General features: G+C 40.8%; 1 long non-coding RNA gene across 2 annotated transcripts; it reads right to left on the reverse strand.

Annotated features, from left to right (window-relative positions):
* Positions 1 to 13,779: 13,779 nt before the first annotated feature.
* On the reverse strand, positions 13,780 to 33,453 carry LOC146585205 (uncharacterized). Of its 2 annotated transcripts, none has more exons than XR_014898049.1 (4): positions 33,433 to 33,453; positions 25,642 to 25,701; positions 21,762 to 21,928; positions 13,780 to 14,184 (listed from the first exon to the last, which is right to left on the reverse strand). It is a non-coding gene; the product is annotated as an uncharacterized LOC146585205 (long non-coding RNA). The 2 variants fall into 2 exon arrangements; XR_014898050.1 differs by having other exon boundaries at positions 25,642 to 25,720; positions 33,433 to 33,452.
* Between the last annotated feature and the right edge of the window lie 38,636 nt (positions 33,454 to 72,089).

Raw genomic sequence — 72,089 nt, forward strand, 5'->3', positions numbered from 1 at the left:
CCCGGCGAGAGGGGAGCGCGCAGGCCGGGGACGGGGCTGGGGAGGAAGGGCAGCGCTCCTCACGTACACACCAGCTTTCCATCGCTAATCTTTGTGGAAAAGTGAACTGCTCTGCCCTGTTTCATGTGGGAATGAGAAGGAATGTTTACATCTGTTAACGTTCAGCGAGACTCACTTCGCAAACGGTGTTTGTTTTAGGGCCCTGTGAGGCCGCTCGTAGCCTGATCCTACTTCCCTAGTAATGTTCCTGGGTCTGAGAGCAGAGCCGTTGGGACAGACGGACTAGGAAGCTGTTGGCTAGGTTAAAACTGGTAGGAGTCTGACTGCAGCAACTGCTAGTTATTTCCAAAAAAAMCCCTACTATTTGCCAGCTTTAAATGACTTAATAGACTCCCTTGATTTTTAAAGCCTCAGCATTGCTGTACTAGGGTCAAGGAATACTTTACAGCATTTCATACCCATGCTTGGATATGAGTAATGTGAACAGTGAAACAGAATAAATAAGGATAAACTCTTAGTGCCTTCCATGAAGCTCAGTCAGTGAGAAGATTGAAAAAGGAAACAAAACCAAGCCTCAAACCCCAAACAACAGCTTGCTATTGTTYTACCTTACTCTGCCATTGTTTTTACTTCTAGGTTGTAGACTGCTTCCCCTAAAATCAATAGCAAAACTCTCTGACTTCAGAGGTGTGGGATCGAGCTCCTCAACACTGAACAACACTGTTATGTTGTTTCTAAAATCTACGTAACAAGATCACTTAGAAGGGATATTTTAAAATCCAGCTGGCAGCTGAGTAATGTTAATTGCTGTCAAGTCTGCCGCACAGATATTGAAGTTTGTAACTTAAACTCTGTGGAGGGGTTAGATTGGAAACTGATTACTAGTCAGGTGAGGCAAACCACTGTGGGATCCTCATACAACAGTCTCCTGGCTGGGCTCTGTGAGCCTCTCTAGTTAAATACTTCAGTAGAGTCCTGTGATTGCGAATGGAGTATTTGTAAGTGCCAGTAATAGATCAACAAACTAGTGACATGCATCCTCTCCAGAAGCTCGTCTCTATGGTTCTTGTTCCAGAGATCATGTCAGCCCTTTTATTTGTATGAAGAAGGGTTGATCTTTTTCTCCATTACAAGGAGACCAGGGCATGTCTGACTTGCACATCACCATCAACTGAGAAACACGACTAGTTTCTTTTATTTCCAGTAAGGGTCTGAATCCAAAGTTAATTAAGCCTAGTTGTCCACTTTTGATAGTCAAGGCAGTGGGAAGTGGGAGGAGAAGGGAATGCTATGAAAAAAGCAACAAAAGCCATTTTATATGTTCAAGATGTTTGAATTTTGTGACATTGATGGTCAGGCAATGGCAAGATGCCAGAGGGCTACTTCTGATTTGAATGTGTGTTACTATAAATAAAAAATGCATGCACTACGATTCCAACAGCATATGTCTTAAAGACAAAGAAATAATTACCTGCTAGTTAGGCTCATAAAAAAAAAAAAAAAAAAAAAAAAGTACCTGATCGGCTTTGTTTTCATCCTGGTGAGTTGCAGTTGGGGCCACACTTTAGATCCCCAGAGGCTGCATTTTGGGAACTCCTACTGTGCAGAAAATGTATGGAAACTCAAATCTATGTATATAATCAGGCTGGATGGCAAAAGAGCTCAGGAAGGATATTTGTGCCTTTCAATGATTAAAAAAAAAGATATGGCAGCATTTCTAAGAGAGGGGACTCAGAGGGATTCCTTGAGGAAATTAGACATTGTTAAGAAATGGCTCCGAGTAAATAGACCGAAACCAAGACAGAGACAGCAAGTCTGAAATGGAAAATTGTGAACTGAGGGCAAGTTATACCACCAATCTCTCTGCATTCTGCTAAGAGAGCTTCTACAGCAGCACAGAGACAAGCTCCATATTACCTGGGAACTGGAGCCCCAGGGACAGACACTCTGCCAGAATTTTTTGCTCATTAGTGTACATGGTGGTACATTTATTCAAGAGATTTATCTAAAATCATGTACAGTAGTCTCCCAGTAACATCTGGGGAGGGAAATACCACACCATCACGTAACCCTTATTTTAGCCTGCTGTACTGCTCAAAAGACTGGTGAACAAAATTGCTTCTTTTATTTAGTTATCTCCCCATACTCATCCCCTTTGTATCTTCAGAACTGTTTCTTCTTATTTTACTGATTAAATGCTATTGTCAGCATTGTTCTGTAACAGAAGAATGTATTGTAATCTTAGGTCTTGCAAGCTTCCCTGCCTGGGTGGGCTCCTGAAACCCACACAGGGCCAGCAAGACTTTGRTGGGGCCAGTCTTTCTTAAAACCCCACCTACTGGAACCAAAAGTGTGTGTAATGATCTCAGTTTTCATTTCTATTTTTCTAGCTCTCATGTTTGGAATAGGGAACTTGAGACTAGCCTAATGGATCATAAAACAAAGTATAAACAAGGAAAACACTCTAGGTTGATTATGCTTATTTTGACCAGTTTGATGTTTTTTTCAGGGGGCTCAATCCTTACYGAGTGTGTAGAATAAGAAAATAACTGTATTATGCCCTGACAGACATCAACACAATTTACCAACTGTGTTCTATCACCAYAGAAACATTTTACCGTTGTACGGGGCAGAAAAAGCCCCAGCTTGAATTTCAGGTTTTGACCCTCTTGCACGTTCCTCACGCAAGCTAACCTTGCAGAGAAAGTTGGCCTTCGTTGTGACTGAAGGGTTCACTGGGTTCAGCATGGGCTGCTGATAGGGGAAAGTGTTGCACATTTTGAAAGGTATATCCAAGAGCAGAATCATTTATTGAGAATAAGCAAGCGCTGAAAGGATATTGCTGTTGGAATTTTCTCCTGAAGGAAGCAAATTTTAAGGCTTGCTAGGGTTGCTGCTTTTAATTTTTGAAATCAAACCAGAAACACTCTTTTCTCCTCAGATCATGGGAATGTCTTGGGAGAGTGCTTTGTCCTCTTTCAGGGTGCAGCCACCTGCTTTTCACCGCAAACTCCAAAGTCAGGAGCTTGTATTTTCCATTCAGTACTTCTGTTCTCACTAATGCAAACTCACTGATGGCCTTAAAAGCAAATGGTTGAGTGAAATGCTAACAATTGGGGTCAAAGTGGGAATATTTATGTATGTCACTGAACATGCTCTTGTATGATGGAATCATACTGATTCCCCCCCCCCCGCCGCCTTTTCCTTCTTTCCTTCCCCTCTTCCAATGAAGACTTGCTGTACAGTTTCACTTTCTCTAAGAATTGTCCAGTTCTACAGAGACTTTGTACAGAACAGAGTTTCTATAGCATGCTAACGCTTTAGGGGAAAGTTCCCATGAAGATTTCTCTTCCCTTCTATAAAAAAACCCCAAACTGAGACTAGAAAAAGCATTTGTTCATATACATTTTATTGGTGATGTTCAATTCACTCATTTCTGGCTTTCTCATCTCTGGCTTTCTTCCACTGCTTGTCTTTACCATCTCACTTCATATGAGTTCCCTTCTACCTTTGTCATTTGTTTCCCTCCTGTGTTCTCAAACCACTTGTGCAGGATAAAATCACTCAGATGTTAGACTCYGCTACTGTGATTTCATAAGGGGACTATCCTAGATATTAAAGCAACATATGTATATAATGTATAATGAGGAGTAGGATCAGACTTGAAAATGCCAAGTGCATTTTTGATCATTACTTGTAACAGACACTGAAGATGCTCAGGATTCACCAGAAACACTTGGTGCCTTGCAGGATTAGGTCTTTGGTCTGTATCACTGCCTGGGAAGTTACTGTGCTGCTAAATGTCACAGCTAACTAATGTGTGACCTCTGGGGCCTGACACCACACTCTTCACCTTGCCTGTGTAAGGTATTTTGTTTCTGTGACTAGAAGTMCATCATAAAAGGCTTAAGTTTGAGTGAAGAATTTTTCTTTTGAAATAATAAATTTAAAATATCCAAGTGATGCATTTTATTAGATTTTTTTTGAAAAATTCCCCAGTCATTTTTGCCATTGTTTTTTCAGTTAACAACAGTAATAAACCCTATCCTAGAGCAGATACACAGATTCTAAATTCCCTTCTTTTTGATTATTCCCAGTGCTACTCACGGGATATAAAATAGAAAAGTCTTTGCAGAATCAGGTCCTAATAAAATAAAATGCACTGCATATGGTCCCAGTAGAATAAAGATATATTATCATTCCCACCTTACAGAAGCAGGAGGTTGTGTTAGTATATTGCATTTTATAATACTGTTTCTCTAACTATTCTCTAACTATTGGCCTCTCTGCTATTTTCTGCTATTGGCCTCTGTCAAAATTGCACACTGGGCTAAGTGGACCTTTGGTTGGAACCTGCACAGTGTATTACGTTTCTTTGGGTAACTGCTCAGTGTTACTTCTTGAGATTTGACCTTAAAAACATTCATATTTGGATGGAAAATGGTGGAAAAATAGAGTTTGACTACCATAAATGTGAAGATAAAGCAGAGAAACTTGACCCCCAGTGCTGAGTGTTTATGTTTCCTACTGTAATATGGGACTGTTGGGGATGTTCAGCACAGTGGAGCATTAAGTCCTAGGTGCAATAAAATTCAAACTAGTTAGAAAGCAAAACTGGGAATACAACCAGAATTACCCAGTTCTGCCAGTAATTCAAAAGGAACATCTAGTTCTCAAATCTGCCAACTGCTTGACATTTTTATCTACTTCTTTAAGAAAATAAAAGAAGAAAGTTGAAAGAGTTTTATTTTGTTGCTCCAATCCCACATTTCCCTTCCAGTTTCATGAAGAGCATACAAGATGTTAAATATTCAGCTCAAAATACCTTTTGGAAGAGTCTCTGCATTTAATATCGTGTTTGTAAGTTCAGGCCCTTTATTTTTGTATGTAAATTTCTATCCTCTGTTTCCCAACCTATAGGATATTCTTAAAACACTTTTTGATGTTTGTCTTTATTGTCTTCAGCTAATGGTTTTAATAAATTCTCATGTTTGAAGTTTTCTGTGTAACACAAAAGATAAAGATTGTTATGAAAGCAAAATAATCTATTTCCACTGGCAGATACAGAAAACTTTCCTTTTGATTCTTTGACTTCTTGTTTTCACTATATCCATTGTAAATGCAATATTTTTTTTATATATACACACACCCATTAGGGCTAAGATAAAAACTGAACACCTGATTCTTCTACCAGTGAATCCAATGGCAAATCATCTCCAAATTCCCRTAAAACTAGGATGGATAGACTCTACAGTTCTGGTAAGAAAAAACAACTTTCTGGCAAATCTCAAAGCCTGGAAAGTAAATCTGAAAAAAAAAATGGCACAACAGGAAGCTTTACAATTTTCCTGAAGGAATGTTTGCAACTCACAATCCATGAGCTCATCACAGTACCTCCCCTACTCACAAAACCCCTTTTCCCACCTGAACCTGGGGACAATAAAGTTCTATCAGACAGTCTTGGGAAGAGGGTTTTTCTCTGGGTTCGATTTATGAATGTGTTCAGCACTTCTTGTAGTTAGCACCTACAAGGAAACTCAACATTTTCTGTGTGATAGGTAACAAACGTCATAGCTCACCTGTTCTCCTCTGTGTAGTCGGATGCAGCTGTCCTAGCACCAAGATTGCAGGAAAGCTTTATCTGAAAAGCATCCGTCGTTTGGCTCCTATCTTCCTCTCCCCTTTTTAACAGCTGGTGTTTCCAAGAACTGAGTTGAAAGGCTGAGACAGATTTTCATTTTTAATAACTGAGCTTCAGGTTCCCCGGAGGAAAATGTCCTCCATTGGAGACAAGAAGGTCCTGTGTCACCCAAATTCTTTATTTATTAAAGAGATAGATGAGATCTTCTTACAAAACCACTGTAAAGACTCTCCTTAAATCTGGAGAGGTGTCCATCGCTGCTTTCTTACAGTCTTTTTCATTTTTATGGCCCTATCATGGAAATCTAGCAGGCCACCCACTGCTAGAAAGGCAGAAAGAATCACCTGAACTGAAGGGTGTGGGGAAATTAAAAATGGTGCTTGTATTCCTGGGTCAGTCAAAGACCTAATAGTACAATGGAAGTCACTTAATTGCTTTCTGGTTCAGTTTCTTCGGGTCTGCAGTGTGAATAATACTTTAGAGAAAAACATACTGAGTTCCTCTGAAAGATGCTAGCAAGTGACAAATATTATTTTTGTCCATTCTGTTAAGGGGAGATTATCTTCTTTCAAGCTCCCATCCCTTCTCACTGCCTAGTGCTGAGAGTGTACAAATACAGAGCAGATTGACATATGTGGAAAATTCATGATAGAACATGAAATTCTCTGGACTGATTTTCAGTATTTGTTTCCAGTTCTTTAAACAATCTATTTTTACGAAGAAAAGAAAAATTTGGGGGTTGCTCCGGAACAAAAAAAATAGGGCAGTCTGGAACAAAAAAATAGCTAAGTTCAAGAATGTTCCTCTTTAGAGGGAGACACAAACATAATAGTTTCAAAAAAATCCATGGAAAAAGCAGTTTGTAATTGAAAAATAGCATGCTTCATTTCAAGAGTTACTTTACTGGAATGTGTTAAACCCCAAAGGGTCATGTTCTCAAATGCCTGTGGCACCTTGGGTGCCAAAGTCACGTCTGAGCATTGCCCTGTGTTTTAAAATCTTGCCCAGAATTTCTGGGTTGAGAAAAACTTAGGGAAAAAAAGTTTTTTCTTTACTGGAGTAAAGACTCTTTGCAAAAAGAAAGTCGGAAGGTTGAAAGCTGACTTTGTACCAATGAACCCGAAGCCATTAAAGCTTTTGCAAAGGTTTCAAATAGGCAGCAGGTTATCTGCTGGTTTCGGAGGAGCAGGAGGAGAAGGCAGAGAAAAGCAAACAGAGCCGTTCAGCTGGTTGRGAGCTTTGGGTCCTACCTCTAGATTGCTAATGTAAGGTGAGCGAGTTGTGATGCCAACAGAAATGCAGCAACCTCTCCTTCGACTTACATGACTCACGTTTTGTTTGTTCCCCTTTGGGGAAGTACCGTGGCTTCCCCACTGGTGCTGCCCAGGCTAACACCTGACCTGACTCATCACTCCCTTTCCCTGGGGACTAACCAGAAGGACTATTTCTGGTTAAATTAACTTTCATATTCTTCTTTTCTTTCTCTCATTACAATTTTCTGCTAGTTTTTCTTTCTCATATCTCTGCCTCTGTTTCCCGCTGCAGTCTCTCTTCTTTTCTTCCTCTCACCTCTTTTGCTGTTCCACCAGTTCCCTTTCTTTCTACCACCTGGTCTCATTTTTTAATCATCTTTCTCTTATTCTCTCCTGCCAAGGAAGGGCACTGGAGATGCTTGCTCGCAGCACCACTGAGTCTTCCTGACTGTAGCTGGTGCTCTCAGTTGTCAAAGCACTTCACAAGAGTATTGGTATGGTAATCGAGGGGGGGAAGGTAAGCAAGTGTCCTATTTTATTGACAGGGAAACTGAGACAGCTACCTCGTCTGTCTGTTTCTGATCATAAGTATCCAGTTTGAGCTGCTAGCTGGCCTTCCACTCACCAGGTTTGACAACTCTGTTATTTCTATCTTTGTTTTCCTTACTATTATTTTAGTATATGATTATTCACACTAACACTAGCTGACATGTCCAAGAATAACCAGAGGCTCGGTGGTAGCGCTGAAAGGAGCAGGCTGTCTCTCTTGCTAGATTCCTTTATCTAGCCTTTGCTTTGTGCATATAGCAAGGGAATTGCCAGCATTTCAATAACAAGAATAGGTATTGCCACTCTTACAGAGCTGTCTTGATAGTCCACAGATCCAAATTGCTGAGTCATATGATTGTGTTTTGGGCTTTCTGTAAAGTATTGTATTATTTTTGAAGGGAAATCACAATGGAGGGATATGGCAAGTCCTGTGTCAGCCCCCCTGGGAACGCCAGGTACCCGCAGAGCGCTGCTTTGCCTTTGTGTTGTGCGTTTCTCTGGGAAGCCGACACAGTAACAGCCCCAAAGAATGAGCAGCTTTATCACAGAATCGCAGAATCACAGAATTCAGTATTTCCTCTCAATTCACTGTAACTAGGGAGCAACTACCGAGGAAAGGCATGTATTACCGTACAGGAGAAAGGGTGCATATCGTACCTTTCTGTGTGCTGGCTCAGAGCTATAGCTGAAATATCCATTTTGGAAAGGGTATTTGCCTCCATATGCACATACTGATCTTCTAATATAGCTGTATAGTAGCCAGTTCTCTCAAAGGGCCTGATCCTGATCCCCAAACGTCTAGTGAAATGAGTTGATTAGCGTATGCAGAGACTATGCAAGCTCCAGTTCTTTACTGTGTGTTACAGTGGATAGCACTTCGGAGGTTTGTTGAAGAGTTAGATGGGAGTTCATGCCTAAGTGAAAGTAAAATTAGATCGAGAATGAGCAGAAGCTAGACAAAAGCAGTGAAAGATGACTCGTAATGAATCTCTGGGGAATCTTAGGCAAATCACGGTGCCTGTCTCAGGACTCAGAGTTTCTATTGCTAAAATAAAGATGTAATTTCACACATCACCTGTATAACTTTGATATCTGAAAACATATTAAAGAAGTGAAAAATATTATTACTGTTTTAAAGGAGCAGTGTTTTTTTCTTTCTTTGAAACTGAACTCTATTATATGCTTGCTTACCCCATTTTTATGCCTATGTTGTTACAGCTATCAGCTTAACTGAAGTTAATTTATGCTTACTGAAGAGCTGAGGTCGTGGACTTAGGTTTTATCAATAAATTCCATGCCATAATAATGTCCAGTGTCTCAATTTGTTCATGTTGCAAAATGGTGTCTCTCCTCAATCAGTAAAATTTTTATGCAAATAGAAATAAGCAGGGTGTAAAAGTTTCTAAGTTCGAATACTCTGTCAGCACTTGTTGCATACCACCTGTATGTTCTTTTAGAAATTTCCTCGTAAAGTCCAGTGTTTCCTTCATGGCATTCCCAAATTTAGGAGCATCCTACAAAAGATTCTGCATGTACTCATTGTATTTAAAATACCAAAACAAATGTAATCCAGCCATGCTGATCTACTAGTCTGAAAGCTTACAGAAGATAAATTTGAAGCCCCTGTGACTGGTTATTCATGAAAGCGAATCACTACTCTTTTTCTGAGTACTTACACAAGAAGTCTAACTAGATGACTTACAGGAATAGAAAAAACATGGTCTTTGGCACCAAGCACACTTAGAGCTTAAATGGAATACCCCTCAGCATGGAAAAGAGGAAATTTGGGGAAAAAAAAGCAGTGGAAAAAATTCAACTAAAAATCAGTTGAGGTTATTGTTAGATGACATTCCATAAAGAGGACAAAGGCTCATTTTCCTTGCTTTAATTTCTTATGAACTTTTCTCAATATTTAGCAACTACAGGTTTCAGAGAGGGCTGTCACTAATCCTGAAGCATAGTGAAAAGGATTTTTGATGTCTGAAGAGCAAGGACCCCAGAGTGGGGAGCAGGGGGCTGGAAGGACCACTGTGGGAAGCTAAAGAAACAGACACACTAGTTCACAGTTTGAAGGTGGGTTGGCCTGTGCCTGGTAGAAATCTTCTAAAACCATGCTTACTCGAGACATAAAGAGGATTTGTAAAAACAAATATAACTACAGGCAGACACATTAAGCCAAATACATTCCTAGTAAAACTCGCCTGGCTTGCACTGCAGGGGTGAATTTGGCTCCATGTGTGACCTTATCTAAGACTACAGCAGTGACATCTAATAAGTATTATATTAACACTTTATATACTTGGAGACTTTTATTTATAAATGGATTTACAGATAAATACTTTCTGGTGTATAGAAGTTAGGATTCTGTGAACTTGTGTACGTGCCATATGGCACAATCTATACTCTTGGTTTGTGCCTATATATAGAAAGTAAATATACACAGCAAAGCAGTGGGGGCAGGGGAGGCGTTGGCCCTGATCCATTACACCTGGCCTTTCTAGAAGACCATTAAAATTTCATGTTGTTTTCCTCCTATGTCTCCTGCGGTCTTTGTTCCACTCAGGCCACTGCTGACCAGCACGCCTCCCGAGCTCGGCACAGAGAAAGAGAAGGTCTGTAGTTTGTATTTTGTTGCTCCTGCAACTTCTAATGAGCTGTCAATCAATGGCCCTGCTTCTTTGAGGCTTATCTGTGACTGCTGAGAAGAGCCTGCCCCAGGGATACATGCAAGCTAGAAGCAAAGACACCAACAGCATATTTAAAGTGTTTTTTTAGCTTTACAACCAAGAATTGTCTCCAAATTATTGTTGCATTCAAGCTCTTACAGTAAAAAACGTCACTCAGGATTATAGCACACAAACAAACTGTTATTTTGTTATGAAGGAAGAGCAGTAATCTCTATACCTTATCAAAGTCATCATGTAAACAGGACAAATTACCTTGCGTCAGACTGGCTTGCGGACCACCATTTTTGGCAGAAAGAAAGGAAGTTAATTTCTAGAGATGAGTCAAAAGTGGAACCATGTTGCGAACCCACAGAAGCTTGGGAGGGTAGAAAACATGATCTCATTCTACTTTGGATACATCTTTATAGTATTTGTAATTCAGCTGCATCACAAAGCCACAGGAAGAAGTGAAGGACGCTGAAGAGGTCCATAGCAAGCTCTGAGCCAGCCTTAAAACGGTGTCACTGTAAGCACTGGGAGCCACGCTCTGTGGCTCTGTTTGGAGMTAGCCCTTTTAGCGAAGGGTTGCGAAGCAGCCTCTCGCTGCCGGGGCCGGGTGCGCCGTTCGGCGAGCGCGCGGAACAGACTGCGTGAAGGGGCCGCTTGGACATTGCTCCTGAACTTTGGAGGCTCTGCCGACATGCAGAGCTATTTAACTTGAAATGCCAAGACCTGGAGGGATTTCCCTGCTAACTAACTTGTGAAGCCAAACTCCTTATTGTGTCCTACTTGGCAACAGGCTTTTAACCCTTTTTGTTAAAGGGTTAAGAGAGCTGAGAACTAAGCAGAAAGCCCACCACTTGATATTAACCAAGCAGCTTGGCTTTATACCCGCATGAGGATGCTCATGAAGCTATAATTTTGGAATGAGAAAAACACTTGTATTTCAGAACGGCTGAAGAAGAAAGGGAAGCTTTCTCTGCAAGCCCTCTTAGCAGAATTTAGTTGTAAGTTTGGGAAAGAGGGAACTTTGCTTAATATTATAGTTTCGTGAAATAAATTTAGCACAATAAATAAGTTCCGTTGCTGAATCCAGGCTAACTGGTTCTCTATTGTTTTCACCTTGTAGAACGTATCCTAGAAACTTTACCGCTCTCACCCAATCTCTCAAAAACCGCAATACCTGATTTCATACTTTTAACATACCTATTTCCCCAACATCTCTCTGAGGTGGGAAGATGCCCCACCTTTTGCAATGGGAGGAAACAGGACAAGAAAAGCCAAGTGGCCTGCCCAAGGTTGCGTGGGAAGTCTGTGGCAGGTGAGGAACCACGGTGGCAGCTAACACTTTAATCACTGGACCACTCATCCTTCACTGCCCGTTACACCTTTGCAAAGTCAACTACCATACCAGTCTAGCAACATTTTGCACCACTCGAGGTTTTTTATACAGCAAGTTTAAATGCCAGGATAGTCTTACAAACAGCTGTACCATACTGTCAGTTTATACAATTACATTGTGAGTCCCAAGATACCTAGTGTATTTTGGCAGGCCAAGCTCCTGGGCCAGCACTTTGTTTCAAATCATGTTGGAGGAGAAAATCTTGAAAGTAAGAGTCTCAATATGGAAATGCAGAAGTCAGATAGAATGAATTGTACACACTTACTGCATTTTAAAAACAGATTTTTAAGGCAGCCTCTTGCCTTTTTATGGATTGACTTATGATTTCTGGATCCTTCGTGTTGCTAATACTGATATTCCCTCAAACAACCACAGTGAAAACGTATCATTAGTGAAACTGGTGCTGTATTTAAACTAGAACATCAGGAGATGGCCAAAAAGGAGATGGAAGGAGACTCTGAGGTTATGTGATCAAGTAGCTGTGTAATACATGAAGTCTCTACTTTTTCTGCACAAGCTAAACAAGGCTTGGCTAGACACACAGACTTTGAAAGATAGGAAATTTAGGGAAAGTTGTCCTAAGAATTCTATTTTTCTTATGCATGCCTTTGTTCAAAGTACAACTTCTCTACAGTAATGTTGGAATGGACTTGAGTAGGGGCTTTTCACAGCCAGGTCAAGTAGCAGACAGAAGGGTTTTCACACACTCTGTGTCCTCTCTGGCTCTACCACACCATGGTGAACATACATATTTTGTGTAGAGCTGTGAAGCAGATGCACATTACCCAGATTTAAGCACATTGCACTCTGATTCTTGTCATCTCCTTGGTGTGGAAGCCAACAACTAGCCACTACGTAGGAGGCACACAGCAGTCTCCTCTTTCAGGTGAATGAAAGTGGTTACGGCTATTGTATTTTGTGCCAAGCACTGAGAGGTTGGTTACAGCATCCAGTATATACCTGAGAAGCCAGCTACTCATGTCCAAAGGAATGGAATAATTTGGGTTCACAAATCCCCATTGTACACAGGTGCCTGACTCAAGGCCTCAGTAAGTGCCTAAGTCCTGGAGAAAGGTAGGGCTCTCTACATGCTCAGCCTTCCTGCTTTCCTTATGTATCCCTGTACTCAGCATCCCAGCTGCTGTGAATATTATTCCTGGGTGCCAGGTGCTGCAGGATGTTGGTCACCTAAGTCGGGCTCATGAACTCAAAGCTAACGGCCCTTGAGACAGCTGTGGAGATGCTTGGCCAAATCAAGCCTTAGTATGTCTGAGTGTATAAAAATGCACCTTTCCTTTGGCTAATGTATATTTCCTGCTCCTAGGCAGTCCAGACAACACCTTGCTGCACTGAAAAAAGCTAGCCATTACTACTAGCTCTGGTATACATGATGCTATTGGACCCTTTGTACCTTACAAAGTTTTGTAGAATTCGAATACAGTTAAGAAATGGAAGTGTTACTAACCCTATCTGACCTACCAGTCCACTGTAGAAACACCTGCATCCTTTCCCACACATGCTAACTATGATTATTAGCGTTTCGGGCAATGCAACCTTTCCAAGTGGTTCTGGCTAAATCCCTTTGCATCCCTCTCCCCTCAGCCAATCTTTCAAGTCACGTGGATGCAACAGTGGCAGGTCCTGTTTAAATAACTGATTATGTACAGGCACCATAGGGGTCATTCAGCTGTTGGACCTTGTGTGCAGTCCTAACAGCTGTTCCCCATTTCCAGCAAGGCAGAGGAATTTTCTGTGGGCAAAGTTTGGCCCTTGGGCTGCCAGTCAGACCACCCCACTTATCAGTGAAATCTGAGATGTTCTGGGGCTACAATGGTAAATTTCTTTCTAAATGTCATCTCTAATTATTCTGTTGCTTAGTTCTTAGTAGTCCAGAAAGACTCTCTGTCTGACCATTTGTACATTTAGAAACTCCAGATGTCAACTGCCAGCTGTGTTGCACAGAGCTGTCTGCTCCTCTTTGGGTTACAGTACAGTGATGCCAATTGTTGATCTTCTCTGAGATGTGTGAGCATAAGAGCAAAGCACTTTGGACAGTTCACAAGCAGTCAACAGCATCCTTAAGAATAGGCTTTGAACAGTTCTGTTTGGATTCTTAGGGTCAAAGAAAGCGAATCCTTCAGCACACCAAAACAGCAGTAAAGACACAAGGTTCTTCTGTTTTTAAAATAGAAAACACAGCATTTGAAGGTCAATGCCTCAAAGCTCAGGTATGGATCCCAAGTTCCCCAAAGCATGGGGCAAAAAGACTTGGAGATTTGCTCTTATTTAATTGCCAGATCACTTGAAATGGTTACCAAAACTGTTTTGAGGGTTGCCCCTCATACCTTACAGGTTCAGGAAATTTCCTTTTCTAAAGAGCAGGATCAAGAACCCCACTCAGAGTAAATACATGTCAGCTCCCGACATTTTTGTCTGTGGCTAGAGGACAACATGTCTTATTTAAAAGAAAAGTGAGTGAAAGAGAGACAGAGACAGAGACTGTCTGAGTGACAGATACCGCACTGCAGTCCCCGTGTGAATAATTGAAGTGGAATCTGGAATGCACACCGCCTCGCCGGGGACTTCTGGAGACCACGTCTCATCGGAAGAACTGACTGTTACCGGAGAGGTAATGGAGAAGTTGCTGGCCCAAGGCTCTGCAGTCTTGGCCTGCTGTGGAACCGAGATGCCTGGGTCAGAAGGGGCACCCCTCATGGCACAAAGTATACGGGATTTGAAAACTGGGCATCAGTCCAAGGCCTAAATAGAAGCTCACAAAGAGATCCTTCAGAGATGCCAAGGGCAGCCAGAAGCTTGCCCCGAGGAAAGGTTGCCAGGATTTTTGAAACAGTGATGCCACAGGAGATGAGAGAGTCTAGAAATCTCCTTTTACTCATTTCAGCATTGAACATCCCTGAGCAAAATTACCTGACGTGCTATTAGAAATAGTTGCATCCTTTTGCACTGCAGCTCTAACCGATGGCCTTTTCTAACTATGGACAAAAAATTACATGGCAAATATTACCACTGAGATAGAGATTTAAATCCCAACACAGTGATACACTTCTGAGCTTATTTAACTCTAATGGCCTTGACTACTTGTGTTCTGTCAAATCTATTCATTGAGACAAAATACGTATCAAATCTTTTCCAAGGTATAGGATTATTTCAAAAAACATTACCAGGTTCAACCTATTAGCAAAAGTACTTTTTTTGCAAACTTCCTAGCTCAGGAAGCTTAGAAGCATCATACTTGCTAATTTTAAAAAGAGATAATGATTTTGCAAATGATTTTTTTAAATTTAGCAACTACAGATTTCCAGTTTGCTACCAACCTCTCTTGACTTTAAACTCAGTTTGCCAGCAGCCACTCCAGGCAGAACAAAACAGCCAGAAATATTATACCTATTGAGATCCAGACTGCTGCCTTTTGGGAATAGAGAAGAGTTTAATAGGATGGGGGAAAGCATTAGTATAGCTACAATTGTTGGGGGACAGAATGGTTTATTTAGTTGCTTCTCAGTGACATATCTTTCTTAGGTGTTTCTAGGATGCCCATCACACAAGTATCTGAGCTCCATCTCAACTGTCTGGAAGGTAGTAACCGAAAACTGCTATTTGATCTCACTCCTTTATCTAATCTCATCTATCAAGAGCATGCTCAGCAGGCTGGTATCTGAGCACCTCAGGGAACTTACACAAAGTCAACAACCTTTTTTGGCATCTCCTTTTTGTATTGGAAAAAAGCAGAACTTAACATCAAGGAAAATACAAATGAGTACTGTGTGATCTAACTGTGCACCCACAGGGAATGTGGGGAGGATAAGTAGGGGGGAGCATAAAGGATGCTCCCCTTTCTACAGAAGTCTTCTAGCAGTCCCATCGTCATCACTCATTACCTATAACACAGTTGATAGAAAAGTCTGCATGTTCGATGTTCTGTGCAAATGTTGTAAGATGTTTAACAGATGGGAAAAGCTAACTACAGGTAAACTGTTGGCCCCAGACTACTCAAGCAGATAGCAGCAGAGCCACAGCTGCAGTCTTTGGGCTTGGATCCAGGATAATAAATTCTCTGCACTGGACTTGAGGTAGCCTACACTTGAGTTTTTAAGCCTCAGTGGACTCCCTCAACCTACAGATTTACCACTGAGAACAACGGCTTGTCATCTCCTTTCACTCCCTTCCTTCCAAGCATATATTAGCAAAACGTCTATAGACTTACCAGGGTGTAGCACATCCCTACACAACATCCCCCTATGCCAGCTCCCAGCAGATGCCAGTTCCCACCACAGGGAAGGTGGACAAACTGCTCCTAGAAATCCCCAGCTGGCCCTTGGGCAAGCTTTGAAGTTGCCTTTGGGCTGAAAAGACCAAAGATTCCAGGGCATCTGACTTCTAGGACCTCATCCGATGCGGAGTACCTTTAGCAGCAGTACTGGCCAAAGCAGCCCTCACACTCCGTTTTGTCCCAACCTTGTGCTATCTCCTTTGAGTTTTGCCAGTGGAGCAGCTTGTGGGATTAGATAGTGATCCAGACTGAGAAGTAACCTGCTATCTTTTAAGGCATGGTGCCAGTAGGAGCTGAAACTGAAACACAATTGAAAGAGCAGCTCAGCAGTAAGAACAATCAGTTGAGGTTTTTTGCCACCAAAAGAAATGGCTGCCAAATTTTGCCCAAATCCAGTACTTAAATTTAATTCCATACGCTGATGAGACTGCTTGTTTCAGCTGCTGTTGCTGAAGCTCCTGCTACGTGGCTTGCTGATGGACAAGAAAGAAGTCATTCACTAAGTAAATTCTCCTAACTTCTACATGTCAAATTCATTTTAAGGTCTGCCCTGATAACTGTTGGCCTCCTGAAGAATAATAAAAGCCTTGATGTAGGCGCTTATGATTAATTCTGTTAAGTAGTTACAGCATTTAGAGAAAGAGTCTATAGAGGCCAAAGGCTTCTGTGCACCTTCAAGTCCATATTTCAAATTCCTCGTAAAGCTTACTTGCTTTCCTGTTCAGTCCTGCTCTCTGCAGTGTAGACCTTACTTCCTAACACGCTGTCAGTGCCAGCTGTGAGGACCTGGAGCCTATGCCACTTTATCTCAAGTCAGGCTGAACTAACGGTGCTTGGAATTAATAAGGGATCATGTGCTCAAGTTCTATAAATAAATGAAAGGGACAGAGTCATCCCTGGGAGCCTTGTCACCTTTTAGGCACTCATGCATACCTTAAGTGCCCTGGGCCAGCACAACAGCTCAGGAACAAAATGAGCAATTAATTAAACAAATGTACAGTAACAGAGGTAACGGAGTAACTATCTACACAGTGGGAAAGCTTCCCAGAGCCATGTCACCTGATCAAAGCCTGTGCTAATAGAGCAAAGTAGAAAGGAAATGAGTAAAGCAATGAGTTTTAAAAAGATCAGAAGTTGTGTCTGAAAACCAAGAATACCTAGTTCTGTTCTCAGGGTACAGACACATTAAATCATCAAAGGATGTGAAACTCCCAGTGCATCAGCTGCTCCAGAGAGCTGCCTGTGCACACACTCCTGCTCGCAGTAAACATGAATAACCTGAGATTGTTTGTCCCTCAGGAGAGATGGCAACCTCACAGTTATCTTAGGTAACTCTTGGTCATGAAAGCACAGAGCAACTGATGACCCTTCAATTCATAGCCGAGTTCCCCAGGTTGTAACTTAGTGTGCCCCTATGCTCACCTACACCAGCAAGCTAGTGAAAATATTGGCTTGAGCTTTATACTGCAGTCATGGTTAATTTTCTGTTAGAAGGCTGATAGTTACATGGAAGAGCTTTACCCCGTGGCACTCAAGTGCCATACCTCCTGTCAAACAAGGCCTACAGCAAAGCGTGATATGCTTTGTCCAACATTTGGACTAGGAGATAGAAGTGTCCTAAAGAAGTACTAGGACATCATCTGTATGATTGTAAAAGCCTCTTTTGCCTCTAAAGCAAAGATCTCCAGATATCATTCACTAAGAATCAGTTCTAATAGTTTCAGAAAAGCCTTGGAGGTCTCATAGCCTAATATGAAATGTGAGAAAACATCTACKGAGTCTTTCACTCTGTGAATAACAGCATTGATTTTGGAAGAAATGCTGCAGTACCAATATCAAAAGCATTTAAGCCCCTCCAACACTCTCAGTTTGGCAGAAAATGCCCTGATCTTTGAAAGAGGCTRAAGATAATATGATTGAAAAATCCAGAACTGCTGAGTGCACATCAAACTTACCTTCATTAAAATTTGTTAATGACTGTTGGCTGAAATATTCTAGAGAACACTAATTTTAAGCATCTGTGTTAAAAACTGGCATTGGCCGGCAAGTGGCCACAGTGGCCTACATCAAGGCTTTTATTATTCTTCAGGAGGCCAACAGTTATCAGGGCAGACCTTAAAACGAATTTGACATGTAGAAGTTAGGAGAATTTACTTAGTGAATGACTTCTTTCTTGTCCATCAGCAATGGCCGGCAATACAAAAATACTATCTGAAATACTAAAATGATCTGTAAATCACTTCCCAGTGTAGATGTGAGCACAGGACACATGTGTATTAGTGCATATGTAACCTCAAGTAGACAGCCAAAACTAAGGAAATATGTGATGAAACACATAGTTCCTAAAAATAACTGGCAAGAGGGAGAGTTAAATAGTCAGTTTGCCTTCTACTCTTCAGCTATTGATGGGTGGATTAATGGTGAATCTGCAGGGAAAATGCTAAGTAGCATCACTGGGAACAGACATGAGAGTCAGAACAGGGCTGAGGGTTTTATTTTCCACTTATATCAGTAGAATTCCAGATTGATGCTCTTAAATGAAATAAATCCTGATTCACAATGCTGTGACGCAGTGGACGATAAGTCCCAAGGCACGATATTAATATAGGATTTATTTCTTTGCTCTATTAATAATGCGATGTTTACTGGAGCTGCTGAAAATGATTGGGCYGTATCTCCCCTGATGGGATGTAACCAGGGATGTAAGCGTTGCGCATTTCCCTCTCCAGTACAGGAGATCAAGACAGTGCGAGGGAGCCAGATTAAAAACACACATACAGATACAGACACCCTTCCTAAATCAAGATGTTCTGTTTTCAGATTTTCATCAATAATACGGTTCCCTTGGAAAAAAAAAATCTGTTATCCACCTCCCCTGTTTTTCTACTGATGCACTAAAATGAACTGTTGATCGTCTTTTTTCATTATGGTAGTAACATGAAGATTTATGCAATTCTCAGACCTTCGTGCCTACACTTCATCAGAGCCCAGTGCGATTAGTTGGCTGAATATGATGCAGCTTGTCGTGGGGGGAGGCCTCTGCCTTGAAGCGCTGGGGTGCACTATCCCACGCTCAGCTGCCCCTTTACTGACAGGTGAAACTCAGCTCAGCCTAGCGGGGTGACATGCAAAGCAGGGCAAGTGTACAGCAATATTCTCCATATTTAAGCTTAACAACATTTTGAATATTCCTGGTGAATTCCCAGCAAATCGTACTACTGCTACCCTTTATCTCAGGCTTCTAAAAGGAAACATGTGGCTCTGATTTACGTCCCCCCTCGCCCAAATTACTGCATGGCGGAGCAGCAAGGGAAATAGGAGGCTAGACAGAAAAATTACAAAGCAGCCTTTGCTATGTCTAAAGAAGCCCTCTAAGGGAAAAATTGTAAGAATGGCAGAAAAATGAAATAATAAAGTTGCAATGTTGGATTAGGTACATGCAAAAGCAGGAAAATGTTAGGGCAGGTTCTTGGCTGCAATAAGCAGCTGTAGCTTCATTAAGTGGATGCGACTAGGTTGATTTTCACTATGGGTGATCTGTTATGGTGTTCAGTACCATTATAATTTCTAATGAGCTATTTTTGCTATTATTAATTTTGGTAGTCTTAATAATTTAGCTTTTGCCCCAGCCAAAATAAGCTATTTTAATCACTAAGAGTAATGGGGCAGGTTTAGCTCAGCTGGTTGGAGCGTGGTGCTGCTAATGCCAAGATTCATTATTGCCATCTGAAGTTGTCTTTTGAGTTCAGAAAGGTACTTCTGAAGCCTGGCCTGGCAACATGCCTCAAGGCAGATCCAAATGTCTTCTTGAAAAGCCTATCTAGACCAGTAAATGAGCAGCACTTACAATATGCTAATGAGCACATATTGCTTAACACATTTTAAAACGCAGGAGAAGAGGTGCCTGCTCAGGGTGTAGTTCCTTGTGTAGTGAAGTTAGGTTAATGTCTTGCCAGTGACAGCAGGGGAAAACATGCTCCCTCTTCCCTTCTTCTGCACTGCTCCCTGTGTTCCCAGGTGTATGGTCCTGCTCCCTGCTTTAACTCGGTTTATGCTTGCTGGGCYCTTTGTATGAACCAATTCACTGAGCCTAGCAAGGAGGAGTCTGGATGATGCTTGTGCGGGTGGATGACCATTCCGGTTTCACATAAGCCATCAAGATGTATATGGACTTCAACTGGCTGCCTCACAAATTGTAAATTGGAAAAGAAGCTACAGTAATAGTCCCAATTTCCCCTTTTGTGGAACAATTTTTAGATACGGAGTCAAAAGGCAGTCTTTACACTTAAAATGTGAGTCTTCACAGTTAGCTAAAGTCACTTCTCCAGTCTATTCCGGAGAGTCCCCAGGTGGGCTGCACACTCCTGACCACTCGTGGGTGATCCCACTGAGGATATTTTGGCCTACTGCAGGTCACTCTGATCCTTCTCGGCCCATCTCTGAACWTCAGACTTCCTCCCACCCCTCTCCCTGCATGCCTATTCCCTGCCTTTTGAGATACCAAGAATCAGGGTCCCCTGCTCTTGCACTTCCCTCTGAGCTTCATGTTTTTCTCCTTTCCCTTCTGGGCTCAAACCTCTCTGCATCAGAACTGACTGTGGGCCCCTCTCATTCACCTATTTCCGATCACTGTTCACCCCCTCCAGGAACGTAGATTCACTCGGCCTCTGGCTCGTAGGCTGTTGACACAGCTGTCTATATTAATATRTTTCTTTCAGATGGATAAAAACTGATCAAGATTTGGCCCTCGGTGAATTCTTGTAAGACAACAGCCTATTTTTCATTATGGTAAGTGTGTTTGTTCTGTTCCTTCTGGGTACGATAGGATCTTGCTTACTCGGATGCACAGGGTGCCCCTGTTCACTTTGGCCTCCCTATCTGTATTCAAACCTTTTGTTGCAATAATCAGAAAAGGAGGGGTATAAACACCTAGCCTGGGGCGCAAGCTGTTAGTTTAATATAAAGAGATTTAAGTAGGAGCAATGGGAGAAGGAAACAGGCTGAATATCAGGAAAAGCTCCTGCCAGTGAGACGTGTTTGGCTGTGAAATCTTCTCCCAGGGGAAAGAGGTCAAAGCCTCATTGTTTGGAAGTGGGGCTGGTCAGAACTGTTTTGGAGCAGCCGAGGGAGTGGTGGAGGTGAAGAGAAGAGCAGCAGCTGTGCGTGGTGGAGCAGCAGATACAGGAGAGGAAGTGGCTGGGTGGAYGGGGAGAAAAAACAGAAGAAGCAGGGGAGGCCGAAGGAGGAGTGGTGCACACATAGGCAAAGGCACAAGGGACACAACAAAAGCAGTAACAGAGGCACCGTGGGGAGCAGTGGACAAAAGGAGCAGGGAAAGCAGAGAGGAACGGGCAGGAGCAGCAGATGTGCAGGACAGGAAGGAACGGTGGAAAATGCAAAGGGCAGCACTGAAAGGAGTARGAGTGTAGGGATGAATGACAATAACATGGTCTCATTTATTTTTTGTGCACTCAGTGGCTAACCAAAGCTAAACGCTATTAAAACACGGGGAAAGGACATCTTTTGGCAACAGTTTTTGAATAGATCTTTTAGCCTAGGGCATTTTTTGCAGTTTTAGCTTTTTTCTCATTCTGCATTTAGAGGAAATCAAGATTCTTCAGTGTTTTTCTTGACAAAGTCAGGGACAGACAAACTAGAAAAGCCTCCAGCGCAGTACCTTAGAGYGTGAAGCGTAGGCACAGGCAACGTTTTGACATTTCCCATCTTCTTGATAATAAATGCTTGATGATATGAGCTGAAGGAGAATGTCMGTGTTGCATCATTTTTACTGGCCATTCATTGCTTTTGTTCTGTTTTTATGGACTATAGAAAATTCCACAAGTTCAGTGACATTTCGTTCCTCTCGCTGGGATGAACTCCCCACCAAGCAAATCCTATTATGATATGTATTAGTTGAAGTTCTTCAAGAATCCCTACTACATCCTCTATTAAAACTCACCATTAGTTACCTGGTGTTCCACAACTTTCAGAAGTTCTTCAGCTATCATCAAGAAGGAAATTGCCTGCTCAGTTGCTTTCCCCATAATAACGTTAATGTTTCTTTTTCTCTAAACCAGGCTACTCATTTAATTTTGCTGAAGTTTGTTTCATAATTTCCATGTGGATCTGCAAAATACAAAGCAATTTATCAGCTTCAGTTTTGGCTAGTCTGACAGAAACTTCATGTGCTTAACTTCTCCCTGAGAGATCAYAACAGTGAAAAAAATACAGGATCTTCCCCAGGACCAAGTGACACAGCCCATGGCTTGAAATGCAGTGGAGTCCTGACAGAATTTACCAGTGGTCCAAATCCAGATCAGCCTGTTGTATTTCCATAGCCYTGCTCAAAATGCTATTTTCAATTCCTGCAAGTCTTTTCAAATGCCCTTCTACAATGAATATCTCACATTAAATACAGGACTCATCAAGTTAATCTGAAGACATTTCTGATAACGACAGCATTAATTGCTATCTTATTATGCTTTTTATCTTCATTGTTAATCCTTTCTCAGAAAAGTAGCTCTGCTTGGATTGCTGAGAACTGCCTCTTTGACCTCCTTGKTTTTTGTTTTAATTGCCTTCAGAGGACTATTTTAAAACAATATTCAAGATAGAAGTACAAGCTGGCAAGAAGGTCGTTAAAAGAAGGCCATTAGAATAATTTTGTATCTGCTGCAGTGACAAGGACCTTCCCAGTGATGTAGCTCTGCTGCCAGTTTCAAGGCTAAGACAGTTCTGTGACAGTTGAGCCCAAGTGGAACCAACCAGATATAAATCTGTTGAAGCTACTGGAGTTTTTTCACTCCATGTTTACWGTAACTGAGATCATGATCTAGTGCCTTAGGTTGCCTGCAACGTTCAGGGAAGGAATTTGAAGTAAGAGGGAAATCAGTTTTGTTAAATGTGATGTTAGGGCTTCTTGAGAACTGAAAGAAGCAAGGCCTGGAAATGAGATAYTACTTGCTGCCTCTGACTTAATTCAGATCAATAAAATCACATTGGGCTTGCCACTCTCTGTATGCAACGTCAGTCATTCTCTCTTAGTTCCCAGGGAACAAATCTCCAAAGCAATTTTACAAATGGTCATAGGAGATAAGCTCTACATAAAGGCCAAATATTAGACAACAGAGTCATTTTTTTCCTCTCTAAGCTCTGAGGGCACTCTTGGTGGAGTAGGGCAGTTTTTCTGGCTGGTGCAGAGCTGTGTACACAGATCCTTTACTCACCAAGCCATCATTTTCCAGGGCTGCTACTTTAACCAAAGCCAACAGTGCCCCTTTGCGATGTGATCGTGGAGTAGCACMGTGCTTAATCTATACTTGGCTTTGCAGAGCCCCAGGGAAACAAAACACCTGATGGTGGGAGACCTTGGTGGCAGGGAGGTTCTGCAGCTGGCAGGAAGGGCTCCTCTCTGCCAGCCAAAGTGAAGTGTCCTACACCAGGGGTAGTAGTGTGATATCCAGAAGATCTCTGAGAATCAAATTAGATGTATCCATGGAAATCATTCTCCCAGTACTAGAAGTGCAAATGTAAAGCCTGRTTTACATCTAGGTGATTACAACTTTAAAATGAAAAAAAATAGGAAAATACAGTAGTTAAACTTACTGTGACCAGCTCCTTTGGCTTTTATCAACTTCTGCAACATCATCTACTTTAATACGAACCCTCATTTTTGAAAGAAGTTCAAGTAGAACTTTYTACATTTCACACTGCCTGACACCTTCCACCGTAAGATTGCATTCAGCTGCCTGTAACTTCATTAAACATGAACTAGGCTCTTATACCATAGTTGATTCAAAAAAAAAAGGGGGGGGGGGAAGGAAAAAACAGCAACAGTCCACTCACGCCAAAGCCTTCAATGAAGCTGTACAAAGGCTGGAAAGAAGAAGTTACTTGCCTGCTCAGAGAGAGTCCCATATCTGTTCTGTTCAGCTGGCATGTTCTAGTAACTCTCCAGCTTGCAGCAGCAACATAGGCAGTAGCTTCTGAGGGGGAGGTCTCACAAAGGCAGACCTGGATCACTCACAAACAGGCTTGGTTTCTGCTGGGAGAATCCAAGTATTTGGGAACAGTAGAGGTTCACTCATAAGGTTGTGGCCAGGCCATGAAGGAGGTATGGGTTTCTCCTTTGGGATGTATTCAGTTTATCTTCTCCTAGCTCAGAAAGCAGATTGAGAGCCTAGGGTATTTCTCCTCCTAGTTTCTTGCCGCATAGCCAGGAAAGGAAGATTTCTAAGCCCTTCTGCCCGCACTTGCTATACCACTGGTTAAGAGCAAAAGCTTGAAATTATTTAAGGAGAGCAGCCTTTGAGTTAAGAATGTGTCTGTTACTTCATCTGTCACAGAGGGAATAAGCAAGGGATGCCAAGAAAAGAAGGTAGCCAAGTGCCACTTTGGAGAAATGGAGTCTGGCCCTGCCAACCCATCTAGTGTTTAACATCACACAGAACCAAATATTCATGTTTTTTCTGGTCCCCAAATCTGGTGATGTGTTCTGCAAAGATATTGAACACTTACTGCTACTTGTCAGTTTAGGCTTTGAACATCAAAAATGTATTATAAGATGGTGAAGTTCCAGAGTTTATATAACTGGTTTCTCATGTGGGTATGAAATTCATCACTGTCACTGGAAAACACTGACTTCACTCTCCACAAAAAAAAAAAAAATAAAATGATCATCTAACCTTCTAGGTATTGTAAGGGAAAATTCAAAGCTCATTAACTGCCCGTGGAAGATGACAGTACCCTGACCACAGCAGAAGAGCCTATGAGGAAATAAATGATAATTTGGTATAGAAAGCAGAGCTTGTATGGTTTGTACAGTAAATAATGCAGAGGTCTATCTGTATATGTGATGAAGTGGAGAAAAGCAGTTAATGAATAGCTACCAAATTATGTGCATGGGCTGTGGTCACTGGGAAAATACAGGGAGATTATCAGTTTAATGACTAGCATCAGGTACATACACAGGGGCCAAATCAAGATGACATACCTGCACACACAACTTGATTCTGGCAATTCCTGAGTTACAAGAATTTGAATTCGTAAGCTTTATTTTAATCTTCTAGTTTAGGTTTTTTTGTCTTTAATGTAGAAGAGCCCTATACTGATAAACAGTAGCTTTTTATTTATTCTCAGAACTGTATGAAATAACCACTTTTAAAGAAGTAATTCAAGGACTAGTATCAAATACTTTCTTGCAAATTCCAACATGAGTCAAATTTGAATAAGATAGGCATCATATACATAATGTTTCACATCTATTTTAATTCCAGACAAATCTTTTAAAGCTTCTTTTCCCTAGCATTTGCTTCATTCTGGTTGCTGAATCTGATCTAAAATCCTCAGAGTATTTTTCTGCGGTTAACAGTCTTGCTGAAATAGCACATATCAGCTTCTTCAAATGCTGTTTCTTAATATTGTAAATCCTGTACCTGAAGCTGCGATCCCAGATTTGTTGCATGTAAATAAACGCAGACACACACACACACACACACACATGCACACACACACAGGTATTTTTACATATATAACTGAGATGACTGGCTAAAACTTCCTACTACTCAAACTGTTCTACATATTTTTTTTTTTTTTTTTTTTTTTTTTTTTTGAGCATTAAAATTTCGCTATTGATATAATGTTCTTTTTGAAGATGTACAATATGGCAGTGAACTGCAGTTTTATACAGAGGCAATTGCTAGTCTGTTAGTGAACACAAACTATTTCCATCTCTATGGCGTTACGGCTCCTTGCGGTAATGCGGCCCGGTAAAATTGCTCTCCKGTGGCTGCCTAACCCAGGGCAAGCGTTTGTGGAAGAAACCTGTACTGCAGTCTCACCTSGTGGCCAAAAAGGAAACTTCGTCATCACAGCAGTTTGAAGGCAATTCATCGTTTTCCCTCGAAGAGAAAGTAAAATCTGTGATTAAAAACTAAATGAATCAACTTAAGTCAAGCATTAGATTCTGAGGGGAAAGGAATTACTTTTTAATTAGAAGAATTAAAATGAAATATTAAATAAGGTTGTATCTATGCTTGTTTTCACACCATAGATCTTTTTCACCCAATACACCTTCCYATATGAGGCTGTAACTATTGCTTTAGTTTTCTGCATTAGACTGAAGATTTTAAAGAAATATTCCCTTAACTACTTCTAAGTGTCTAATCTAGTTTACTCCTCGTGTGTTAACACTGGTTTTTCTTCTTTCCCGAATTGTTCATTTGCATTTTCTCACAAGGTCCCAGTAGACAGTGGAAAACTGAATTTGTTTCGCATTGAAACAACGTGTTTCTGCCATACTGAGGCCATACAGTATTTTCTTAATGGAGCTATAGGTATGATTTGTGACTTGCTAGTTTTATTTATRAAATACCAGTCTTGGTGCAGATTCATAGGAACTTGGCAATACAACTAGAGCTACATTTCTAAAGAAAGTAATAAAGAAGCAGAGATACAACATAAATGCAAATCGTTCCTTAGTCTGATCCTTCAACTACCTTAGTAGCTGGGATTTTCAAAAACACTCAGCACACCCTTTTTCTGTTCTCCTGAAAGTCAAAACTCCCATTCAGGTGATCAGAACATTTATTCCTGCACTAGCTGCTGTTGGTAATATTGAAGATGGTTTAATACTCTCTGGCCATAATAAAGAAGCTATTCTCTTCTCATGTCATTTTTTGCATCCAGGCAATGCCACGGGTTTCACCTGAATTTCTCTTTATTAGAAACATCTAGAAACATAAAGTACATTAAGCTCAGCATATGAAGCTTTGAATTAAACTGAGAACTGATGTTCCCATCAGAAATAAAACGGTCTTAGCCCTTTACATCTCAGTTATCCCTTCTTTTTTCCCCACTCTGAGTCACAGTGTCCAGACAGGTTTTATTTCATGCTCAGCACCTTTGATGCCGTAGTTCCTTCGCCTTGACTTCACCACATAAATCCARTTAGACAAGCCTTGTGCGGGAGAGGCATCACGGCCCTCGTCAGGGCAGCAGGTTTATTTGAGATCCCGTGAGCCCCTGGGGATAGGAAACTTCTGGTTTTTGCTGGTAGCTGGGGTTAGAGACGGCATTTTCCTATCCTTTTCGTTCTGTGTGTGCCTAAAACAGATGCCAAATGGGGGACAGAAGTTATTTTAATTATCTGTGAATACCGTATTATAAGTCAGGCAGCCTGTTGGACGCAAATGGAAGCTGGGGTGTGTGGGGGGGGRTGCAGTAAGAGCTACACATCACAAGCTGAGAGGGGCATCCAATGTTAATCTGCAGAAATGGCTTCTTAAAATAAAACAGAATGGAGGCAACGTTGTGTAAGCCTGGAAACACGTTGTTACTTTTTGTTTAAGGCACTCCTTGTTTGTGTACAAGTTTTAGATGTGTTCTGTGTGCATTTCTGCTCTAAAGTGCTCATGTTTGCTATTTTATCAGCTCAAGCTAATCTCATAAATATCCCTCTTGTAAGACCTCCTGACTGAATGAAAGCCTMTAACTTGCTGAGCAGCAGATGTGGCTGAACACGCACCAGCTGTGTTTACATCTATGCTTCGATCCGTAAGTTGATAAGGAACCAAAATACTCATTAACTTCAGCGAGCACTTCCTTCCTTAGAAGTGCATAGTCAAAGCCATGCAGAGCACAGTTCGGATTTGTCTGAATGTTTTTATACACCTATCTTCCATTCATAGTTTAAATTCATCTGTTTAAATCTTTTTGCTCAGTTTGAGGTGAAGCTATTGTATTTTACTTGAAAAAAAGTGAAAATGGTAATAAAACTACAGAAGGACATTTTTTTCTTTATTAATATTCAGTAATCATGGTCCTCCGGCCGTTGAGACCAGACAGCTCCAAATATCCGCTGACGTTTTTATGAAAACCATGGCGTCCTGACTCGTAAGACAATTTGCGTTGTGATGGTTTTCCTAACTTCAGTCTTTAAACCATCCTGAAATTGTTGCTTCCTCTGTCTAGCCCCGTACGGACAAAGCAGCTCCACAGCTGGTGTGACACGCCGGGGAAGAACTGTGGCGGGGAGGCATTTTCTGGTAGCACTGGAAAAGAACAGAGGCATTAAACTCCTCTCCCCGGCTGTCATGTTGCTGGCAGAGAAGGTAATTGGGAGACAGGAAACACAGACAGGATTTCCCAAACTCCGGTGTTGCTGTTAGACCAAGCTAGTGCCACAGGCAACATCAGAGCATCGGGAGGAAGAAACCAGCCTGAAGAAAGCACATTTTTAAGAGACTGAAAAGGGCCGCAGTTAGACACGTATTCAAACCATCCTATTTCATGAGATACTCAGTTCATCGCCTTAAATACTGGTTAGAAGTTCTACTGTCACTTCTGGATTTAATATTTGGAATATAGTATTTTTGAATTAAATTTATATGGAGATGGTATGTGCATTGATGCAATAAAACAAAATACCTACATGGAAGCTTAAACCTAGCTGGGGAGAGGGAGAGAAAAAAAAAGAAAAATAAATCACGYACTGGATGACAGAATTCGAATACAAGACTTTTGCAGATTGGAGATAAGWTCTGGAAAAAACAAGAGAAATGTGATAGAGAAAAACAGAGGGTAAAGCACTCCAACAAGGATAGTCAAACAAGTTACTACGCGTGGGGGTGCCAACAGGCAGAAAAAGGCATTGGGCTACTGCGGATGGCTCAGTGATGGGAAGTCCCTGCCGTATTGCTCTGCTGCTCAGACTGCAGTTTAAATCAGAGTACTGTTTTACTGAAGTTTTCAATGGAAGTGCTGGATTTGAGCACCCTTTTCAATAAATACATGGATCAAGTGGCAGAAGCCGCAGAAGAGAGGCAAGATTGATCAGGGTTTACGCAGAACCATCAAACTGCAGTCATTTTGATCAGGGAAGGCTGAGGGAGGCATACTAATAACACCTACTTCATTTACGGACATCCTTAGTTTTGAAGATACATCCGTCTACTGTGTTAGCATACCAGCAGCTTTAAATGTTTTTAAATCCAGCCTAGTGCTTATCCTCTCTGCAACGGATCTCGCTCCCGTACCAGAGCATTAGCCACCGAGGGTTTGCCGAGACGAGGAAACGTGGGTGGTCAGGCCTCAGCAGGGATATCCAGCTTGCTTCCCTGGTTTGAGCTCCAACAGTTCTCCTCCTCCCAGCCAACCTGGAAGATTTGATACTTCCTCTGCTTTTTTGATTAGCAAGAAGTTAGAAAGGGGTTGCCTTATGCCAGACTTGTAGCTGTTCTCATGTTGCTGTAGACTATATTGGCAAGCATTGGAATATTGTCTAGTATCTTTTTTGTTACCTACCTTAGTTAAAGGAACAAGATCTATTTATTGATTTCTTCAAATAAAATCAAAGTAGTCATTAAATTGTCTACAATCATTTGTGCTTTTGAGCAATGAGCATTTGAAGTCTTTTTAACTTAATCTGAAGGCTTTCCAGCAATGTTTTATTCAAAGCTCACCAGAAGTAAAGAAGGCCACCTTTGACTTGAATAGGCTTTGGTTCAAACTCACCTTTCACATAGATTCCTTGTAAGATAATAAGAAAATAAGAAGACTTATTTCATTGTCAGACCRAATTTCTTTCTCACGTAGGTAACTGTTTTGGTGTCTACAGAACTATATGGGTTCAACTAAAAAGGAATTAAAACCACCATCTCCATAAAATGATTGTAAGTTGGTTCATATGAGACCACTCTTCCTCCAGAGTATCATTTCATGGAAAAGAAACATCAGCTGAGTATTTGAGGTAAGAGAAATGCATCTTTTCTGTTACCTGTTTGATTGTCTTAAAAATATTTTTTCCACTTTTACAGACCACATTGCAAGTTGGCCAGCAGGAAGAGTCATTGTAAAAGCCACGTAATTCTCCAGTGCTTCAGCTTTAATGAAATCAAAACAAAAAGCAGAACTTATTGTAGCACTTGGCATATCCACAATCAGCATATCCAGTGCTTTTACATAAGGAAAAGGTTTGATCTGTAAGTGAACATCCACTCTAACAAAACTAAGGCCTGAGTGAAGAAAATAATTCTCTCCAGCGGTTGCCACTGCCACACTCAAAGATGTTTGCAAGGAATCAAGAAGCGTATTAGCAAAGGGAACTAGCTGATGCAATGGTAAACCAAAATGACCTACTTTAGTTGTTACACTGAACAGAGCTATGTTTCATCATGGGTTGGCATGCTCTGAATATCAATACTTAGAACACTAAATATATTATGCACTTACCTTCAGTGATAAATCAAAGTATTGCTGATTCCAGGAATGAKAGTATTTAGCTTATGACAGGGGCATATGATAAAGCCTTCTGCATGGGCAGAAAAAACATGGGGCAGGCGAAAGTGCAAGGCATCGAAATTACCATGAACACCAGCTGAGGCAAGAAGCCCCTTTCCTATACCTGCTCTGACCGATTCCCTGTTGGYTTCTAGGTCCCACTAACTGTCCTGACCTTGCCCACTGACTGAGGAGCCTAATGAGACCAGCTAGCTTAGGTGATACACGTGAGCTCAATGACGGAGGTGTTCAGATGGTCTAGTCTTCTAACTTCCYGTGTAGGGAGAAACTGGTAAGATCAAAATTAACCTCCTTTGGTAGACTGACTCCTTTGATCAGTCGGTTGGCCGCATGCATATGCCCTTAAGGTATGGCTTTCATACCTCCTCCACAACTGTCTATTATTTTTCCAATCATTCCTACCCATGAAGATTTTTAGGTTTAAGAAATTCMGAAAACATCTTCCTTGAAGTTTAGGCTATGCTGAGCCAGTCATAACTATAGGCTTAATCTTTGCTAGAGAAAAGAAGTTTTCAAAATGAGGTAGGAGCAGAATAAGACTATAAAAGAGTGAAGTTTACTGTATGATGAGCTTTGAAATTACAGAGTTCCTGACCGTGTGGATATTTAGGTATTTGTATTTAAAAATCTTTAGCACACTTTCTAGTGTACAAGGCATTAAATTTCAACCAATGCTACTTCCTTTCTCACTGTCATATGTCTGCATCTCTCACAAAGGCTAACTTACTGAATAATGGACACCAAAGATATTCTGCARAATTATATTCACCACAATGATTGATTTCTGTCGTTCTAAGCTTCAAATAAAACTTTTTTCCATGTATTATTCTATGCATATTGCTTGCATATGACTAGAATATATGCATCAGTACCAGTGAATATAGAGAATGAAAATGATGTTTCAAGATATTTAGGGAATTAAAATACATTTTAACTAGTGTCGTAGCAGCAGGTGTCCTGCTACATCATCCAGCATCGTGTGCTGGGTTTCCCTCTTTCTCATTTTCTTTCCCCTTTTCCGTTACGAGCTTTCGCTCCTGGCTCAGCAGGCACTGTTCTTCCTCGACCTTCAGTCCGGCTCCTGTAAATTGCTATTACTGCCAACTTGATTTGATGTTGCCCAATACCTAAAGTTCTTCGGGCTTTTTCTTCTCGCTGCCTGTTGCAGACCGCAGGCAGAGGCTGTCTGAACTCAAGGGAGGTGTAATCCATTTATTTCCCACCACAGGCAGGAGGTTTGGCCTGGGGTGTCTCTGGAGCGGTTAGTTTGCATTTGCTTTCCTCTTGCTCGGTGGGGAAGCCACCCGAGCAGAGCAGCAGCGGCTTGGAGGAAAATTATGTGTATTCCACTAATCGTGCCATATGAGGCACCAAAATGAATTTGAAATAGATATATTTCTCCATCTGTCAGTGATGGTAAAGATATATAGCGTGGAGCATTTTGCCAAGTTGCCCAGCCAGCCAGTTGCTGGAAAATGCAGGTTAGTGTTTGTCCAATGYAAAATTTGAATGAAATAAGCAATGGGTATGTACCATTTCCTTAGGAAATGCTCAGTGCATCTCAACATTAGCACATATATATTGAGGCTGAAAGCATCAAAGAATTTGAGCAGCAATRTATTAATAGKTATTAATAATTTATTACTAAAATCAGATATTTGTATTCGTTTTTGGGGAAAAAAAGAAGACATTTTATTTGGAGTCTAGGTCCAGGAACCCTCGGTAATGCATTTGAGAAAACAGCTGTAACATTAGTAGACTAGCAGGAATATAGTACCTGCATTTTTATTATTCAACAGTGGGGGAGATATAAATCACAGATATATGGCACACAGATATATAATTTACATCCCTGCATCAAATATTTATAGAAATTAAAAATGAAAACATGCAACTATGTATTTATGTATTTATCAGAATCTGTAACAACAAGCCTGACTTTTTTTAAATTAACATTTCTTTTCCTTGTAGCATGGTTCTGGGCAGCAAACCTACATTTTAAGTCTTTGACCCCTGCTTTAAATCCAGTGTCATAAAAAAAAAAAAAAAGTTTAGGTTCTAGATGCACAATAGTCTGTTCTGGTTTAAATAAGTGATTACTATTGTTATCAACACCCGAGGGTATTTTACCAATTGTAAATGTCTGGTAATAATATMTCATTGTGCTGTGCTGCTTCATAGCAGACATTTATTTTTTACTTTTATCATCTTTCCTTGTCTTTTCCTCTCACACTGGAAGTGTTGYACCCTTGTTTGTTAAGTAAATGGGATCCTTTTATGGGTAAGTTCTTACCCATCTAATAATTACTTGCTCAAGCAAATAAAATGAATGGTAGAAATTAAAGATGACCATCAAGCTAAGATATATTGAGCTTGYTTTTGCTTAGAAAAGGAAGCAAGGGCTGAGAGGCAAACAGATAAAGAGGAGAGGAAATAGCCGTGCTGTAAATAAGATGAAAAATGCAGGACACAGTGACAAACAGTCAGGGAAAAGGCAGAAAAAAATCTAACAACTAAAGTTCTCATCTGAAAAATTAGTAATTATGTCATTACAGAAAAGGGGAGTTTTTAAGCTTTTGAAATGCGCATGTTTCCCAAAAGCAATATTCTGAGGATGAAACCCATGAAAAATAATGAACGCATGAATGCAACGTTGATCTTCTTTAACTATTGCATATGTCTTTAGACTGCCAGAGGCTGCAGCAGCGGAGCTGAAGAGACACATTCAGATGGCAGCTTCATTTGGTAATTTTAAAACTTCTCCTCTGACCTTTTCTACCAATTTTCTTAGAGGATTGGTTAGAAGCTGYGTTTTCCATGCAGATATGCAGGCCTGACTGGTCAAATTGTGRATGAATGATCATTTTGCCTACCCCCAAAGTGCTTATTCCTTATTCTTCATTTCCTACTCTCTTGGCCAAAGGGGAATTTCTTGGCTTATGTTGTTAGAAAATGTATTATTATTTTAATCGTGATATTATATTCTGGAGCACCTTTGCCACGGTGGTAGAGAAGATGCCTTTTGTTGCTTCTGAAATAGCTACTGCTATTGCCGACATAAATAGGAGTTACAATTTTGCAAGCAAAGAACAGTATATGATGTTACATGCAGAGGTAAAATTAGGTCAGCTAGTCAAAATGTTTATAATCTCATTTAAAATGCGATTTATGCTTGGCCAGGGATTCTCCTCTGTCTCCTTACAAGGGAGTAGTAGGTCCCTCTAAATCCTAGGCTGGTTACTGAAGCTGATTGCAGGTACTTAGTTAAYTGGTTCTTGTTACGTAGCTCTTCTSAATTTGCYCTCAGAGCAGGGATTTAATGGCTGTTTTACCTGGGGTGAGTCCGGGCTGCAATCCGCAGCAGCAAATCGCTACGTTCTCCGTCTCGCTCACCGCGTGYGACCACAAGGTGGGGAAGGAGGGTMGGACACCGACGGAGAGATGCGCTCCAGACATGCGAAGGCTTAAACAAAGTAGACTTGATGGAGGACTGACTTACGCTCCCAACCTCGTGGGAAGCCCCTAGAGCCCTGCCGAGAGGCTGCTGGTGGGAGCTGCTGGGCGGATGGGTCGGGCGCCCAGGCGGGACTCGCTGTGGCGTATCCTAGGGGCCCCTTTTATCTGCTAGAGCGCTCTCCTTATCTCAGCTATGCAATGCTTGAGTGGTTACTGGTTGCAAAGCAGCTGGAAAGTGTTGGCAAAACAGAACATGCACGTCCAGCCCTGACCAGTGGGTCGGTCCCAGAAGAGCACACGCCGGGGCTCCGCTCAGCTGCTCTGCCAGCACCTGAGGCCTCGCCAGACCCTCCGCGGGTGTCCCGGTGCGTGCAGAAGCAGAGGGAAGCAGGAATGAAGCTAGCTACCCTGTACTAACAGAACTGTTCGGTGGTATTTACTCAAGCCTATTTACTTAAGCATATTGTTACTCAGCATCACTCAGTGGAAAAACAAGTTCCTTTTAGGGTCAGCCTAAAGAGGGCATGCGTGCTGAGCAAAAAGGAAAAAAAAAACAAAACACAAGGTAATGTTGCTGAAATGTATACTTGAAAACATACATTATCACACCTATATCATAATGAAGATACACCTTTGCTGTATCAAATTTGCATATTCAACTTGAATTCTTCAATTTCATAATATTTAAGGGCTTGACTTTGCAATCACAAAGTTATTTTAACATGACTCCATTTTGAATTAATATTGAAAAGTGCAATATGTAGGTAGATGGATGCAGATACATATAGATGAAACCCAATTATCTACATAAAGGACAAGAGATTCACAGTTTTAACTGTCTTTCTGATCCAGTTTTCAGCTTTGAGAAGAGAACACTGTGCCTCTTCACAATATGTTTATATCTAAAAGATTATCTTTTCAGTGACAAGGGCTAAAAATTTTCTGTTAAGCGAACAAAAATTCTGACTATAGTATGTGGAGTATTTAAATAGCCCAAGTGCATGATATCCAGATTGTGAGCCAAAGCACTTGCCATCTCTAATTCAGATCAGTAATTCTGGGAGGAAGCCTGCATGCCTAAAAGGAGAGTGTTCTGCTCTTGACTGGTTTCTTTGAGCTATTGCCATAACAACATTGAGCAGCAAACAGGAACTTGCTGTCTGTGCAAGCCTATCCTACATCCTTCATTGTATTGTGCTTCTTTTTTTAGGAATATCTTACCACAGATCTTCATCTACCTGCTAAATCTGAAAAAACAGCATTTCAAGATGCCCATTTATAACTCCCTTCAAAGACAAAGCCAAGAAACTGCTGTTCTGGATAAATCTTTCATTGCTGACACAAAGACAGTTTAAGTTTCTCAACCAGCATTATGAACAGGCAATTAATAAGCAGGCTTCACCTTGGTGCAATCCAAGTCATCATATGATCAGATGAAGGGAAGCTGTCAAAAGCCAGTTCACTTTCTAACAGCCAATACCTGAAATCAGGTCAGTGACTTAGCAGCATAAAACATTGTTGTGTCCAAGAAGTGAAGTTTGCTTTGGTTGCCAGTCTCTCTTGACAGGCTTAATAAGGCTTGGTGCAACMCAGTTCCTTGCAGTTTTGTTACCTCCTTTGCACGCAAAATGAAGGAGAGTTTCAGATGTTACAGTTTTCTCCAAAGATGCATCCCATAGTTGGGATACACTTTCATTACAAAAGGCTTCTGATAAGACAGGAATGTTGTGGCAGTCCTTACATGAAGTCTTTAAAGGTTGTGATTGTCTCAAAGTTGTCTGGTTAGTATTAGGCCTCCAGCTAGATTAGCAGAATCAAAAAATCACAGAATCAGTAAGGTTGGAAGGGACCTCTGGAGATCATCTAGTCCAACCTCCCTGCTCAGCAGGGTCACCTACAGCATGGTAGACAGGGTTGCATCCAGGCGGGCCTTGAAGATCTCCAGAGAAGGAGACTCCACAACCTCTCTGGGCARCCTGGTCCAGGGCTCCGTCACTCTCACAGGGAAGAAATTCCCCCTCACGGTCAGGCAGAACTTCCTGTGCTTCAATTTCTGCCCATTGCCTCTTGTCCTGTCACATGGGACAACTGAAAAGAGTTTGTCCCCGTCCCCTTGACACCCTCCCTTCAGGTACTTGTACACATTAAGATCCCCCCCTCAGTCTTCTCTTCCCCAGGCTGAAGAGGCCCAGCTCTCGCAGCCGTTCCTCATAGGGCAGGTGCTCCAGCCCTCTGATCATGTTTGTAGCCCTACACTGGACTCTCTCCAGTAGCTCCGTGTCTCTCTTGTCCTGGGGAGCCCAGAACTGGACGCAGTACTCGAGATGAGGCCTCAGCATGGCTGAGKAGAGGGGCAGGATCACCTCCCTCSACCTGCTGGCAACACTCTTCCCAATGCACCCCWGGAGACCTTTGGCTTTCTTGKCCACMAGGGCACATTGCTGGCTCATGGTCAACTTGTCATCCACCAGCACTCCCAGGTCCTTCTCTRCAGAGCTGCTCTCCAGCAGGTCAGCCCCCAGCTTGYMCTGGTGCCTAGGGWTATTTTTCCCTAGGTGCAGGACTCTGCACTTGCCCTTGTTGAACCTCATGAGCAGACATAATGCCTTGCAAACACAAAACAKGAGAAAACCTAGCACCAAGCATCTTGTTAAAATAAACAGACCAGTAATAGTGTAAAATTTCCTATGATCTCTTATAAGACTTTCTAGAAAGCTTGAAACAGTGATTGAAACACACATGATTGCAATAGCCCCAGGTAAGATTGCCAGGGGAGTGTGATAACGTCATTCCTTTCCAGATACTTGGTAATACAACAACTTCACCATAGCTTCAAGGAATAAAGGTACATCAGCTGCTAGAATCTATAAAACCTGTCACATAATAGATTCCTGATTTTCTTACTCAGCATACAGGCCTTACAAAAGGACTACTTAGTAGACTAGCTCAATAGTGTAGGATGAGATCTTTTGTTACATTCACTTCTTACTTTTGCTCACTTGTGAGGTTTAGCACAGCAATAACAGTCAAGAAGGTTTTTATATAAGGACACCTCAAAAATGYTGATTTTGTCCAAGCTGTGCAAAAAGCGTATGAACAAGCTACATCAGCTTCTTTCAGACATGTGTGGAGGTAACCATCTAYATGCTCTCCTTCCTCTTCACAGAAACTACAGGAAGAGCAATGCAAGGCTTTGTTGGGGCCCTGAGCACAGCAGACTTCAATTGCTGTGATCAGCCTCAGACGGGGTCTCCACCCACCCATTGGTCCGGGAGCTGCATTTAAGCTCAGGTCTGGGCTCAGCTCTTGCTTGAGTTGTGCTTGTGTGTGTGCTGTGTTGGGCACTGCATGTTCCTGGTTCTGCCTTGATCTTGGACCTCCTGTGTCATTGCTGATGTATCTGCTGATTGCTGCTCTGCAGCTGACCCTGGCTGCGCTGGTTCTTTTTGTTCAGGTACTATGGGAATGTGCCCTTCTTGGGGAGACTACTGCCTTGGTGTCACCCTTGCTCTGGGTTTGCACTCCTTGGAAGAGCAGCCTGTTCCAGGCTAAGCCTTCTACCAAAGTAGGCTTGGGCTCTTGCTGTGTAAGAGGAAATAGTGGCTTTGTACCAATTTTGCTCTTGGTCCCCCTTGTTGAAAAGGGGGCTGTTTTGTGCTAACACCTGTGATGATAGCAAATGGATAAACACTGTGAAATGGGGAAGCAGTTATTTAAGCCTAGCTGGTATGCTGGAGAAAGGAAGGAAGCTGCACAGGAGAGAGTATGTGGAGTCACTTGGTACTCTTTGCAATCTTTCCAATGGATTGGAAAAAGGAGCTAACTGAAGGTCATGCTGTAGGAGATGTGGAATATCTAAGTATCTGGAAGCCCTCTATGTCTTTACTTGTTGATGTGTGGAATATAGAATATATGTAAATCTTCTGTATAATTATACAGAAAAGCAATATAATGACTCATGTTGTAAGCCAAACTGACAAATGTTTTTCACAAATCACCAACATGCCATAATATGATGATAAGGACTTACCTTACTGGTCACTGGAATCATTGACCAAGGGATAGGTTTCTCAAACTCTGCAATTAGTTTTCTGAGCCATTCAGTGTTGTTATGCTTGTATCTATATGAATTAATACCAAAGAGAATGCTTTTCTTAAACTCTTCATTTGAACTTACCCTTTCAACTGTTGGAAAAAAAAAAAAGGCCTTGCAGTCTGGTACTTATTCTTTTAATGCTATTGCAGACTTTCTTGGTTTATTGCATTTGTGTGTTTTTCTAACAGTGGATGAGCAATAGGAGAGCGGAAAATATCATGGCTTATGTAGAAGTGAAACATGTTAGTTCTCACATTTTGTATTAGAGAACTAAAAGCAGCCTCTGATATTTGGATTTATATATTTGCTTCTAACAGTTCAAATTTAAAGCATGGAGAAGCACATAGAATATAGCAGAACTATCAAATGCTTTTCTGTTGTAGCTCAACAGCTCTTATCAACTTAAATATGAAATAGATTCCATTATTTTCATTATTGTCTTCATTATTGTGAAGTCAAATGCTGCAAGAAGGGAATTGCTTGCTTCAGTTTTACTTTATCAGTAGTTTAAACTTACTAGTTATTTTTCAGAGACCAGTTGGCTTTTTTCTAATAAAAAAGATGCTTTTTATAGAAGAGTAGTTTTCTGAAAAAAATAGGTTTACTTTTGAATTTTCCCCTGACTAAGCTTCACTTACAGCTGTGATATGATAGATAAACCCAAGATATTGCTGGAGTAAGTAGAAAACACTCCTAATGCTGATGCTGAGATAACATTACAACAAGWTTTCTTTTTTATTGTCTTGCATATCTCACTTCAGTAGTCTGTACTGGAGGCAAGACTGCATTGAAGGCAGATCTTGTCTTAATTTTTTTAGTTATAGTGTTAACTATAGTTCACTGTACTTCTGCTCCAGTGATGAGAGTCAGTAACTGGATTATCTTGCATGTGTGTTGCAGCAAACTAAGTCCATGGGGTTGAGGAGCAAAATTCTTTGTACAAAGAGGTATTTTTTKTGTGTGTGGTTCTGCAGTTACTTACTTTTAATGTAGCTTTGGAGGCAGTCTTCTGCGATAATCTCTTCAGACCTTGTCTAACACTCTGCTGAATTTTGTCAGTAGATTTCTCTGTAAAATGAACAACTTCTAGCATTTGGTGTGTCTTCTGTGAAAAACTTGATTTAAAGACTTCAAATGGACATGAATCTACCAGATCTAAGTCTAATTTTTCTTTATTATAGCTTTGATAGAGACTTTTATTCTGACCACTAACTACCTTTTGTTTTCCCTTTTCTGTTGCTTTCTGCAGTAGTAACAACACCCCATTTATGCTAAATAATCAAGTACTTAAGCACTTCAGTTATTCTTGGTTTTTTGGTCCAGCATTTTGGTCCAACAGAGTGTTTTCTCCTTTAATGAGAATTGTATACTGGAATCAATATTTGGTGCCAGAAAGAGCACTGACTGGTGCTGACTGCTTCCATTCCCCTTGTGCAGGAATGTGTTTACTCTAATTGCTTTGTCAGAGCCTTCTTTCCTGCACAGTTTTAAGCCATGCTGCTACATTAGAAATTCTTCACACTTAGAAACTGAAAGTCAATGCACTTGAAAAATGCAGCTGTCACAAGGCATGAGTGTCACTACTGCCACAAAACCCCAYATGACTACTAAGTTTTTGTGGGTGCAAACTTCTCTGCTGATGCCCTAAAGTTTTATAGGGCTTTTCTAATTATTTTGACTAGAAATTAGTAAGACTTACAAGCACCACCAGTAGCCAAGGATTTAGACAAGTAAGCTTTGTTAGGAAGTCAGGTCTGTACAGGTGGCAGAACTGACCAGTCAGTTCATTCTGTTCCTTGAGGCTTTGCTAGCTTTTCAGCTGTGTCAATGCAATGTGGTATTGCTCCTCATGGGAGACTTTCTGTGGATCCTCTGAGTTGGTTCATGGGCCTCAGTTTTTCCCTCCCTACTTCTGGCTTTTAGGTATTTTTTTAAAAAATCCTCTCTATCTTTGGTAGCAGAACTCTCTCTAGTTACTAACCCCAAAATAAATTTAAATTCCAATCAAATGAAAGGAGTAGGCTTTGAAATAAAATCCTACAATCCTGATCAAAAATCAGGATTTGGATTTGCTGCACTAAGCCTTTGACAAGTATCCATTTAGTACAGCAGTCAGCATCAGGACAGACCTGTTATCAATGGCAGTCATGGGAGGTGGTCAGTGAGCAGAGCTGCACTTCAGGGTGAGGATCAAAACAAAGCTGAAAATCACAAGCAAAGAGGAGSTTGGTTGTGTGGGGCATGTCCATCTGTGGATGGAGATTGGTGCTAAGAATCCCACAAATATCTCCTGATAAAATGATAAATACCTAAATATCATAGGCAACTTACCAGAGGCTGCCTGTGTGGCTCATAGAATACCTGAGAGCCTTGGACAAATTATTGCTCCTTGAGCCACTTTAACTGGAAGAGCTTGTGGATGGAAAGGTGCGGTGCTAGGACTTTAAGAACATCAGATTTTCACCTCAGGCTAGTAGCCCTGCACTGCTAAGAAGGTGAAACATCTCTTGGGAGAATGGTGTCAGAGCAGGAAGGGAATAAAATGGGACAAATGCCAGATGAGTATCATCTTGCCCTAGAGATATCCCTTCAAAGTCTCTTTTAATGCTCTGTAGAAGGGCTATGGTGTTGGGAGATAAGCTAGTTTAAGAACAGACTTCTGGTTTGTGTCACCAGTGAAGACTGGTACCTGTCTTCACCCCAGAATGTGATTTCTGGGGTGGATTCAGTGCTTGGGGAACACACAGGTATGAATAATACAGAAAGAACATGACTCTAGATTCAAAATACAACTGTTAGAAAACTACAAAGACACGGGAGCACTGACAGTACAACATGTGGGATCAGGCAGGAGGGTGAAAATTAAGGTCTGTGTTTAGTTGAGAGACATAAGAACTGGGGAAGCTTTAGGACTAGATCAAGCTGACAGATAAGGTGTCTAAAGTGAGATAGAAAAAATTTTAAGTTTATAGGGGACTTTTATTGAAGCTATGAGCAAAACAGGTGCAGTAGAACAGAGTTCAGAATAATAAATCTGCAAGGCATGAAGTCTCAATCTTTTCCCAGAAGAGATCTTGCTAGGAAGAGTTCATTCTATCTGTTTGCATCACTTCTACAACATTTTTTTTCAAGCTTCTGGACCTGTGGTGTTGCCTATAGGCAGTCAGAATGGATTGCTGTTCTCCTACATGGATAATTTGGCTTCTGAAATGTTTGTGTGTGTGAAACACTGACAATCCTACTAGCACATTTCTATTAGCAGTACAGTTTTTCAGGTGTTCAACTCAAACTCCAGGTTCAACTCCTCATGAAACTGAGGAATGGAAAAGTGTTTCCACAGGTCAGACTGGCAAGAAGCTATTAGACATTTGCCCCAGTTACTTGTGTTGAAAATATCTATAGACAAACTTTATCTTGCCCTTTAAACAGTAGTTTAGGTTATATAATTGAACTTAAACACTTTCTAATCTGTACAAATCTGACTGCTGAATTATGGTGTTTCCATAGAAGTGGGAAGTGCTACTGTAATTTTCTTAGCTGGCTTKTCTTTAGCTATGTCTAATGATATTTAACTAAAATTTTTCTGTTGCTAACAGATATTCACCTCAGTGGGGAGCTGCTGTGAAGAGTGCTCTAGGCAGCAATGACACTTAAGCAATCCAGTGCTGAGTAGGGCTAGGTGACCTCCTGTGTAAAAACACCAGCAGCTGTCAGTACCCTGTTTACCCTAGCACTTTTGTTGGTGCTTCTGGTTGAGCTRCTGCTGTGGTTTGTCTGTACTTAAAACAATCAAAACAGGCATTAGGGAGTAACTGTTCTGTCTAAGCCTAGAGCTATCAGAAGCCCAGATTTGCACCAGGAGTCATCCCAGAATGTCCAAGTGTTGTGAATTTTCACTTGAAGAGCTCTTAGCAGGTGTAGGAAACTTTATCAAATGCTTCTTGATGTAGAGTCTCTGCAGCAGTCTCATTCCTTGGAGTCTGCTCACTGAGGAGGGTTTTTTTCATCTTGCTAAGCAAGGATGAACACTGCCAACCTATGACTGAGGACAACAAAAGCTGAAATAACTAGSAACCATTATATATTTACTAATGGCATACTTGTGCATGCTGCTCTAACAGTTGCAATAGGATGCAAAGGTCTGCCTGGATCTTGGCAAGCAGCTCACTAGTGCATGGCTCAGATTGCAGAAGTGGACTGAAAAAGGCAGAGCTGAACAATAGATCAATAGAATAGCCTCAGCTGGGATCTCAGAAGCAACCCAGGAAGCTTTTACAAATGATAAACCCCAAACTAGTAATTAGAGGGAAGATACATCTCAGTGGCAGCACAGCTTTGAACCTAGTGCTTGGAGGCTGGATTGTAAGAGACTGATTATTGTATTATCAGTTTTGTCTATACTAAATTCTAACCTTGTCTGTTGAAGCCTGTGAAGGTCAAAGCAGAACAAAAATTGAGGAAAAGATCATTTTTAAACATACTCCTTACCTTTCATAACCAGTTAGCTTATCCTGCTGATTTACACAAATACTCTCTTCCTTGACACTAACAATGTGACATCTGATAGGTGCAATAAAACAGCTCAAGTATACTGACAGAAATAGTTCTCCAGGTTTATAGATTCTCCTGAAAGTTTATTCTTCAACTTCCAAGAAAAATCTTGCAGAAAGAATAACTTAGAAAGAAGGAAATAGAGCAACATAGAATTCATCTAGTACATCCAAGCAGTGCCAAGGGACAGTAGTCTTTATCTTCCTCCTTAACAGGTGCCAAAGGACTGGAAAACAAATAGCTTGGTTTGTACTTAATCAGTAGTGGGGCAGGGACAAACATTTGTTGGAAAACTGCATTCAGAAATAGGAATAGTATTAGAGAATTCATTCATAGAATCAGGAAGGTTGGAAGGGACCTCTGGAGATCATCTAGTCCAACCTCCCTGCTCAGCAGGGTCACCTACAGCATGGTAGACAGGGCTGCATCCAGGCGGGCCTTGAAGATCTCCAGAGAAGGAGACTCCACAACCTCTCTGGGCAGCCTGGTCCAGTGCTCCGTCACTCTCACAGGGAAGAAATTCCCCCTCATGGTCAGGTGGAACTGCCTGTGCTTCAGTTTCTGCCCATTTCAGTTGTCCCAAGTGACAGGACAAGAGGCAGAGTTTGTCCCTGTCCCCTTGACACCCTCCCTTCAGGTACTTGTACACATTGATAAGATCCCCCCTCAGTCTTCTCTTCCCCAGGCTGAAGAGGCCCAGCTCTCGCAGCCGTTCCCCATAGGGCAGGTGCTCCAGCCCTCTGATCATCTTTGTAGCCCTACACTGGACTCTCTCCAGTAGCTCCGTGTCTCTCTTGTCCTGGGGAGCCCAGAACTGGATGCAGTACTCGAGATGAGGCCTCCCCAGGGCTGAGTAGAGGGGCAGGATCACCTCCCTCGACCTGCTGGCAACACTCTTCCCAATGCACCCCWGGAGACCATTGGCCCTGTTGGCCACAGGGGCACATTGCTGGCTCATGGTCAACTTGTCATCCACCAGCACTCCCAGGTCCTTCTCTGCAGAGCTGCTYTCCAGCAGGTCAGCCCCCAGCTTGTCCTGGTGCCTAGGGWTATTTTTCCCTAGGTGCAGGACCCTGTACTTGCCCTTGTTGAGCCTCAGGAGGTTCTTCTCCGCCCAACTCTCCATTCATCATTGCATGTTTAATTTTAAAAGAATGTGTTAGAAAAGAAATAAAGGAAGAACAGAATCTCAAAACATCTTCTATTAAAAATAAATGAACCTCAAAATTGTGTTGTGTATATGATTGTGAAGAGGAGCTATTGGAATCAGTACTGCAAAGGGGAGTAATAACTCATCTTAGACCTAGGCTCTGTCACTAACCTCTGCTAKAGCTGTGGTACTCCACATGAAAGAACAAGGACTAGATGGTTTCTCAYGGTTACTATAGTGACTCTAAATTTTGACTGAACTTATGACTGCTCATRTTTTACCTGGGTGCAATTTTCATATCACTGAGTGTAACTGAACCTGCTGTACCAGAAACAAAGTATTCGCAGTTAAATGCATTCTCATGGGATATCAACAAGCTGAAGCAATCCTGGAAAGGTTATCAAAGTTTCCACTGCAGAGTCCTGAAACAGTACATCAGTACATTGTGCTGGCTTGTCTGATAATTGTATTTGGTAGTAAGAAAAGGAATAAATTTGAGGGCTGTTCAGTAGGAACCTGAAGTGGCTAAATCTTTAAAATTCAGCCTTATTGCAGGCTTTGCTAGACAGACAAATTCTGAATGTTGTCCAGACCTGTAGTAGGTACACTGTAAAACTTGGAATGGGTTCSTTATGAGGCTGCCTACAAAGATTGCCTTGAAGCATTGTACAATAAACCCRCTGGGTGGAGCAGGGACAAATAGTGGCAAGAATAAAATACAGCAGCAARGAAAGACATCCTTGTCTGAGGGTTCACCATAGCATCTGCTACGCTGCAGTGTAACACTTCAATAACAAAAGGATTATCTGCCTTCAGGATGGACAGCCTCACCTGAGAGGTGACAAAATGGTATTTTCTTTTCAGTACTATTTTCACAAAACCAAATTCACAAGTTTTGTGCAAGAATTTTTGAAAGCACTAGGACTGGTATGTCAGCTAAAGTTGGCATTCACTAGAAGATGATGAYTCTGGAGAAAGCTGCAGTGAACATGTCAGTCTCTTGAGCTGGATGTGCCTATCTCCCCTACCTTGTTTTTTTTCTCTTTAGTGGATAAGGAAGCAGATTAGGAGATAGCTGCATCTCTGCTCACAGATGATGTGGTATAGCCCAAGGCACTATAATGCACTTGAACAAAAAATGTGTTTTACAGGTGGCTGCTGTATGGTGCAGAGGAAACATGGTTCCTTATTCCTTACTTGTCTTCCTTAGGGCTCTAGAAAGATCAGATACAGCCTGGCTTTGCATCGAAAGTTCTCTGCAAGTTTCAGAGCAGCTACAATAAACAATTGTGTGAAAGGRCAGTATGCCTTATTCCTCAGTTTCCCATGCTGTGTATTTGCTTACAGTGGCTGAAAGCAATGTGAGAATCTATAAAATAGATCATCACACTTAAGTCTCTACTTGATTTGTATATATTCCACTCGCATTACATCAGATTCTTCTAACAAAAGTTTCTGCAGGAAAGCACAACGATGGATGAGAAGTGAGGGCCACACTTGCAAGGGAAGTTCTGAGTAGATGTAAGAAGTTTTTGCACTGATGACCAGGTATTATACCACATGCCCAGAGAGGCTGTGGGATCTCAGCCCCTGCAAACTGGACAAGGCCTTGATCAGCCCAGTGAAAAGTAGCTTTGTTTTGACAAGTTAAACATAATATCCAGAAATCCTTTTGACTGAAGTTTTTCTCTGGTAACAGATTCATAAACAAAGTACAAGGTGGCAGGCAGAGCTAAGAAGGGGGGAGGAAAGCAGCCAAGAGGAAATCCCTGGGACGGGCGAGGAAATACAAAAGGACTGAGCAAGTGAGAGAAGATTACCTGAGAAACTGGCAAAGAGCAGGAGCAGAAGGAGATCACAGCTGCCAAAATAACACTGTTGGACTCCTCCCCCCCCGTCCCAAGAGCCTTGGGACAGCAGTGACATGGAGGAAAGGCTGAAGAGCTAGGAGGTGGCAGCAGGGCTCCCAGAGCCTTGGGTTCGTGTGGCTCCTGCCTCCTGTGCTGTCTGGGCAGAGCTTTCTCACACCAGTTTCCCTCCTGGTCTTCAAGCCAGCTTTCCTGATAGTCCCCTGCACCAGTCATGGTGGCCCTTTAACAACACACTTGGGCGCTTCCTGTATCAGGCCATGTTCTCCATCTCCCTCGCTTTGGGAAGTGCTGATACAAGACTTTAACATTAGGAAGCCCTTTGTATGAGCCTGCGTTATTCTAACAGATTATGCTTGGTGCAAGAYGGAAGTGAATCAACCTCCCTGCCCCTAGTTGTGCAGTAACAGCTTATTAGTGTCGCATTTGGAACGCCAAGTGCTGCAGCGTCTTCCCTCCTGCCCCAGCATTTTCTTAAGTGACTTTCAGGCTAACCTGGTGTTAGCTGTCACTGTGGCACATGGTATGTTTCAGAACTCTTGCTCAGCCACTTGCTCAAATCACTTCCTAACCTGTCCATTTTTTTTCTATGTGCCCTCATTTTCTTCTCCAGAGAAGGTGGTACATGTATATTATTGCTTTTAGTCTTACATATTATGTAGCCTAGTAGAGCTGGTGCAGGTCAAGAAATACGTAGAAAATAGCGCTTAATACTGGACAAGAGTAGCAGCTTGACTATGTGGTTCAGACAAACCTTGCTTCCTCAGACTTRAAAGATAACTGCTTTCAAAACAAGTTGAATCTCCATCTAATCTTCAGGTTTAGATGTTATCACACTTGGAGAGAATCTGGATTCAAATTGGATTTTTAACCTGCTTCTGTTTCTTAGAGCCATCAAAACTGGTTTCCATAATTACAAACCTTGAGGAAAGTCATGTGGAGATCTGGCCAACAGTCCAGCAGTGGGATCTGTAACTCTACTTGGTGAGAAGTCATGTGCCATTTCAGGAAGTCTAACTGTCCACCAGCCACTGTTCCCTTTAGCAATATTTGCAGTTCTTGCACCATTCCAGATGGCCTGTATCAAGCTCATGTGTGTTTCTTGGCTTGGAAATTTACACTGTAAACAACTTGGGGGATTTTCTTATTTCTGAGACAGGTTATCCTTTGGCTGAGAGTTCAGCTCTTGGATTAACTCAAACTAATTCTGTATATAATATCCACACCAAGCAAAACAAATTCTTAGTCATTTAAAAGGAAACCCAAAACAACCAACCTACCTGCCTTGCTGTTTCCTTCCACAAATAGCTTTGAAAGCATCTCTGGCAAAATGCATTAATTTGTGCCTGCCTGGGCTAGTCAGCTGGAGAAGCAATTGCGATTTAAGCATAGGGAGGCCCTTTAAAGAGTTTTGAAAATGACAGGTAAAAAGCTATGCCCTGAAGTGTATTCCTTTTCTGCTTTTTTCTTCACCTCATCTGAGTGCAGTGCCTTTTGAGCGGCTGTTCCCAGCTATCCTGCTGTGAATCCTAATCAGGATAATACATATATACATATTTATTCACAAATAACCACATCCATGCACATGCCAGTCTGCAAAATTGGACTGCTAAGATTTTTGAAAAGTCTCGGATCTTGCTGTGTTTAATCACTTTTGCCCATACTGACAGCTGATTTCACAAGAATACCTTCAGATCTTGCCTTGCTACTCGGCACACTTGCCAATTTTTTTCTTCTCTCGGAATAAAAAAGCTGTCTGTTCAGGGACAGTGGAAGCTCTTTGTTTCCTCTTGAATGACTTGTTTTGATGCTTGAGAGATTTTTCATTGCTCTTCCTACCCAAGTCAACTGACCTTCACAATATAATAACCAATGCAGAGCCACCTGATCTAAGTAGACTCTCTGGCTGTACTTTTTATCCTTGCTGGTTGAAAAGGGCTTAACACTGATCAGTTTTCATCTCTGGCAGCTGTCTGTTTTCTGGATTACAGCACAGGTTTACTTTTCAGTGGGTCTTGGATTTTATGGTTCATCTAGTTYTGTACTAGTGGACCAACTAACAGGAGAGTACTCAGGTTTGCCTGAATTAGTTGTTGCACATAGATATTAATATCTTGTACTGCTAGTCCCATGGAGGTTTCTAAGCATATCTGTTCTTGACTTTGTTCCTTTTTATGCTGCCTGTTCTGACTCTTTCCATCAAAATAGCTGGTTATAGTGCAATTCTCCCACTGACTTTCAGAATGGAGACAAAGCAGAAACAATTGAGTCAGATTCCGCAAACATCTAGGCATCCAAACTTCAGATTTTTAATGAATATCCCCTTTACTCAGTAGTTCAATAATAGACTGGAAAACTGCTTTGGACAGCTCCTCTGCTGCTTCTCTTCTCTTCTGTAGTTTACATAGTTGAAGAACAGGAAAAGTGGGAATGCACCCTGAACCCTGGCGACTGAGTTCAGCTAAATTCAGTAGTGATCAGTCATGCCATCAGGCTTGCTGTGTAAAGGCTTTATGCCTGAAATGTGGCACTATTCTTGCCCTAAATGTACTACAATATGAGTAGATACATATAGTAAGTGAAAACAGTAGCTTGTTACAACGGGTAGTAGAGAGTAAGGAAAGAAATAACAGATCTTACAGCTAAAAATCTTGAAGTACAAAGTAGGCATAATGAAGTCCTAATCTGTCCTAGGCTGAAAGCTGTCACTGCTAGTGTAATATTGCTTTTGATTTTACACTTAAATTCAGAGCTTTAGCACAAAATCAAGATGGCTGAATTATAACAATTCAAACACTTTCTGTGTGCAAAGAATAAAGTTTAATAGTTGGTCTTGTTTAGTTATCTGCCTCTGTGCTGTCTTTAGGACTAGTTATTTACCACCAGGAGGATTTTTTTTCTTAAGCAATCATTAAGACTTTGCCAACTGAACTGGCTGTTAAGTATTACTGTGCTGGGCTCCTCCAATCTGACTAAAGTCAAATCCCTGCTGCAAGTGTGAAGGATGTAAAATATTTTGAGAGAAATAACACCTGCAGTGTTATCTGGAGGTAAAGTAGGTGGRAAGCAGGAGGGATTCCACAAGGCTCAAGTGCCTTTCTGCTGCTTGGTAGATACTAATTTTCTTTAAACTGAAAGATATGTCAGTAGCCCGCTTACTGCTAGCAAAGCATCCCACTTCAGAGATCTCTGGCAATCACTRGTATCTTCACTAAGGCATTCTGGCACAGCTTATACCAAGTCTCTTRCTGTGGCACTGAAATTTAAAGTACTGCTGCCATCTGCAGGGGCTCATCTTGAAGTTGTTTTCATGCTTTGTTGTTGAGCTTGCCAGAAATGAAATACCTCCTGGGAACTTGCTGATCAGGTCTCACTGTGGCCGACGCGCTGGGTTCTGCAATGATTGTCTTCTGGTCTGTGCTGCTCTCGCTCAGGCCCAGAAGGCCCCCACATCTCCAAACTGAAACTTTGAAGAAGTTGGACAACTTTGGGTCTATACTTGGCATAATATGTGATGGTTTCATTACATTTGTCCCCTTTTGGTCTATGCCCTACCTGTAAGTTTATTTCTGATACTACAGAGTAGACTGCTACTAACCTGAAGTAAAGGCTTTACAAACCTTGAGGCTGGGGGGAATCCTAACTTCTGCTCTGTAACAAAACCTGTGRTTGCCTGTTAATGCAGAACCATGCTGCTTCCCAGCTTGATGCTAGTACRTGTTCAGGAACTTGTACCCATATGTATAGTTTAGAAGAGACTAGCTAATAAAGAAGAATCCAGGTTAAGGGATGGAGAAGCTGACTGGAAGAGACAACAATACAGTAGCTGGTTGTCTGGAAAAGCTGTTCTCATTTCTTCTAGACAGAAGGAATGATATTTCTGGTGTGCAGAGCTAGATGCAATCTATATTGTCTGCACCAAAGGCAGAGAAATACTGGCAGGACTGTGACTTAGAGGGAGAGATGTGGGCCTGGACAGAAACAAATAGAGGGAGGCAGAAGAGGATGCAGAGAGGACATGGAGAGGGTGGTAGACTTTTATGTAAACCAGTATGTAGTTAGGTGTAGACCCGTAGGATACTGGAATGAGGTGAAGAGCTGTGCATACTGGACACAGAAGCCACTGTACCTAATACAGACTCAGTAGTGTAACTCAGGAACATAAGATGCAGCACTGTGAGTTAGACTGAGTTGGAGTCATGAATTCCTCCAGACCCTGGGATTACAGAGGTCAGCAAAAGTTGCTTGTCAGTTTTTCTAGGGATTTATAACTGAAAAGAAAACTGAGGTCCAATATGAGGATGAATGCATTTCAGATATGACCCTGCTATGCCTGAGGTCTAAGGCTGAAGCGAGATGAAGAGATCTTCTGCTTTTGTGGCAATTAAGAACACTTTGAGCTTTGTATCTTTTGCTGTAGAAGAGGTTGTGAAGAGGTTGCTGAGGTCCCATTTTTTCCCTRTGCTGAACAGCAGCACTGAAGACAAATGAATTACTGACTCCATCTAGACTTCTACTCGTCACCTAACAGATTGTTTTGTTTCTCACTTGAAGAGTTCAGTTTCAGGTCACTTTCTGTCTCCTCTTGATATTTTTGACAGGGTTCTGTCTGCTGTACATTCAGTACAAGTTCTCTTTCACATCAGATAATTAAGTGTTTAGACTAGGCAGCAAAAGTTATTTCTCGGCATGAACTGAAGACAGGATTAGAAAGCAATTGTCACCTCTAAATTTACTTTGTAACTGTTTTTGCTTCTCAAAACACTCTGACTTTATAAACAGTGGCTTGTGACTGTGACAAACTTCAGCTATGAGAATATTTGAAGATAAAAAGCTTTGAAAACTAGTGCTGAAACATGATCTCAGCTTTATATTTTGGTGATATCATTACTTTGCAATCTTGAACCTGCTGAACAAGTAAACCCTAGAGTCCTTCCCAAYTTACTAGGAATATGGGCAGTGGAGTTCTGAAGTGATTGAAATAAGCCCAACAGCGTCATGCCTTCATCCCAAAGGTGACATAAACCATTATGCAGATCYAAAGCAAGGCTGGACTGGCTTTCCTCCAAAAGTTACAGGGGAACAGAGCATTGGTGGAGGTGTATGTGCTTACAGTTATTTTATGTATTTGCCTTGTAAATTTGCTTGCAAAGATGAATATATTTCAGTTGCACTCAATGCCATAAATCTCAAGAGACTGTAGGTATAGAGTTTGTCTTGATCCTGCAGTCAGCTTATGCACTTGGCCTCTACTGAAGTGCTGCATGAAGACATCTGGAGTTAATTCCCAAATGAGAATAAAAACCACTGCTGAAATACAGGTGAAGCACAGCTGTCATTTCATATAGGGTAACTATACAAATTCAGTACTAGTTCAGCATCAGTAACAAAATCATTCAATAAAATATTTATGTACCTGTACCTCTTGATATGAGCAGTTAGCCAGTAATTGGGGGCCTTCATGGGTTGTTTCTTTGGAGTAGTACGGTGTCTTAGTAAGAACATGCAAAAAGCTACTGCTGTTCCTTGTAGTTAGGCTCAGAAAAGCAAAGGACATTTTCATAAACCCAAACTTTTCTGTGGTATTTGGAAGGGAGAAAAAAACAAGAAAATAAACTCTTTGCAAGAGTTTAACTTAAGTGAAGCCATTTCACTGCTCTCATTCAGTCTGGGAAATAGGTGACTAACATACACTCCGGATTATCTGTAACAGCTAACAGATGCTGCAGATGCCTGTGTGCTCCAATGCAGTCATGTGGGGATGAGACAACATCTGAAAATCCTGGGGAAGCCAGCTGGAAGGGTGATGTCCAGGAGCACCACTATCAATTTTGACTTATGACTTACTCTCCTGACAAGGTTCACAAATTAGACTTACCATTAGCATTGCGAGAGCAGTCCTGTATTCAAGTCAGGCCTTACTTCTGCCAATCTGCTGGTTAAATTGCTGCTGCTACTGCTGAGTTGTCACTGACTTCCCCCAAGCTTGGAAAGCGCTGTCAGTTGGAAGGCAGCAGGCAAAAGCCACCACTATCTCACAACAGGATTCCTTTAATCCTTGGCATCCCCTCACATGGTTGCTTGCTGCTTAATGAGTTGCTCCTAAGCATACGGTTAAATAGAGTTGTAAGGAACTGAAAGCTCTCATTGCTTCAGCTGTTAGTTTGGCAGAATTTTTCCATCATTTTACCACCCTTGACAATGTCTAAAATACATGCTGCTCTTCAGATGCTATTTGGGCCAGTCTGAAAATGCAAACACTAAATGGATCCTGACTCCAAATTTCAGCCCACTGGATACACCTTTTTTTTTCCCAAGCACTAGACTATAGAAACTAAATTAATGTTAAATTTCAATTTAGCTTTATATAAATCATACAAACWTATCTTCAACATAAATGATATATGAAGTGAATTTATGCTCACTTTTTTTTCTCCAAGATCTTCAGCTCTGGAGATGCTGCAGTTGTATAGCTGAGGGTGCGCTGTCTGTGGGACAGTGCCTTCTATATTAGAGAAAATGGAAAGAAGAAAAAGAGAGTCCCATAGTTCAGGCAGTTATGCCACTCTGGAGAAAAGGATTTAGCTCCATCTCTGCCATGAACTTATTAGAAGCACTTATCAGTTGCTCAGGACCAACTCCTTATGCTTGGGAGACATTTTTTCTCCCAGCCATCTACTCATGGCCAGAMATTTAATTGAATCAAATACTCAAGCAGCTCCTCATTACCCACACCACTAGATGCCTGCCACACACTAGGGTATTCTAAGTACTCTAGGATATGATAAGGAGTGTGGTGTAAAGCTACCTGAGTGGATTTACACATAGGGTTCCCACCTCTTGCTAGCTGAAGTCTGTCTGGTCTTGCCAGCTCTCTGGTGCAACCCAAAGGTGCCCGCACTGACGAGCAGGCGGTGGCTACAGACTGCTGCGTTTGCATGGCACTCTATCTGAACGCATGTGCTCCGTGGTCCCAAGCTGCCTCTGCGTGGAGTCAGCTGTGGAGCCTCTGCAGCCACAGCACAGCTAGTTTGCAACCCAGATAAACAGTCGATAGGTAACAGGCAACTATTTTTAGTCCATGCCAAACAGCTTGAATGTCTGCTGTGGTACTCCTATACTCACGTCCATTTTCCTAGACCCCTCGCTCCTCTTGCTCTCACACTGTTTTGACTGTTATTTTCTACTAACAATCAAGAGCTGCTTGTTGAACTGTTGTCCAATTTTCACACCTTCTTTCAGACAAATTTAACACTTCTGAAGTTCAGGGTTAGGCAGGTTAGGTTCCCTCTTGCTCTGCAGAATTTCCTTAAGGCTTTATTCTTTAATTCCATTAAAATGTTGTTCTTACAAATCAGCAGRCAGGAGAACCTCAATATTGAGTTTYGTTTAAATAAGTTGTTATTAAAGCTTTGTAGCAGAATTAACAGTAAGTGCATTACAACTCAGGTCAGAAYCCAAACATTTGGGGACCTTGGTTCTGTTTTTTCAAGCTTTCAGACTAGTAACTGTTTCCTTCTAAAGATGCAGAAGCTGTATTTTTACCATCCATGTAGYTGGTACCAGCTGTCCAAGGAAAACAAATCTCTCTTCAGTCTTCAAAGCTACAAAGAATGATCTATTTCAGGGAGAAATAGTTTTTTCTTCATGCTGGGCAGATTTCCCAACTTTTCAGTAGGTGAAATTAATATCAGACTTGCTCATAAACAGTAGCATAGTGCTATTTACAACATTATTTTCAAATGCAAATGACAATTTCTGCAGCTGGAAAGCGACTCCAATTCTGAAATCACTTACTGCTTTCCCACCAACTACAACACACGCTTTTTAGTAAATCCAAATGTTTTTGCAAGTCCTAGGCCTGATTTAATGAGCTTGGGAAGGTTCCCAGTACATGGATATGAACACTCATACTTGTTAATGATGATACAGCTCAATTTTCGGCAAATGTCAAGCCAACTCCATCTTTGTGCAGTCATGTCCCCAAGGAAGGCAAAATGAACAGCTTKGTTAGCCTGTACCACCTTAGCTTCTCTGGCAGGATGGGCCTTGAACCTCATGCTTACTGCCAGGTGACTGAACTTGAAGTATGTTTACTACATCCAATGCTTTTTGTACATATTACTGCCAGCACTCAACACAAATCTCTGCCCAGTCCAGAAAGAGCAGGTTTCATGAATTTTTGTCATTTGTAGCCAGTTATCAGCCACTCTGTGGGGTGCATGCAGGGACCTACACATGTATATATGGGTTACAAGCAGTGACCCCAATGTGGTGGGGAAAGAACCCAGGTGTCCTGCCAAAATAGTAGCCAGGAACAGGCTTCCAGCACCAGAAAAGCATGTGCTAGACACTTCACTGGTAATGGCAAAGAAAAAATGGAACCAAGGGCCAGGTAAGTTCTGGTGACTGTGTGTGGTCATGGGCTCTCAGCTGGGCAGAACAGATCTTGCAGTCAAACATCTAAGGACAAAAAACTTTTACTTTGCTGCTTATCTGTGAGAGGCACAGTGGAATTATTTCCTAGTTAGGAATTAAAGCTGCAAGGACAAAATATGAGATCTATCCTTGGACAGCAGATCTTTGCAAAGAGAAGTCTCTACTTTCTTTATTGCTTTTCCTGCATGAGGTGAATATTGGGTATTGCTATCAGTTCCATCTCAGTGACAGAGCAAGCCTCCAACAAGAAGATGACGGGAGGGTAGAGTTAGGAAATAATTCCAGTATTGCCAGACTTAAATGAAATTCCGTAGTCATATTGCAAAGAAATCAAATATGTATGTCCAGGTCAGAAGGCCAGGTCGGCAGAGTTAAGGAGATGCACAGTGCTTTACTGGTTTGTATTTTGATACGATATTACTCTGCACAGAGGTGCGTGGGATGCTTTGTGGAGATATGTGCATGATAAATAATGAATTAGCATTTCCCTTGCTCACAGATGCGTTCAGGAATCTGCTCATTCAGATCAGTGTGTTTTCCTCAGTTATTGTATTTATCCTGCTTCATACCCCTCGACTTCCTCTTCTCTTCACTGGGCTCCAACAGGCCGTGCTCCTCAGTGAGCAGGGCACCTCTAGGTCCATGCAGGGGTTGTAGGAGTTGTTGTACAYCACAGCTCCTGCCTCCTGTGCTCCTTTCCTTACCTCACACAGTCCCGTGTAAGCTTCTCTGTTTTGCCTTCATTTATCAAACCTAGGTATAACCCTAATTGGCAGCATTACTAGCCCAGTGCTATGGTTAGCTGTCCATATACAAAGATCACCAACATGACCAGCTGTCTAATGGAAGTATATTACTTTCCCAAAGATGATTTTCTTTTAGCTAAATCTGCTCTTAGCTGTCTATCTTTGCCCTCCCAGACCATTGCAGCTGGTTCTCCCCCATCGCTTTGCCAGCAGTTTCCAGTTTCAAAACTCTAACCTTGCAAGCTTCAGCTCCTTCCAATGCCTTACGCTATCCTGCGTCTTYCCTGCTGAGAGAACGTGGAAGTAACCCTTCAGGCAGTTTTCATAGGGCTGGAACTCCTTAAACTTTTGTTCCTCAGTCTTCTGAAAACTTGCCAAATCACTCAAAATGTAGACACTTCTTCACTTCTGAGACCCAGAAGACTTAATGAGAAGTTTTTTTTATGTTGGTGTTGTTTGGTTTTTTTTGGAAACCCAGTTTGTGTTCCTTTTCTGTCCTGTAGGCATGGTATCCCAGCAACAGCTGTGCCTGCAGCTCTCTGCAAGGGCTTTGCTGACTCACCAGCTGACTCACCAGGCAGCAGCTTTATTTGGCATCAGGGCGCTTGCGCTTGCGTGCAGCCTCCACGCGTGCCCTAGGCCACCCCTATATATAGCCGCTCCGTCTCCATCCGCGGAGCAGTGAGCTGTGCAACGCGCACAGCCTCCAGAGGGTGAAATGAGGGTCTCTTCTGCCCTTTGCTGCACATGTGCTGCCACGGGTCCAGAGGCAATAATTAAGATGCAGCAAACGAGTAGCTGCCATCTGCGAAGTTAACAACCTGAAGAGAGCTTCGTTTCTGTTTCACTGCCAATAGCTGCCGGTCTGTTCTTCCCTGTGACCATGAATCCTGTCCGGATCACACCAAGCACCAATAACTGCGCACGCTCTTATTTAACGAGAATAACTGGCAGTAAAGCATTGTAAAATATGCAGTTTGGTTAAAGAAGCGAAGAGTTTAAGCTGTAAGCTTAATKGGCAAGTGCTGACTTAACTAAACTTTTTTAAAAGCATTGAGTTGGTTTGGGATATTTTTTTCCATGTTACATCAGTTGCAAAAAGAAGGTACGTTTCTCTCTGCCATTCTGATATTCTATGAGTAAAAGTAAAGCTAGGAAAGTCCTGCAGTACAGAAAAGGAAAGTTGCACGTTTATCTTTTAGTTTTGTTCTTCTACTTTTCACTGTAATATTTTGGCTACTTGTAACTCTTATAGTGTTTCTTTTAATCTTCATCTCAATTATTTCTTAATAAACTGTGCATTTGTAAAGTCAAGAGAAACATCATTTAAAAAAAATGCAGAGCTTGGTCTAGGAGAAAATTGTACTAAAAGGAACAGTAGAGTTAGGAGGTTAACTATGCCTCCCTTTTTACTTGTTTCCTCTTGCAAATTTAATTTGCTGAGTGGCTGCTGTGTCTGGACACTGTGTCATTGGTGCCAATGTGTAGCTGTTAGCAAGGTGCGTGTTAATTCAGCTGCCAGCTTTTTTCCTTCTGACCTCAGTTTGTCCCTCATTGAGGCTGGCTGATGGGGTTGTCTGGAATATCTTCTCATCTGCTTGAGAAACGTGAGGATTGTCTCAAATTACAAACCCAAACCTAACTGCAATCAACCAAACTGCTGAGCAAGCTGAAGCATTTGGATGGGATTGCATCAGGACAAAATGAGTTAGGAGAATGCTGGAGTTCTCCCAGTCTGAGTTTGTTTATGGAAAAACAAAAAAGGAGGGGGGGAATGAAATTCATAACAATACAATTAAATCGCAAAAAGGAAAACATAGGGGTGTGTATAAAACAAAATGCCTGCAAACTCTGAGAACTGYTGCATTTTTGAATTAGTCCTGAAAAGCAGTGTCTTGGCTAGAACTATGGCCTTCAAAGACGGATTTGAGCCAGCACTGGAGAATACTGAACTGGGATTGATATTGCCTAAGTACCTATAAAGAGGTACCTATTGCTGCACAAATGAGTTGTGTACATGGAACACTAGGGATTAATATTTATTATCAGGAGAATTGGCTTTTATCCAAAGTTGGTATTGGTTCTTCATGGACTCTTTTATGAACTTCCCTATAACACCTTTCCAAAAAGTACTGAGGCTCAGGCTCAAGGATATGGAGAAATATCAGAGGAGAAATTGACTTTTTTTWAAAAAAAAAATAAATAAAAATCTCTGCTGCATTTTTCTGTATCTACCAAACAAAACTAACCACTAGAATAGCTTAAAAGGGTCACAGGTGTCCTCACATAGAAAGATCCTGTCTGCAAGAACATTACGTCTTGTAGGAAGATGCCAGACATTACTGGTGTCTTCTATAGTCCTTCTTCTGGACACTTCGTAACCTGGGTGCGTATGGTAGATTCCTGGTGAACTCCAGGATTCGTTTCATGTGAATGTCCTGGCGGAGGAGGTGATATCTGAGGTAGCCGTATGGACGATGGATGTGTTTCTTTGTGCGCCCCACTGTTCCCCCAAGCTTCTTGCTGCCCTTTAAAGTTGTCTGTGCTGTGAAAACCTCTTTTGAGGGTAGGTCTTTCTAACACAGCTGGAAGATGATCGGTGTGTGGATTACCAGACTTGGGTCCTTGGCTAAGAGGAAAGAAAAACATTTTCTGTGGCAGGGGGGAAACCAAAACACCCACACGTAGTGGGTAGTATCGCTTCAGTTTTGCCCAAGCTGAATCTGAGCCAGTCTTTTTTCCCCAGGACTGATCCTTTTCAGACACTGTTGTCCTTGCAGTTAGGTTGGTTCTGCCCCTGGAAAGAGTTCAGGAGGATGTCATCAGCAAAGAGCTGGCAGAGGTAGTTTTGTCCAGAGGGAGAATACACAACTACTATAGAGGAAAAGTATGTTATAGAGAGATGTTGCTGCTGCAGTTGTGAAATAAATAGTAAGCCAACCAGAAAGACTGAAATCATGCATCTTTATGGGCAAAAAGAAAAGTTTGTTAAGATGCGCTGCTCTCCTGTGGATGTATGATATGCAGATTGATTCATAAATGGATTTTTCATCAAAATGACAATTCTCCTAGGTGACAAGAAAAGGCAGTGAATATGTGAGCTGAGAATACCAGAAGAAGAAATCTGCTCAGGGATGCACAATATTTAGCAACTCTACAACAGTACTGGTAATGTTTATTCTCTGATGCATTTGCTGACAAAATTTCTGATGTGAAGTAATCATTAACTGCAGATTACATTATACAGGGAAAAAAAATCATTAATTCCTGGATGCTCATCTTTCCTGAATGCTTTAGACCTCACATCTTCCTCCCAGTTAGGCTTTCACAGAAAACTTCCACCTAAAATGCAAACACCTCATTCTTTCCCTTCTTAAAATACTGCTCCCTCCCCTTTGAACTTGAGTTCCTTCCTCTGCCTTCCCTGTTGGTCCTTTCATCAACAGGAGAAGAACTCCAAGATGTTGCTAACTTCTGATTCCCACTCTGGGAGATGGGTTTCTCAATAGCACAGGGACAGATTAAATTAGCAACGCTGGCCAGCAATAAGCAATTCAGCCACTGGGGAAGCAGGGTGGTTCATCGCTGCAGAGTTCATTTTTCCACCATGTATTCAAGTGGAAAACCTTCCTTGATATCAGAGTACCACCCATCCTGCATTTCCCATCTAAACCCCCTAGGAACAAACCTGCTTTCAGACATTCAATTCAAGTTTGTTAAAAACATTCACTAAGAAAAATTATTATTATAGATGACACAGCCTCTGCCCATGATCAATATTTAAAGAAGCTGCGTTGAACTTCTTTGCACTCCTATCTTTCCCTTGATCATCGCAAAGCGCTTTATAAACAACTTTATTACCCCATAGCACCTTGTAATGAAAGAAATGTGGTGTTTACAAATAGCCAAGAGCACTGGCACAGATGTGCTACAGCCAACATTATCGCACATGAATGTATAAATATTATAAATATAGCAATTTGAGGCCCTATTTCTTTTAGTAAGTGTTAAGTATGTCTCTCTCACTGACTTTAAAAGAACCAGATGATAATCTACAGATTTGAAAAATAAAGCTACTTAACCATATAAGTAAGTAAATGTCTAAATAAGCAGTATATTTTTAGGTTTAATAATAGTTAGTTGTATTCTGTAATTACAATGCTCAAGAGCAAGATTTTTCACATGCATATTTCATCAAAGGTTCCAAATTAAGCCATCTCTGGAGCAAATTGTAACAGCTATTTCACAGCCCATAGGAACTTCACACAACAGTCTGGAAAAAATGAAGTGAAAAAGGCTGTATTGAACTGAAATTGCAAGGAGACTCGAGGTCAGAAGAACTTGATTACTTTAGCTGATTGAAGAATATATAWAAAAAAAATCCACTAATACTCACTTGAGCTCATTTTTGGAAATGAAAGTAAATCTTGATTGTTTTTGAAGTAAAAGCTTAAATAGTCTCCAAATATATGTTTGAACTTGATTATTCACACATAATATTTTTAAATGCAAAAATCTGTTCATAAGCTGCAAAAGTCACTCAGGGTACAGAAATAGTATCGCTCAAATGAATAAACAACACTGAATTAATGTAAAAGTTTTAATAATATTCATAACAAACTGTTCACAAGATATTCATACTTTGAAAACTTTTCCGAATTTATTTGTGAACTTACGTAAGAATTTTGTGAGCAGAGGAAAAGAATGTTTTGAATGAATTATATGTAAAAACCAATCTCTTATTTTGTGATTGGTAGTCTGGTCAGTCTGATTAACAGTCAGATTCTTGCAGAAGGTGTCATAGGATTAAGCATCAGAACCTCACTTGTGTAATTGATTTAAACTGAAACATTAGGTTATCTAAAAATCATTACAGAATATAAGCCTATCTCATTTTATACAGTTATCATTAATATCCTCTGGGAACAGCAATGTCTTAAATCCTATCCCTGGGAGAGAAGAGCTGCATATTCCATGAGGAAGCAGATGTTTCCTTGTGTTTTGAAAAGCATTTGAACKCTGTTACTGCAATTAAAATAGATATCCTCGCAAAACAGCTGAGCCGAGGCTCTTCACTGCGTGAAGTCTGGTTGTTGGCTAAAAGAAACGGGTAGCAACAGAGCCAGGTACAGACTTCACGCCTACTCAAACTACAGATTACTTTCTGGTTTAGTAAAGTGACTTATTTGATAATTATAATATTCAGCATATAAAATAAAATGTGGAGCAAAACTGATGAGTTTAAACAGACTCTTTGCCTCCTGTTTCATTATACTGTCATATTGCATTATATAATAATATGACATAACATTATATTTTATATTTTATAAATACATTCTTCCCAAAAAGTAGAGTGATAAATTTTCCAAGAATACTTAGTTTACCTTATATTCACACGTATCTGACACCCACAGATGCCGCAAAGTAACTTTATTAGTGGTTACTGTCTCTGGAACGCTTTTGACTGGAGTGCTGCCAATCAGCTGAGATTTGTGTATTCCTTAGGAAAAAATGCATTTCAGCTTTGTGATAAAAATGGCATGTTTTGGATAAAAACAACAATGAAAAAAATCTCTTCCATATGTTATCTTTTGGAATGAAGTCAAAGAGGAGCCTACATCTTATTACATCACAGTATCACATCTGTCAAAATAGCTTTCCAATGCTTTATTTTTAAAAATAGGTTAAACTTAGTGGGCTACTTTGTCTTTAAAATATATGGATAATTTTATAGTTGGCAGATACTAAAATATATGTATACCAGGTATTATACCTACAGGAAATATTTTAAGCGTTCTCACTGACAGCTATTTTAGTTCTGAGCACGTCATATAGGTGCTACCTGAGGCCTTAGGCCAAACTTTCCAAATCTGGACAGCCAAAGCTAAAGTTAGGATTTCTATTTCCGTTTTGAGGCAGCGCTATAAAAACGTCAGATTTTGCAAGATTCTGTATCCTGTTGGTCCTACTAGACAATCGGAGCAAAACCAGTTTAGCAATTTTGCGAATGAGATCACCACCTTTTGGGTCACAGAGGATGGTTTAAAAACCTTAAATCTGAAAGCTGGAATGTAACCTGCAGCATCCATTCTTTCTCACTTCTGTGCATTATGGTACTGCACTTTCTGTTAATGCATCTTACAATAAACTTGAAGTCGCCTCCACTCCTCCAGTCGCAGGGTCCTGAAGCTCCTCGCAGCTGCCCTGCCTGGTGCGCTTCCTTGTTCCTGCTGCATTGCTTCAGTTCTCAGCTGCTGCCTTTCTCTTACTATAGTTCTGATCTCTTCCTACTTGCTTGCCAATGCTTCTGTTTCTTCTATCCTTATTTATTGTRTAATAGTTACTCTGGTCATATTCCAGATTCTGATAATATCTAATCTTAAGATGCAATATCTCCCATTATTCAAGATGAAATAGAGCTTTACTTGTTAATTTAAGCAGCATCTCCTTTATACCTGTTATGTATTGTAACCCAAATTTGCTGTCAAATGCAGTGTTGAATTTGGTTTCCACAGGTCAAGTTTATCAGTTGCCCTCATCTTAAGATTTTTAAGACCTCATCACTTTTTATCATCTTTAGCCACAAATGTAAATTAGTGCTTAACATCTAAATTTATTAGGAAATTTAGTAAGTAACACTCACACATACATTTCACAGCTGGATCTATAAATACCAGTGAAAGATTTTTTTCATGGTAATGAACAATTTTTTTTTGTGATTTAGAATTTGAGAAGCTTGAAATAGTTTTGCCCTGTATTTTAGACTAGGAAATTATTTCTGAATTTCCATAATAACATTTTAATGCAACTTCATTTTAATACAACTTCCTAAGAGCCATAAGATTTGAATCCTTTTGGCTACACCCAGTGTATAAGCTTCTGCAGACTGCTATATACAAGAAAAGAGTGATTAAGTAGATTGCAAATGGAAGCTTCAAAGTCAACAGAAAAATAAGGGACATTACCCTGTGTGCATGCCCTCTCACTGATTTTGTTTTAAAAAGACTACATACAAGACTATGACTAGATTCAATGGTTAAAGCCCCATGGCACAACCACCTAAGATKATGATCCAAGTTGCAGTGGAATACAGGTCATGAAATAGCTACAGATTCAAGACAGTAGAAGAGCCTAAGCGCTAAAAGACAGCTGTGTAATAGAAGCAGACAGGTAGCATGCATAGGAACATGAGGCCAAGGACTAGAAAGAAAAGAAAAAGCTTTTGCTATCAACTGACTTGACATAGGAAGAAACAAGGCTGATAGGAGTACAGAAAGCCAACAAGAAAAGAAGGTAGCAAAAGCCTGGAAGCAAATCCAGGCTTCAACAGCAAAAATACAAATAGCAGATTAGCTCTAAAATCCCCATACCTAAAGAACTCTTTCAAGGGTGAAGTATGCATTAGTAACTTCTGAATCCATCACACCAAAGATTTTCTGGAAGGACGCAAAAAATACAGAATGATGTTACAGCTTGCGGGAAGTGTGCAGAAAGAAGCACAGGTTGCAAGAAAGGGTTTGCAGTAGAGGGTTGGAGTAGGTCAAGTGCTAGGTGCACTTGCATCATCCTTGCAAACAGTTCTGAACATAGAGTACCTATTTGGTTTTATGAAGAGGGAACTTTTCTAAAGTAAAATACTAGAGCCACATGGGCTTTCTAGGGCTATTAGACCTTCAGCAAACTCAGAATGTGTAAGCCAATATAAACAGGTCTACTACTGGAGTAAGAAAGGCCCTATAAATTTTGCACCAACAAAAGGGAATAAAGCTGCCAACAGGCAGCCAAGGGAAAAAAGAAAGAAAGGGAAAAGCGTCTTTAGAAAAATCAGAAATGTTCATAGAAGGTGTTTTTCTGGTTAACGACTATAATGCTAAGAGAGGAAATGAAGATTTAAAATATAAAAAGGAATGTGAGAAAGCAGTCACAAAGCATGAACAAATGACTACAGCATAGCGCTTTTCTTCTCTCCTGTGTCAGGGATCTCTGTGCTTTGTCAGTGCTTATGTGGCAACTTCCTTGTACCTGGAACCACGTAATCACTAACCCAGTAAAACCTAAATGTTGGAGCTGCAGTAGCAATACCTGACTTTTTAGCTTGAGAATTTTACTTCTGTTTTGTTTCAGAAAACTTCGAGTCTATGTGTCGTCACATGATACTAACTTTTTGCTGCCCATTTACCTCCAAAACACAAAGCTCACTGCTCTGGCCTGTGCATGAGTCTGAGGTTTGGGATAAAAGGCAAGTATTGTCATCGCTGAGAGTAACCTCAGCGCTCTGCTGAACTGTAATCTAAGGTTTTATTTTGCAGATGATTTGACAGCTCTCTGCTCAGTTTCCCTGCTGCTTGCTGCCTGCTTACCTTGAGACGTAGTTGCAGAGCCAGCGTAAGGCCACCCTGGTGCCCAAGGGCAATGACATCCCTCTGCCCAGACCGTTTGTTCCCTTCCCATCTCCTCCTTGTTAGCAGAGCTCTGCTCCCTGCCACGGGCACAGCCAGCTCAAGGAGAAGAGCAGCTGGAAAAGTCGGTGTGTGTTTTTGCTGACTTTTGTTAGGACTTGCTCCGTGCTYTGGCTGTCTGCATGGCTGTGCAAGAACTAGTTTTGGTGCAAAGCAGAGGACGAAAGTCTACAGGAAGGAACAGAGGGCAGAGCAGGACCTTTTCTTGGTTCTGGGCAGTGTGTACTTGACAAACTAATATGAAGCCTTACTATTGAATAAGACTTTCTAAATAAGTTTCTATGGCTGTACAGACAGAAGATAATGGCCTTAAGTAATACATAAATTATATTTAATAAAGAAAGCAACTGGGGCAGAAATAAGCCTCAAGCAGCACCCCAGATACTGTCCTCAAGTGAGCACATTTARCAGTTAAACATAAAAGTCTGAGGTTAAAACTTACTGGTGTATATTCCTGCTTGTGCTATCTTAATAATGTGCAATATTGGTTAAAGACAGCTGGAAAGCCACTTAAAAGAGAATTTTCCAGTAAAGAATTTGGATGTTTTCTGCAAGACAAAGTTGCTTTGTTTCCATGGCATTAACTAGGATTACATTTTTATGTAGGATTTAGAAGGTGACTTTAAAGTTCTCCTTTGATATTGCCTGCTTGAGTACAAAAAACTTGCAATATTTAAAAAGAAGTTGTTACTGGAAATGGCATTCATACTATTAGAATGTTAACCAAGAGAGAAATTAATACACGTAAAGAAATGTGAAGAGAAGTATGGAAAATATATTGGGGGCTGCTGGACATTTGAAGAGAGCCAATGATACTTGTAGGAATTCAAAATACTGATATGAAATACCTAAGAATTAAAAAAACCAATCTTTTTTGTTTAAATTTCTTTTTAYCCTAGGCAGTGGATTGTAGTAGAGCGAGGAAGCAGCAGATACCTAAGTATGTAGGAAGACTAGCAATGTAACTGTATGTGGAGGGATTACACAAGCTAATTCTTTTCTCATCAAGCCTGCTGTACTACTTTTCTCCTCATCACACCTTTACATCTTTCCGGTTTTCAGGACTATCTCAAGTATATCAACCATTTCTGCTAAATTCATGCTGTTGTGCCTGTTCTTTTTCAGATTGGACGGTTGAGGAATTCTCACAATCTGGGCAGGTTTCTCATAGATTTCTCTATGCCATCTCTGTCTATAAGGTATGCTCTAGAACAAAGTAGAGAAAAAGATAATACTAATACCATTTCTTAAGGAAGAATATCATTTGGGAATTCTGTGACTCAGTTTTATTTATTTTTTTTWTGTTTTATTTTAACATTATTCTCATTGTTCTTCCTCAGGTTAATGTAGAAAAGAAGGAYTCAAAATGGAAAAAAAATGAGAATAATGTAAAAATAACGGGYATACTGTGTAGACTTTAACAGAGAACAATGCTTCTAAAAACGTGGGGTTTTTTGATTAATAGAAAAAAATAAGTAAGACACAAAAACCACAGGAGAACTCTTTCTGAAACCTTGTACTTCAGAAAGTCTTATCCTCTTCTGATCAAGAATGAATTTAAAAACCTCAAAACTGACAGCATTTGGAATCCAAAATCCAGGGTTTATTTACCCCAGGGRAAAAAAARTAAAAATAAAATTACRCCATTTTAGTGATCTCGCACTGCTTAACAGTGCATTTCAAAACAGTTTCTCAAGTTTAGATCCAGAATAATCTTCACGGTAGCATAAGTTTTGGTCCTATCTTTTTCCTACATTTCCTTGAATCAGGGATTCAAAGAGAAGACTTCTGAACCAGCTCTGTAAAAAAAACAAAAAAAACAAACAAACAAGAAAAGAAACCCCACCGCAGGATGCAGTCTTATTCCAGGAATGCCAACATCAGCAACATCAATAAAGGGATGTGCGTGTACAATGACGACTGTAACATCACAAATCACACGGCCATTCATCAGGGAATGACAAAAATGGGGAAAAAACAAAACACAGCAGACTTAACGTTACGGTCACAAAGAATGCACAAGCAAAATGTGATGCCATGCTATAGAAGTAAATCGAAGTATTGAAAGGAAATAGTTCTCTTCCATGTTCCAAAAGTGTCACGCAGGGGTATTCTGCATCTTCAGCTACACACCTTTATACATTTACTCATAAATGATAGCTTTGCATCATAAATTGACGTATCTTTTGAATTAAATAGATACATACCTTCCTAGTTTAAATAAACATTAGCAGCTATGTTTTAAGTTTGCTTATTGGTCTTCTCTATCRGGATTTGTGTTTTTTAATAGTATTATCTGAGCATTACCTTTAGATGAGCAAACTACAAGTAAAGAAAAGTTTCAAGGATGAAATACCACCATGAAGTAGATGCTTGCAGAATTGTATTTCTTACCCACCACTTTTTTTGTTACCAAGACTTGTGTGGGGGTGGGGGGGAATGTCAAGGTGTAAAGGATCTAGTATAATTAATACAAACATAAATTCAGCTTAGGTGAAAGGTTTAATAAGCCCCTTAAAGCAGCCCTCCCTCTTTCTTCTTGAAAATGCAGGAAAAGGTACTCTGTCATAAGGACTCAAGAGGCTGTACTGTAACACACTGTATTTCCCCCAGAAAAAAAAAACAAACAAACAAAAAATCATCTAAGAAAGGCAGCTGGGAAGGACAGAAATGCAGCTTAGAGAACTGATGCAGAGCTAGGAATTTTTTCCAACTTTAGATGATAATTTCAAATCCAACTGAGATCATATTGTTGAAGTTGTTATCAGCAAATAATTGTCTTTGATTCAGAAGTGAACAATCCAGCTTCTGTAAACAGGTACCTACAGTACAAAATTACTGACRCATTTAGTACTGGCCACCAATTTTCATATTAGTAGAGAGGCTGAAAAAGGACTGAATTATGGAAATTGAACTCTTCTGCACTGGCAAATAACATGCAAGATCCTATTTGAGAGACTCATCTCCACCACAGTGTACTTATTTACAGTTACGGTTATAGTACTTGATATTTACAATAGCCAGTGGAGTCAGTAACTTGTGCCATATGACACAGATGTACGTTTTTATAACACTACTACTTGTCCTGTGTGCGAGACAAATCCCGAGAAGCCTAGCCTCTTAGCGGCGTTCTTTTTTGCTGCTGTTTTCTTGCATTGGAGAGAGAACTCAAGCTGGGGATTAAAAGCTATTTTGTACTTTCTTCTTCCTAATACAGCTATCAACATCTCTCATGTCTTTGTTTGTTTGTTTAGTTATTAAACAATATCTATCTGTATTTTACTTTAAGCCTGTCACATGGTTTGTGCTATCCCTGAAAAACTGTGCCACTTCCAGTTATCTTACAGAGGCCAGTGCAAATAATATGAAATGTCTTTTTATCCCTAGAGTCCCTATGTCACCTAGGATTTGTAGCTTAAGGCAGAGTGAAATGAGGTCTAGAACCAGTTGGATGACTCATAATAAATCATCCTCAGTAATCTCATGCAAGATGAGCACGTGGCACTGGGGTTATCCATGTCCTTCTCCCTTTGCCCACAGAAAAGGCTTCCAAAACACTTCATTTGTCACAGACAGCACTACTGTCCTTTGACAGTTTGTGGGGCAAACAGAACTTGGAGTGTTATATGAATTAAGACCTTCTCTGTATAGGAAAATATATTAATTTCTATTCATGAAATGTGATTATATTGCCAGCTTGATATATTGCATAGCAAAGCTAAGTCAACTACAGTGCCTAAAGTTCAAGCAGACACAAAATCGCCAGATCCCCTATTTGTTCTCTGTCATGTTTAATCTAATATGTACATTGTAATTCTAAATGTGATTCTGAGGACACYGCAAATTTCACTTGGGATCACAGAATCTAAACATTTCTTTTCCTTTCAGATAGTATTATAAGAATAATAAAGAGTGCAGTCAGAAGTGAAATGRAATTTTCCTCTTGATGTGCCCGGCAGAAGAGACAATAGCTTACTCTCAGACGAAAAGCACAGTAACAAAAGTAACAGAAGAGAAAGCCATTGGTTCATGTTCATTTAAAAATGTTAGGTATATGTAAATATTTTGCAAATACAGATGCAGATTCAGAGTCTGCATACACTGTACGAGGTTTTTCTCATACTGCCCCATGAGATGTCATTCACTTCTGAATCATACTGTATAGACTGTACAACAACAATTTGCACTAAGTTTCTTAACCTTCCTTCTTTCTAGGAATAATGCTTGTCTCTGCTCTTAGACTTTCCTCTAATTACCAGCTGTGGATATAATGAGCAGAGTGCCGCTCTTGACATGCTTTCTATGTTATCTGGATGGGCTCTTCACATGCTGCAGAATGGACAGGACTGGAAACCAGGGTCCTCATCAGGCTTTGGCCTCTAGCAATGCTTTCAGGACCCAAGCTGAGAGGTGTCTAGTGTAGGCAGTAAGTAGGTTTTACTTTTAGCCTGACCTTATGGTCACCTCTGTCAGTATAGCCAGACTTAAGAGTATCAGACTTCAGTAATCTTAACATGTTTTTCTAGGCATACAGCTAAGAATAGTAAGAGCTTTTTTGAAATATCCAGTCTTTGTCTCTTTCTATTTAAAATTTTGCAAGCTCTTTTGGACAGGGACCTCTCTTTTCTAAATGCTTGTCCATCTTCTAAACAGTGGTTCCTTGATCTCTTGTTATTTTGATAGCAAACAGAGTACTGTAGAAGCAACAGAGTTCATCCTTTCCAGTCCGCCAGTCCTGTGGTCAGGTCCATTTCACTAGCCTGCTCTGTTTCAGGTATTCAGGGATAAAACAACATACTGCAATCCCTTACCTTCTTGTCCAGAACCACTGTTYATAAATAATTATTTCAAACAAGGCTTTCAATTATTCAGCTAAAATTGTTTGCATGCATGACTATTATCTCTTTTCACACAAATAAGGCAATTGTTTTCAGATACTGACTGCTAGCTGTTTTTTATGTGCACTTACTTGATCTGTTACTTTTCAATAATGCTCATACAAATCAGAAGGTCAGTGATATTCCTAAGCCTGACTTGACCTTTTAAAGAGTTTCCAGCAAGAACTTCATTTCTGTTTTGGGACTCCACCTAACCTTTACAGAAAACCACATCTTCTCTTTTAACTTGAGAAAACCTACCAGAAAAAGTTGTCAGATTATTACACATGCCTCTTCCTTCATTTTTCAAAGGCAAAGATAATTTGCATTAAAATGGAATCTCTATTTCTTTATCTTATTTTTAGTTTTCAGCTGAAGRAGAAAAGAAGCAAATTTTATTCTAAATAACCTTGATTGTTTTTCCAGTGATCAACTTCTGCTTGAATATTCATTTGATTCTTTTACCTAGTAATTCTTCAGTTTGCAGAATTAAATTTTCCTTGCCATACCTGTRGTTATTTGCTTGCCGAGCTTAGCACTTCCATTGTGTCGGTGCTTTCTCTGCACAGCAGATTTCCAGCAGGGCAGCTACTGCCTTTAACACAGACATATTTAATCAATAATGTTGTCTCATGTGCCCAGTCACTAATTTAAAGAGCTTTAAATTACTTTCCTTTTAGGTCCAGTCTTCAGTRAAACATAAAGAAAAACAAGCAGTTCAGCTCTTGACCACTTTATGAAATAGAAACCAGATCATTTTCCTGTGTTCTTATTCAGCACATATTCTTTCCTCCTTTTCTCAATAGTCACTGGCACTGGCATTTTAGTTATACAGATGCTGCAGCTTTTAATCAATGATTCAGTACACAGCCCATGAGATGTGCCACAGCACTTCAACGAGCAAGTTCTATCTTTCCACAGGGACAAAGGATCTGAGTTTGTGTCAGTCTCCTCTTGTCAGTTATAATTAACAGTACATCCATTTACATACATAAATATTTATACACAAAGAGAAAACTTCCTTGTGCTTTATCAGATCTCTCTTTATCACTGTGGGTTCTGATGACAGCAAAACACAATTTGGTTTTGTTAAAAACTCACAGAGAATTTTGAATATCGCAAATACAGAAATTTTAGCCTAGATTTTTAGATGTTAAGTACCTGCAGTTTCTGGGGACACCTGGATATTGTGGATGCATGCATCTCTTATTTTAAAATATCTGCACACTGTCTTAAGATAGACACAAGAAAAATGAATGACAAATTGCACAGAACTTTTACAAGACTTTTGTGGRTTTTCTATGGCTTTTCAAAAAAACCCAGATATATTGTGTCAGGTAGTCAGAGTGGCAGGGAAGAAAATTTATAACAGATTCTCAGAAACTAAAGCATGGTCCAGTATTGCTGCCTATGCTGTCCTTGGGTGGGGAGCTTATCTGCCACTAAACCATTGGAAAGGCTGGTGACACCTAACATGCTTAATATTCACATGCTTTAAACATCATCCTTTCCTGCTAACCACTTAGATGGTGGATGAATATGGAAAAGCAAGTTCAGAATTTGGTCTGGGCTTAGTTTATTTGGGGAAACACATWTTTTACAAAGTAACTCCTGTCTGATAAGTTTTGGGGGCTTCTGTGAATGATATGCTGGCATGTATCTAGTTAATGGAGAAGTATTAAGTGTCAATATATAAAACAAGTGTCTACCAAGATTACACAAGATGCTAGCATTTTTCTTTCAGTCTCAGTAGAAGCACATAAGAACTGAACAGACTAAGTCCTGCCTTACATTCATCCTATATAGGGTTCCTCAGGCCATGATCACCCAGCAAAAATCTACTCTCCTGCTGAAAAGGAGTAATTCCTCCTGTTAGTCTGTCTCATTACCTTCCTCAGAGCAAACATAGCATCCATGCAGCTTTGTGCTTAGCCAAATCAAAAAGGTATCTAGGCAAAGACCAGTGATTTGTGACAGTGCCAGCTCACAGAGGTTAGCCCTCCKACTCCACCTTTTGCCAGACTACTTTATGCCTAGACAATCCCTTTGCCTGCCCATGCAACTGTTCTGCTCAGCTCCAGCTCTTCTTGGAAGAGATGAGAACCATCTTTGATGATTGCATAGGTGACATATTCCTACCTGAGTAGGGAACATCTAGAGAGAGGAATCAGCCAAGGTGCCTGCCTCCACACACAGCCATCTAGGTCATTCACACTGGTTCTCCAAAGCCTTGAATCTAGTAAATGGAAATAAAAGTTATTAAGAACTAATTATTTAAGAGCTTGAAAATGTGATGTTGCCATGAAATGTGAACAATTCACCTGAAAAAGACCTACAGAACATGTTAGGAATGCTTGGAGAGAGAGTCTAACTAACTTGAAAAGAACATGACTATTAAATTGAAGCTCTCATTTAATTCTCTAGTTTTTTTTGCTTTTTGATGTTTTTTTTCCCCCAAAGTTAGCCTTCTAGAGTAACTGGGCATGGTCTGAAGCTCATCTGTTTTTTCCACTTATCTCATGTGASCTAATAAAACATTTTCTCCCAGGTTACTTTTACATATGTTCTTTATGAAGGGATGAATATTAACATACCACATCAGCCACTGCACTCTGAGATTTTTCTAGAAGATGCCTTGATCTTCAAATGTTCTGTTTATGTGTAGTTACCTACAACCATACGCCACATGCCAAAGCACTGCAGCATAAATTACTCAAACTTCTGCAGAAAAACAGTCCACCTGTTCCCTTTCTTTGCTATTTGATAGCAAGGCGGGCTGGCAATTTCATAAAAATGTACTCAAAACCACACAACTGTATATGAAACAGTTAATGCTGACTGATATTTATACACTACACTTTTAAAAAATTCCAGTTCTAGAGTTGTCAAATAATTTTGCACAGTGATATAAAATTGGTTCCAGTTCACTGGACTGCTTGCACTGKATTCAACTGTTCAGTTACAGCTAGTGTTGCAGAATCAAGACGYATTTCATCCCTTTCTGAAGTAAAGCAGTCATCTCTCATGTGAAATAAACATAGGAAATGTTTTTTATTTGGAAATCAAAAGTTTATTTTTAAGAGATAACAGGTAATAAAGGAGAATTCAAAGACAAATCCAAAAAGCAATCACAACATCTCTGATGGACGGACTTAGGCGAGCTGAAAATTACAGACCTGCGCCTGCCTAATGCTATAGGTGCATAGGTTYGGCAGACGCTTCCTTTTTTATCTGAACATTCCTTAGGCATCCATAGTTTTACTTTTMAGCATGCCCAAAACTTCTCCAGTTCAAATAACTAGTCATCCCATTCCCATCCCAGTCCTGTTGAAATCCAGAAAGTATATCCAGGAGTCCAATATAATAGGCATGCCTGTAGAGTTCTTCACACACCTTCAAGGAGATCAGCCCACATACAGTACGAAGGGGTACCTCTGTTCTTCTAAAGCAGTAACAAAGTGTCCACGTTTTAGATATATTTAGTGATTAAAGCACTCGCCCAAGAAGTTGGACCTTTTTTCCCCTCTTCAGCCTGCAGGTGTTCAAATCACCAGCTGCTACCTTCCAGGAGAACTCCCTAGAAATCCAGGTTACTGCTCTAATTCTGCTGCAAAGAGGAATGTAAGAAGGTGTGCAAGTGAGAACAAGCCTAGTGGTGTGGTATGGTACAGGGAAGGGGAAACCTTCTTCTGGTCTCTGTTTATCATCTATTGCCTTTTAGAAATAAATGGCAAACTCTGCTTTATTAATTTAAAGAATACTTGAAGGCACTTGAGTCAGGCATGCAAGCTCCAGAAAGGTGCAGGATACCAGATTTATTCATGTGCATGTAGAAGTGCTTCAGTTCCACTTATGCAAGTGATACCAGGACAGCTACAGGAAAATGAAAGACGAAGGAGGTGGGGAGATGACACTAAAGTTGGGATTAGAGTGCTTTTTCCCCTTCCTGGAAATTGTACTGGATAACTGTAGGCAGCTCCCCACTCGGGCCGATGTGTCTTTGGTCACTCTTTCTGTGAAGAGAATCTAGGCATTTACTATCTTTCTGTTGCACAGTTGAGACACCTTTGAAACACAAAGGCTCATTCTTACTCAAATTTTAGTTTTTACTACTTTTACCCAGGACCGTGTCTTGCTTTTTAGGCCTATGTGAGGAGATCTTTGATGGCCACAGGAGTAAAATCTCTCGAGGTTTAAAGGTCTTGTTCTTAGGAGAACTTGCCTAAATTATTGGTGAAACAACACACAAATTAATTCTACTTCTTATACAAAAATTGTTTCTCTTTAATTCTGTTAGATTGCTGAGCCCTTTTTAAAATGTCAGATGAAGTGCCTGTATGCACACTT

Source organism: Rhea americana, unplaced genomic scaffold, assembly GCF_003343005.1.
Source record: "Rhea americana isolate MKP2758 unplaced genomic scaffold, rheAme1 scaffold_84, whole genome shotgun sequence".
Lineage (NCBI taxonomy): Eukaryota > Metazoa > Chordata > Aves > Rheiformes > Rheidae > Rhea > Rhea americana.